This window comes from Ovis canadensis, chromosome 6, assembly GCF_042477335.2.
Source record: "Ovis canadensis isolate MfBH-ARS-UI-01 breed Bighorn chromosome 6, ARS-UI_OviCan_v2, whole genome shotgun sequence".
NCBI classification, from domain to species: Eukaryota; Metazoa; Chordata; class Mammalia; order Artiodactyla; family Bovidae; genus Ovis; species Ovis canadensis.
The window spans coordinates 101,069,523-101,141,611 of NC_091250.1; the positions used below are offsets into that span (position 1 = coordinate 101,069,523).

Sequence of the window (72,089 nt, forward strand, 5' to 3'; positions counted from 1 at the left end):
CAAGGGATCTTTCTGACCAAATGATGAAAACTGTGTCTCCTGCCTTGGCAGGTAGATTCTCTACCACTGAGCTATCAGGAAGCCCAACTTACCTAGTACTTCACTGTAAAACTGATTCCACTTTTTATCGTTGTATGCTGTGAAGAAAAGGTCAAAATAAAGCGTATATAACATATTTTTGACCCTCTCCATGAATGTCATGCGATCACTTAATTCTGAAATCATAACAGGTACATAAGATGGTGGGAATGGAAGTCTTCCACTATTCTTTTCAATTATATGGCCAGGTGAGGTGTAATGACTGTACACGAATGGTATTTTAAGTAATTCAGCCAGCAGTTCACCACAGGGTCCAATGGCATCTGCAATAAGAATATCAAACCTTGATTCCTGTAGTTCTGTCATTAATTTCTTGTTGGAAACAGCATCTTTACACATCCTTAAAGCAATATCAAAAAATTCCCAAAATAAACTTTTCACTGTTGCCAAATAGGACCAAAAGGAATCTTTCGCCACATATGTCCATTCCTCAAGAAGACGTTCCATAAAATTCTCATAATCACTTTTTGTTAAAGTTGTAGGAAAAGTCTCAAATCTCATAGTAGATGGTTTGCTGGAATTAGGAATAGTGGAAGCTGAAGATATCAGAACAGTCACCTCATGACCCTTCGTGACAAGTTCCTCCAGAATTGTCTTCATATTCATCCAGTGACTAAATTCCACCGGCCCCACCAGCACCTTTCCACAACTCCCACCGCTAAAGCAACAAGTCAGCTGTAGCAGCAGCAGAAGCGAGAGTCTTTTCATAGGCATCTTGCTCATATGCAGTCCTTTAAAAATAATTACTGTAAACTTTTGCTATTGCTCAGGCTTATATCCAGATGTTATCAACTAGAAGTTAAATTATAACTCCTATTCCTTAAAAAAGTAGATTACATGAATAGTCAGCAGATGTGGAAATCAAGTGAAAAGGCAAAGTGCAGAACGTTTCGAGATTATACAGTGTGTTTAGTATTGATTTGTCAGAGCTGTCACCCATCTTGTACACACACATCAATTATATTCTATGAGAAAGAAGACTAGTGTAAAACAATAGCAAGTGAGAGGCTCTTGTGTCTGCAGTCACTTTGACACAGAATTAGAGATAAGGTGCCATCAACAAAATGGAGGGTCATGAGGTCACAACAATTGTATCCCTCACAGAAACAGCAAAAACAATAAATGATCAACTGCAAATCATGCAATTTATTTGGGGAAAGTTCTGAACTAAAATGAAAAAGCAGGAGAAATCCTGCAGTTTGCAAAGGCTGAAGATGTGTGTTCTGATTTTTTTAGTGTAATGTATTAATTCTAAAGATATCAATTAAGTTTGACTGGTCAATTGTATAATTTATGATCACTATTGTCATATTGATTATTTTGTCTGTACGATCTGCCTACTGATGACAGTGGGCAGTTAAAACAGAAGGAGACGACAGAGGATGAGATGGTTACATAGCATCACTGACCCAATGGACATGAGTGTGAGCAAACTCTGGGAGATGGTGAAGGACAGGGAAGCCTGGTATGCTGTGGGCCATCAAGTGATGTTATCAGGTTGATCAGTAAACACAGGAAAGCCCACCATAGGGATCTCACGGCATTTGGCCTTGTAAGTGCTGTTGGTTCCACCATGAGTTATAAAGCCTTTGGTTTTTGGATGATCTAGCATTGAGTGACATTCAGTACAATTATTAATAATAATTCAGAATAAAACAAGAAATGGGCCTTATAAGGCACTGTAAAAAGCAATGTTTTTAAGATAACAGATGGTTACACACAGGAAACTGCATTTAAATTGCTTTCAGAACTCACAGCCAGAAACTCCTGTCTGCTGGAGAGATAAGTGATGACTTCATGAAAGAAATGCTTTCTCACTTGGATTTCACAAGTGAATTCAAGATTGGCAGAAGAACAACTTAAAAAACACTCTGGGTAAAAGAAACCACATATGCATAAAAAGGGGGCATTCAGAAATATATTCTCTAAAAGATTAAGGAAGTCATTTAATCTGATAAGAATGGTGTCAAAATCACCGAAAGGGTAATGGTAGTAACTGTGGAACCAAAGAAAAGAGAATCTTCATTTTATTAAGAAATATGCTACCTCTTCATGGAAATGATTGTGGATTGTATTTCGTAGAAAATGGAAAGTCACTGGTAATAAATAAGGAGCTATTATTTATCAGTAGTATTTAAAATACTCCTACACAGGAGAACCAATAGGTGTAAGGAAAGCATTCAGAGGTAGAACAATAACCCATTAAGCTACTCACTGTTAGAAGCAACTACAGGCAAAATGAAGATATTTTAATTTTGGGCATAAGGGATATGACCAATGTATAATACAGTGCCAACTATGATATGTTTTCCTTCTCCCCTCTAGTGTTGGGAGTGAAAACACAGAAGTAAATTTTCTTTCTGAATGTCTTAATAATAAACACTTGATAAGTTTATTTCCTATTGAAGTACTATCACTCTTCTCAGCTGTTAGTCATATTTTTAGGATTTGTTCTGCCAATATTTACCAAGAAGGTCATTCTGGGGGAATTCAGTTATACAGACAAATATTGGGTCCTAAGGTGTCTGGCTTTTTGCCATCATATCTCCATAGAACCTGTTAGGGTAACAAAAATACCTTATTCAATTAGTTTATAGTTATACCATTAGAATTGAAGAGATTAAAAGATAACATTAAATGTCTTCCATATGGCATGTAGGACGAAAGGATGCACGATCATAAGCAACGATAACTATTAATGCACTGACATCAGTAGGAATAGTTACATTTTACATACTTATTACCATATTCAGTCAGCTATGGAATATAATCATGACCATTCACACATGATGGCATAGGCAAATGATGTTTGCATTTATAAAGGAAGACTTGTTTTGTAATTTATAAGTATCAATAAACTGTTGAAAAAGTTCCAACTTTGTGATAATAAAATTTATTCAGCTGACCATGAACACTTTAACAATGAACCACAAAGGAGTAACAGTGTCAATCTGTAGATTCTATGCCCAGTACAAAAGTAAGGTACAGATTTTGGAATTTCCAAACAGTTCTCATACACTGGATTATAATTTATAGTGTTTAACCTCTATTTGCTCTGGAAATATAAAGTAAGTCTATCAGCAAAGAAACAGCATAGGTCATTAGGAGAAGATCACAATATCAGAGAGAAAACTATAAAAGTAGTTCAAAATATCCAAAGACCTCAGGGGAATTTTACGTATCAGAAAAAAAGTTACCACTCTATTTTATGGAGAAAGAAGTTGCTGAATCTTTGCCATGCCACTTTCCTTATGCTTGACTCCTTCCTACCGTCCCTCTCCCTCCTCAATCAGAAGGAGCAAAGTGACAGGTTAGAAGCAGAGTCCATTAAGGGCCAGACCTTACCACGCACAGAGCTTACTTAAGGGCAGGACCCTGTCTTCTCTTCGATCTTCCTGATTTAGACTTTGTCAGGACCAAGTCACCAAGGTGGCTGATGTTTATCTTTCTCTAAGTCACTGTGTCTGGATGGGATCTGGAGGTCTCTTAGGGAGCCCTGACCATCCGTTCTCTGAATAGCACCCTGCAAAGCACACTGATAGGACTATTTTAAAATTTAGGGGAAATGAAAGGGGTCAGGATTATCTGGCAAGTACAGTTTGCACCATGCATTCCAGTCTTTTATCACTATTGCATAATGTCTTTGTGCTACTGCACGTACTGTTAAAATTTAACTCCAGAATATTTGTATGTTTACTGTGTCCTCAAGAGTCCTTCAATGAAAAGCAGATGACAAAGCAGACAAATGACAAAGCAGAATTTGATGGTTTATTTTCCTGCCCACAACCCCATTATAATATCAAAATTCATACTAGATCTCTTAGATATGTTCCATTTTGATAATGGTAATCCAAAATACTGTTAGTAAAAGATACTCTAAACTACCATCAGTCAGTCAGTTCAGTCGCTCAGTCATGTCCGACTCTTCACGACCCCATGAATCGCAGCACTCCAGGCCTCCCTGCCCTTCACCAACACCTGGAGTTTACTCAGACTCATGTCCATGGAGTCGGTGATGCTATCCAGCCATCTCATCCTCTGTCATTCCCTTCTCCTTCTGCCCCCAATCCTTCCCAGCATCAGGGTCTTTTCCAATGAGTCAACTCTTCGCATGAGGTGACCAAAGTATTGGAGTTTCAGCTTCAGCATCAGTCCTTCCAGTGAACACCTAGGACTGGTCTCCTTTAGGATGTACTGGTTGGATCTCCTTATAGTCCAAGGGACTCTCAAGAGTTTTCTTCAACACCCCAGTTCAAAAGCATAAATTCTTCAGCATACAGCTTTCTATACAGTCCAAATCTCACATTCATAAATGACCATAGGTAAAACCATAGCCTTGACTAGATGGACATTTGTTGGCAAAGTTATGTCTCTCCTTTTTTTTTTTTTTCAAAACCTTTTTATTTTTACTTTACTTTACTTTATAATACTGTATTGGTTTTGCCATATATTGGCATGAATCCACCACGGGTGTACATGTGATCCCAAACCTGAACCCCCCTCCTCCCTCCCTCCCCACAACATCCCTCTGCGTCATCCCAGTGCACCAGCCCCAAGCATGCTATGTCCTGCATCAGACATAGACTGGTGATTCAATTCTTACATGATAGTATACATGTTTCAATGCCATTCTCCCATATCATCCCACCCTCGCCCTCTGAGTCCAAAAGTCAGTTATACACATCTGTGTCTTTTTTGCTGTCTTGCATACAGGGTCATTATTGCCATCTTTCTAAATTCCATATATATGTGTTAGTGTACTGTAATGGTGTTTTTCTTTCTGGCTTACTTCACTCTGTATAATCGGCTCCAGTTTCATCCATCTCATCAGAACTGATTCAAATGTATTCTTTTTAACGGCTGAGTAATACTCCATTGTGTATATGTACCACAGCTTTCTTATCCATTCATCTGCTGATGGACATCTAGGTTGTTTCCATGTCCTGGCTATTATAAACAGTGCTGCGATGAACATTGGGGTACATGTGTCTCTTTCAGTTCTGGTTTCCTCGGTGTGTATGCCCAGCATTGGGATTGCTGGGTCATAAGGCAGTTCTATTTGCAATTTTTAAGGAATCTCCACACTGTTTTCCATAGTGGCTGTACTAGTTTGCATTCCCACCAACAGTGTAAGAGGGTTCCCTTTTCTCCACACCCTCTCCATCATTTATTGCTTGCAGATTTTTGGATCCCAGACATTGTGACTGGTGTGAAGTGGTACCTCATTGTGGTTTTGATTTGCATTTCTCTAATAATGAGTGATGTTGAGCATCTTTTCATGTGTTTGTTAGCCATCCGTATGTCTTCTTTGGAGAAATGTCTATTTAGTTCTTTGGCCCATTTTTTGATTGGGTCGTTTATTTTTCTGGAATTGAGCTGCATAACTTCCTTGAATATTTTTGAGATTGGTTCTTTGTCAGTTGTTTCATTTGCTATTATTTTCTCCCATTCAGAAGGCTGTCTTTTCACCTTGCTTATATTTTCCTTTGTTGTGCAGAAGCTTTTAATTTTAATTAGATCCAATTTGTTTATTTTTGCATTTATTTCCAGAATTCTGGGAGGTGGATCATAGAGGATCCTGCTGTGATTTATGTTGGAGAGTGTTTTGCCTATGTTCTCCTCTAGGAGTTTTATAGTTTCTGATCTTACATTTAGATCTTTAATCCATTTTGAGTTTATTTTTGTGTGTGGTGTTAGAAAGTGATCTAGTTTCATTCTTTTATAAGTGGTTGACCAGTGTTCCCAGCACCACTTGTTAAAGAGATTGTCTTTACTCCATTGTATATTCTTGCCTCCTTTGTCAAAGATAAGGTGTCCGAATGTGTGTGGATTTTTCTCTGGGCTTTCTATTTTGTTCCATTGATCTATATTTCTGTCTTCGTGCCAGTAGCATACTGTCTTGATGACTGTGGCTTTGTAGTAGAGCCTGAAGTCAGGCAAGTTGATTCCTCCAGTTCCATTCTTCTTTCTCAAGATTGCTTTGGCATTTAGAGGTTTTTTGTATTTCCATACAAATCTTAAAATTATTTGTTCTAGTTCTGTGAAAAATATGGCTGGTAGCTTGATAGGGAGTGTATTGAATCTATAGATTGCTTTAGGTAGTATACTACTTTTCACTATATTGATTCTTCCAATCCATGAACATGGTATATTTCTCCATCTATTAGTGTCCTCTTTGATTTCTTTCTTCAGTGTTTTATAGTTTTCTATATATAGGTCTTTAGTTTCTTTAGGTAGATATATTCCTAAGTATTTTATTATTTTCGTTGCAATGGTGAATGGAATGTTTCCTTAATTTCTTTTTCTACTTTCTCATTATTAGTGTATAGGAATGTAAGAGATTTCTGTGTGTTGATTTTATATCCTGCAACTTTACTATATTCATTGATGAGCTCTAGTAATTTTCTGGTGGAGTCTTTAGGGATTTCTACGTAGAGGATCATGTCATCTGCAAACAGTGAGAGTTTTACTTCTTCTTTCCCAATTTGGATTCCTTTTATTTCTTTTTCTGCTCTGATTGCTGTGGCCAAAACTTCCAGAACTATGTTGAATAGCAGCGGTGAAAGTGGGCACCCTTGTCTTGTTCCTGACTTTAGGGGAAATGCTTCCAATTTTTCACCATTGAGGATAATGTTTGCTGTGGGTTTGTCATATATAGCTTTCATTATGTTGAGGTATGTTCCTTCTATTCCTGTTTTCTGCAGAGTTTGTATTATAAATGGATGTTGAATTATGTCAAAGGGCTTCTCTGCATCTATTGAGATAATCATATGGCTTTTATTTTTCAATTTGTTAATGTCGTGAATTACATTGATTGATTTTTGGATATTGAAGAATCCTTGCATCCCTGGGATAAAGCCCACTTGGTCATGATGTATGATCTTTTTAATGTGTTGTTGGATTCTGATTGCTAGAATTTTATTGAGGATTTTTGCATGTATGTTCATCAGTGATATTGGACTGTAGTTTTCTTTTTTTTTTTTTTGTAGTATCTTTGTCAGGTTTTGGTATTAGGGTGATGGTGGCCTCATAGAATGAGTTTGGAAGTTTACCTTCCTCTGCAATTTTCTGGAAGAGTTGGAGTAGGATAGGTGTTAGCTCTTCTTGAAATTTTTGGTAGAATTCAGCTGTGAAGCCGTCTGGACCTGGGCTTTTGTTTGCTGGAAGATTTCTGATTACAGTTTCAATTTCCGTGCTTGTGATGGGTCTGTTAAGATTTTCTATTTCTTCCTGGTTCAGTTTTGGAAAATTGTACTTTTCTAAGAATTTGTCCATTTCTTCCACGTTGTCCATTTTATTGGCATATAATTGCTGATAGTAGTCTCTTATGATCCTTTGTATTTCTGTGTTGTCTGTTGTGATCTCTCCATTTTCATTTCTAATTTTATTGATTTGATTTTTCTCTTTTTGCTTCTTGATGAGTCTGGCTAATGGTTTGTCAATTTTATTTATCCTTTCAAAGAACCAGCTTTTGGCTTTGTTGATTTTTGCTATGGTCTCTTTTGTTTCTTTTGTATGTATTTCTGCCCTAATTTTTAAGATTTCTTTCCTTCTACCAGCTCTGGGGTTCTCCAATTCTTCCTTTTCTAGTTGCTTTAGGTGTAGAGTTAGGCTATTTATTTGACTTTTTTCTTGTTTCTTGAGGTATGCCTGTATTGCTATGAACTTTCCTCTTAGCACTGCTTTTATAGTGTCCCACAGGTTTTGGGTTGTTGTGTTTTCATTTTCATTAATTTCTATGCATATTTTAATTTCTTTTTTGATTTCTCCTGTGATTTGTTGGTTATTCAGATGTGTGTTGTTCAACCTCCATATGTTGAAATTTTTAATAGTTTTTCTGCTGTAATTGAGATCTAATCTTAATGCATTATGGTCAGAAAGATAGTTGGAATGATTTGATTTTTTAAATTTATCAAGGTTAGATTTATGGCCCAGGATGTGATCTATCCTGGAGAATGTTCCATGAGCACTTGAAAAAAAGGTGAAATTCATTGTTTTGGGGTGAAATGTCCTATAGATATCAATTAGGTCCAGCTGGTCTAATGTATCATTTAAAGTTTGCGTTTCTTTGTTGATATTCTGTTTAGTTGATCTGTCCATAGGTGTGAGTGGGGTATTAAAGTCTCCCGCTATTATTGTGTTATTGTTAATTTCCCCTTTCATACTTGTTAGCACTTGTCTTACATATTGCAGTGTCCTATATTGGGTGCATATATATTTATAACTGTTATATCTTCTTCTTGGATTGATCCTTTGATCATTATGTAGTGGCCTTCTTTGTCTCTTTTCACAGCCTTTGTTTTAAAGTCTATTTTATCGGATATGAGTATTGCCACTCCTGCTTTCTTTTGGTCTCTATTTGCGTGGAATATCTTTTTCCAGCCCTTCACTTTCAGTCGGTATGCGTCCCTTGTTTTGAGGTGGGTCTCTTGCAAGCAGCATAAAGAGGGGTCTTGTTTTTGTATCCATTCGGCCAATCTTTGTCTTTTGGTTGGGGCATTCAACCCATTTACGTTTAAGGTAATTATTGATAAGTATGATCCTGTTACCATTTACTTTATTGTTTTGGGTTCGGGTTTATGCAACCTTTTTGTGTTTCCTGTCTAGAGAATATCTTTTAGAATTTGTTGGAGAGCTGGTTTGGTGGTGCTGAATTCTCTCAGCTTTTGCTTGTGTGTAAAGCTTCTGATTTCTCCTTCGTGTTTGAATGAGATCCTTGCTGGTACAGTAATCTGGGCTGTAGTTATTTTTTTTTCATCACTTTAAGTATGTCTTGCCATTCCCTCCTGGCCTGAAGAGTTTCTATTGAAAGATCAGCTGTTATCCTTATGGGAATCCCCTTGTGTGTTATTAATTGTTTTTCCCTTGCTGCTTTTAATATTTATTCTTTGTGTTTGATCTTTGTTAGTTTGATTAATATATGTCTTGGGGTGTTTTGCCTTGGGTTTATCCTGTTTGGAACTCTGTGTTTCTTGGACTTGGGTGATTATTTCCTTCCCCATTTTAGGGAAGTTTTCAACTATTATCTCCTCAAGGATTTTCTCATGGTCTTTCTTTTTGTCTTCTTCTTCTGGGACTCCTATAGTTCGAATGTTGGAGCGTTTCGTGTTGTCCTGGAGGTCTCTGAGATTGTCCTCATTTCTTTTAATTCGTTTTTCTTGTTTCTTCTCTGATTCATTTATTTCTACCATTCTATCTTCTATTTCACTAATCCTATCTTCTGCCTCCGTTATTCTGCTATTTGTTGCCTCCAGAGTGTTTCTGATCTCATTTATTGCATTATTCATTATATATTGACTCTTTTTTGTTTCTTCTAGGTCCTTGTTAAACCTTTCTTGCATCTTCTCAATCCTTGTCTCTAGGCTATTTCTCTGTGATTCCATTTTGATTTCAAGATTTTGGATCATTTTCACTATCAATATTCGGAATTCTTTCTCAGGTAGATTCCCTACCTCTTCCTCTTTTGTTTGGTTTGGTGGGCAACACTCCTGTTCCTTTACCTGCTGATTATTCCTCTGTCCCTTCATCTTGGTTATATTGCTGCGTTTGGGGTGGCCTTTTTGTATTCAGGGAATTTGTGGAGTTCTCTTTATTATGGAGCTTCCTCACTGTGGATGGGGTTCTATCAGTGGCTTGTCAAGTTTTCCTGGTTAGGGAGGCTTGTGTTGGAGTTCTGGTGGGTGGAGCTGGGTTTCTTCTCTCTGGAGTGCAGTGGCATGACCAGTAATGGGTTATGAGATATCAATGGTTTTGGAGTAACTTTGAGCTGCCTGTATATTGAAGCTCAGGTGTGTGTTCCTGTGTTGCTGGAGAATTTGTGTGGTATGTCTTACTCTGGAACTTGTTGGCCCTTGGATGGAGCTTGGTTTCAGTGTACGTATGGAAGCGTTTGATGAGTTCCTACTGCTTAATGTTCCCTGAATTCAGGAGTTCTCTGATGTTCTCAGGCTTTGGACTTAAGCCTCCTGCTTCTGGTTTTCAGTTTTATTTTTACAGTAGCCTCTAGACTTCTCCATCTATATTGCACTGATGATAAAACATCTAGGTTAAAGATGAAAAGTTTCTCCACATTGAGGGACACCCAGAGAGGTCTGCTGAGTTACATGGAGAAGAGAAGAGGGAGGGGGTAGTTAGAGGTGACTGGAATGAGATGCAGTGAGATCAAAAGAGGAGAGAGCAAGCTAGCCAGTAGTTACTTCCTTATGTGCGCTCCATAGTCTGGACTGCTCAGAGGTATTTACAGAGTTATACAGGGAAGAGGAGAGGGAGGAAGTAGACAGAGGTGGCCAGGAGGATAAGAGAGAGGAATGAAAAGGAGAGAGACAAATCCTGCCAGTAACCAGTTCCTTAGGTGTTCTCCACCGTCTGGAACACACAGGGATTCACAGAGTTGGATAGAGAAGAGATGGGGGAGGAAAGAGACAGAGGCCACCTGGTGGAGAAAAAGGAGAGTCCAAAGGAGGAGAGAGTGGTCAAGCCAGTAATCTTGGTCTCAGGTAAAATTGGGTAGTGAAGTTTGAGTTTTTAAATGTACAAAATTGACAACAAAAACCAAAAAGCAAAGATTAAAAATCTAGAGTCGAGGTTGGGTTTTCAAAAATACAATATTAAAGAAAAGAAGCAGAAGGAAAAAAGAAAAAAGAAAAAAAAAGCCAGAAGAATTATTAAAAAACTCCAACAACTACCACATAAAGACTATATATGGTGTTTGCCTTTAAAAAATAGTCTTTTTTTTTTGAAAAGTAATATTAGGTTATAGAAATAAAAATTAGAGGAGAAATAGAAGACTTCACAATTAAAAAAAATGTTAGGGGAAAAAAGCAAGAAAAAAAGGGGGGAGAAAAAAAAAGGAATGTTTGCAAAAATAGTAAAGATAATTCTGGCCCTTCTCTGATGTTGTGGGCAGTGAGGGGTCACTTCCATGGTGGTTCCCTCTGTTTAACTTCTGTTTGCTGGTTTTTTAGGCTCAGTAGTTCAGTCGCGCTGTGGGGAGGGGGTGGGATGCTGCAAACATATAGCACTGTCGTTCGCACACAGTGTCTCAGCCCCACTGGACCTGTCCCTTCTCGCGGCGCACAAACCACTCTGGTTCTACGATGCTCAGCCGGGAACCGTCTGAGGCTGGCCCTAGGCTTCGTGCACCTCCCCAGTCTAAGCCGCTCAGGTTCGGTGCTCAGGTAGCCCTCAGAGGCTCAGATTCGGTTGGGACTGCGTTTTGTGCCCTTCCCAGGTCCGAGTTGCTCAGGAGTTTAGCAAGCGCGGTCACTGCGAGTTGTCACCTTTTCAGTCTCTGCTGCTCAGTTTTCTGGGTGTGCCGCTGGCACCCCTTGTGAGGCAGATGTTAACTGTCCAGCACCCCCAGAAGTCTTAGCAAAGAAGCCTGCTTACAGTTTGGTAGGTAGAGTCTCTCCGGGGCTGCAATTGCCCCTTTCCAGTCCTTACAGCTCTGGCTGCCTGTCCCAGGCAGGGGATGGTCTGCAGCCGGCTATTTCCATTCCGTTCTTTGTTCTGTGCGCGGTCCTGGCGGTGTTTTATGTTCGAGCTTTTCACGTGGTAGCTATCACACAGTCTGGTTTGCTAGCCCAAGTTAGATCGGTCTGGTTACACATGGGGCATTCCTGCCCGATTCTTACAAATCTCTGCAGCCCGCGCCTCCCGAGCTTCCCTGCCCTGCCCCCACTTCCCAATGGCGGATGCAGGCGTCTGTGCTGCTTTTCCGCTGGGGGAGTTACTGTTGGGCTTGTAATCTCTTGGTTTTAATTATTTATTTATTTTTCCTTCCTGTTATGTTGCCCTCTGTGTTTCCAAAGGCTTGGCACAGACTCGGCAGGGAGAGTGTGGTGTTTGGAACCTCTCTTCTTAAAATTCCCTTCCTGGGACAGGCTTCCCTTCCCGGGACGGAGCTCCCTCCCCACCTCCTTTGTCTCTCATTTCCTCTTTTATATTTTTTCCTACCTGTTTTTGAAGACAATGGTCTGCTTTTCTGGTTGCCTGATGTCCTCTGCCAGCATTCAGAAGTTGTTTTGTGGAATTTGCTCAGTGTTGAAATGTTCTTTTGAGGAATTTGTGAGAGAGAAAGTGGTCTTCCCGTCCTATTCCTCCGCCATCTTAGGACCGCCCCCCTCCCCGCACCCACCCACCCCCCACCACCGTCTCTGCATTTTAATATGCTGTCTAGGTTGGTCATAACTTTCCTAACAAGGAGTAAGCGTCTCTTAATTTCATGGCTGCAATTACTATCTGCAGTGATTTTGGAGCCCCCCCCAAATAAAGTCTGACACTGTTTCCACTGTTTCCCCATGTATTTCCCATGAAGTGATGGGACCAGATGCCATGATCTTCGTTTTCTGAATGTTGACGTTTATGCCAACATTTTCACTCTCCTCTTTCACTTTCATCAAGAGAATTTTTAGTTCCTCTTCACTTTCTGCCATAAGGGTGGTGTCATCTGCATATCTGAGGTTATTGGTATTTCTCCCAGCTATCTTGCTTGGTACCAACTTGTGCTTCTTCCAGCCCAGCATTTCTCATGATGTACTCTGTATGTAAGTTAAATAAGCAGGGTGACAATATACAGCCTTGATGTACTCCTTTTCCTATTTGGAACCAGTCTGTTGTTCCATGTCCAGTTCTAACTGTTGCTTCCTGACCTACATACAGGTTTCTCAAGAGGCAGGTCAGGTGGTCTGGTATTCCCATCTTTCTCAGAATTTTCTACAGTTTACTGTGATCCACACAGTCAAATGCTTTGGCATAGTCAATAAAGGAGAAATAGATGTTTTTCTAGACCTCTCTTGCTTTTCCCATGATCCACTGTTGCTAAGTCGCTTCAGTCATGTCCGACTCTGTGACCTCATAGACCCCATAGACCAGCCCACAAGGCTCCCGTATCCCTGAGATTCTCCAGGCAAGAACACTGGAGTGTGTTGCCATTTCCTTCTCCAGTGCATGAAAGTGAAAAGTGAAAGTGAAGTCACTCAGTTGTGTCCAACTCTTAGCTACCCCATGGACTGTGGCCCACCAGGCTCCTCCGTCCATGGGATTTTCCAGGCAAGAGTGCTGAAGTGGGGTGCCATTGCCTTCTCCACAGATGTTGGCAATTTGATCTCTGTTCCTCTGCCTTTTCTAAATCCAGCTTGAACATCTGGAAGTTCACAGTTCATGTTTCTCTGAAGCCTGGGTTGGAGAATTTTGAGCATTACTTTACTAGCGTGTGAGATGAGTGCAATTGTGCCGCAGTTTGAGCATTTTTTGGCATTGCCTTTCTTTTGGATTGGAATGCAAACTAACCTTTTCCAGTCCTGTGGCCACTGTTGAGTTTTCCAAATTTGCTGGCATATTGAGAGCAGCACTTTCACAGCATCATCTCAGGATTTGAAACAGCTCAACTGGAATTCCATCACTTCCACTAACTTTGTTCATAGTGATGTTTTCTAAGGCCCACTTGACTTCACATTCCAAGATGTCTGGCTCTAGGTGAGTGATCACACCACTGTAGCACTTGTCATATATATTTTGGTTTTTATAAATGTTTGAGTGAAGTTGGAGTTATCATAATAATTTACCTTCCTTACAGAAATTGTCTGTAATCACACCTTTTATATTATTTAAGTGACTCATTAAATATTTTTCCACTATTAAATTACTTTGTTTACCTTTTGAGGAATCTAAGCAAGAGCTGATGCAATCATATTGGCCCTTTCTTCTGCTGATAACCATTGACTCCAAAGAAAACACCACAATGTCTTTTTCTCCAGAGCGTGGGCAAACTCTTTCACTGCCTGTGGAAAAAAAAATTGGCTTCATGTGGGGAAATTAACAAGATGACTCCAGTCAGGGCCTCTTGCCCCATGCTCTCATGCTCTCTCACCCATGTTCTGTAAACAATGAGTTTGCACGGTTATGTAACAGATGAGATCTGTAACAGATGTAGGACTGCATGTGCATATCACGAGGTTCTTACTGGTCATGGGCTGCTTTGTGCAGTAGGCCTGTAGGAGCTTCACCATGAAAGCCCTCACTGCTGCTGCACTGGGGCTACACTGGTGTGACCCATGGTTATGTTACATGAGATTATGTTAAGGCTAGGTTATGGTTACGTTATGGCTGCTGCTACAGGTACTGCATCAGCCAGGAGAGAAGCTGTTTTATGGCTGCTGTGCCAGTTAGGAGACAGTAAACCTGTCTGCAGTTACTGTGGCTCCTTGAGTCTCCTTCCAGGCTCTTAACTGGTGCCTTGCCTACCTTGGGTTCAGCGAACAGTGTGAGCTGTATGAATGGCAAGAAAACTGGCATCACAAACAAGATCAGCAAGACACTTCATCACAAAGGAGCAACAGCATAGCTAACATATTGAAAAGATTGCTCCAAACATCTCAGCTCAGTTCAGTTCAGTCACTCAGTCGTGTCCGACTCTTTGAGACCCCATGAATTGCAGCACGCCAGGCCTCCCTGTCCATCACCAACTCCCGGAGTTCACTCAGACTTGTGTCCATCGAGTCAGAGATGCCATCCAGCCATCTCACCCTCTGTCGTCCCCTTCTCCTCCTGCCCCCAATCCCTCCCAGCATCAGAGTCTTTTCCAATGAGTCAATTCTTTACATGAGGTGACCAAAGACTGGAGTTTCAGCTTTAGCATCATTTCTTCCAAAGAAATCCCAGGGTTGAGCTCCTTCAGAATGGACGGGTTGGATCTCCTTGCAGTCCAAGGGACTCTCAAGAGTCTTCTCCAACACCACAGTTCAAAAGCAACAATTCTTCAGCACTCAAACTTCTTCACAGTCCAACTCTCATATCCATACATGACCACAGGGAAAACCATAGCCTTAACTAGACAGACCTTAGGTGGCAAAGTAATGTCTCTGCTTTTGAATATGCTATCTACGTTGGTCATAACTTTCCTTCCAAGGAGTAACTGTCTTTTAGTTTCATGGCTGCAGTCACCATCTGCAGTGATTTTGGAGCCCCCCAAAATAAAGCCTGACACTGTTTCCACTGTTTCCCCATCTATTTCCCATGAAGTGATGGGACCAGATGCCATGATCTTCGTTTTCTGAATGTTGAGCTTGAAGCCAACTTTTTCACTCTCCACTTTCACTTTCATCAAGAGGCTTTTGAGTTCCTCTTCACTTTCTGCCATAAGGGTGGTGTCATCTGTGTATCCGAGGTTATTGATATTTCTCCCGGCAATCTTGATTCCAGCCTGTGTTTTTCCAGCCCAGCGTTTCTCATGATGTACTCTGCATATAAATTAAATAAGCACCTAAAGAGAGAAAACTGGATATATTCTAGAATTATTAGAATTGTAGCTTTTTAAAAGATATTGCCATCTTAATCATTCCTAAAGTTATGCTTCAGTAGCATTAAGTGTATTCATATAGTGAAACCAATCACCAGAACTGTTTGATCTGGCAAAAATTGAAGTCTATGTCATTAAGAAACTACAATTTCCTCTTTCCTCAGCCTCTGGCAGCCATCACTCTGCTTTATGTGCCTACAAATTTGACTAGGCTGGATACTCTGGATTTTTCTTGTACTTGTCTTTCTGGACTAGCTTATTTCATTTACAGTAAAATTCATCTCTGTTGTGTGGTGTGTCAGAAGTTTCTTGTAAAAGCTAAGTAATAGTTTCTTACTTGTCTAATTCAATGAAACTATGAGCCATGCTGTGTAGGGCCACCCAAGTCAGATGGATCATGGTGGAGAGTTCTGAGAAAATGTGGTCCACTGGAGAATGGAATGGCAAATCACTTCAGGATTCTTGCCTTGAGAACCCCATGAACAGTATGCAAAGGCAAAAGATAGGACACTGAAAGATGGCCTCTCCTGTGTGCTACTGGAGATCAGTGGAGAAATAAATCCAGAAAGGCAGAGATTTGGCAGGTTTGCAGAGAAGGCCTCCAATAAACTCAAAATTTGGTAGCACTGAGAGAGGAAATTCTAAATTCCAATAGGTGCCAAGATGAGTCATGTTTCTGCTTTCCTCATTATCTCAAATGCTGTAGTGGGTCTTCCTGAAAGAAAAAACAAAAACAAATCTTTGATGAAATGACTGTCTTGTCATAGGCATATATTAGGCAATTTTTGTGAAAAGGCTTGAAATGTTTTGGCCAAAGATGTTTCAAAGTGTCTGTTTTTTGATAAAGCAAATATGTCTGTGCACGTATAGTATGCAATACTCATGTATGCATGCTAAATCACTTCTGTCATGTCTGACTCTCTGTGAGCCTGTGGACCTAGTCGTTCTCTAGGCTGCTCTGTCCATTGGATTCTCTAGGCAAGAATACTGGAGTATTAGTAAGGTGGACACTGAAGTTTATTTTATTTTTTTTTTTTTGAGGAAGAAATCTGGATTTATTTTTAAACCTCATTTCTAAAAACAAGAATCTTTCATTAATTTAGCATTTCATAGCATCACATCTCAAAGGGATAATGTGATTCTGAAGTTTCATCAATGTCAAACCCAATTTAGACAATTTTTATAGAAAATCTATTCAATACACTTTATATATTTGCAACACAAATCCATGAATTCATTGCTATCTCTCCCAATTCTAATTTGAGGATCATAGGAAGAATTAAATTAATCCTTCACGTACATTGCTATTTCTGTTTTTCATTTGTGTATTTTCTTTCTTTTTTTTTAAATTTTTTTTATTTTTAGTTTTTTATTTTTTAAATTTTAAAATCTTTAATTCTTACATGCATTCCCAAACATGAACCCCCCTCCCACTTCCCTCCCCATAACATCTTTCTGGGTCATCCCCAAGATCACTTTCTAACACCGCACACAAAAATAAACTCAAAATGGATTAAAGATCTAAATGTAAGATCAGAAACTATAAAACTCCTAGAGGAGAACATAGGCAAAACACTCTCAGACATAAATCACAGCAGGATCCTCTATGATCCACCTCCCAGAATACTGGAAATAAAAGCAAAAATAAACAAATGGGATCTAATTAAAATTAAAAGCTTCTGCACAACAAAGGAAAATATAAGCAAGGTGAAAAGACAGCCTTCGGAATGGGAGAAAATAATAGCAAATGAAGCAACTGACAAACAACTAATCTCAAAAATATACAAGCAACTTCTGCAGCTCAACTCCAGAAAAATAAACGACCCTATCAAAAAATGGGCCAAAGAACTAAATAGACATTTCTCCAAAGAAGACATACGGATGGCTAACAAACACATGAAAAGATGCTCAACATCACTCATTATTAGAGAAATGCAAATCAAAACCACAATGAGGTACCACTTCACACCAGTCAGAATGGCTGCGATCCAAAAATCTGCAAGTAATAAATGCTGGAGAGGGTGTGGAGAAAAGGGAACCCTCCTACACTCTTGGTGGGAATGCAAACTAGTACAGCCACTTTGGAGAACAGTGTGGAGATTCCTTAAAAAATTGCAAATAGAACTACCTTATGACCCAGCAATCCCACTGCTGGGCATACACACCGAGGAAACCAGAACTGAAAGAGACACATATACCCCAATGTTCATCGAAGCACTGTTTATAATAGCCAGGACATGGAGACACTGAAGTTTATTAAGGCGGATACTGAAGTTTAGTAAGGCAGATATATAATTGCTTGGAGAAGTCTTAATCCTTCAAATGGTTGTTTATGGCTTCCTGGAATGCTCTATACTAGTAATGGAACACAGGGTTCTACTTTCAGTATTTCATAAATTTTTCCATAATATTTATGAGTTTGCTGAACCCTGTCATGCCCTCCTCTAGGGGATCTTCCTGACCTAAGGATTGAATCCATGTCTCTTAAGTCTCCTTCATTAAGGTTCTTTACCAATAGTACCACCTTGGGAACCCATAATATATAATGTAGTGTAATATAATAAGAAAACTGAGCTACAAGTAGGAACAAGTAGGAACAAACAAGTAGGAACAGTTTCTAAATGCTACCTAGATACTATTGCTACAAATATCTGTGGGACTCTTCAATATACATGACTTCATTAATGAAAAATTTTACGAGGTTTCTAGTGATGCTTTCTGAATTAAAAAAAGAAGTTTAGTAAAGTAGATATATAATTTTTTGGAGAAGTCTTAATCCTTCAAATTGTGGTTTATGACTTCCTGGAGTGTTCTATGCCAGTAACGGAACACAGGGTTCTACTTGCAGTATTCCATAAAAGTTTCCATAATATTTATGAGTTTGCTGAATCATTTTGTATTTTCATTTCCTTATTTTACTTAGAGGAGACAAATTTCTGTGACTTTATGTGAATTCACTTTCAAACGAACTAGAAAAAATAAGAATTCATGCTACCAACTAAAAACATGACTTACCTAGTATTTCACTGTAAAACTTACTCCATGTGTTCTCATTAGACATTTGGAACCAAAAATCAAAATAAAGTACATATGTTTTTGACCCTCTCCCTGAATGTCATATGACGACTAATTCAGACAACATAACAGGTGCATAAGATGGTAAGAATGGAAGTTTTCCACTAATCTTTTCCACTGAGTCACCATACAAGAAGCAGAGATTGTACAAATAAAGATACTTTAGGTATCTCAGTGAGAAGCTCACTCCCCACAGGATCCAATGGCATCTGCAAGAACAACGTTAAACCTGATTCCTGTGTTTTGTCATAAGTCACTTGTTAGAAACAACATCTTTACAGAGATCCTTAAAAACATCAAAAAATTCCCAGTATAAACTTCTTACTAATGAAAAATGTGTCCAAAAGAAATCTTTTGCCAGATATGTCCACATGCTGACCAAATGCTTGATAAAATTCTTACAATGTGCTGTGTGCTGTGCTTAGTTACTCAGTCATGTCTGACTCTTTGGGACTCCATGGACTGCAACCTGCCAGGCTCCTTTAGCCAGAGGAAAAGTCTCATATTTAATAGGAGATGATTCATTGGGATCAACAAGAATGGAAGTTGGAGGTGTCAGAACAGTCACCTCATGAACCCTCCTGACAAGTTCATCCAGAACTGTTTTCATATTCATTCAATGACTGTATTCCATTGGCCAAACCAGCACCTTTCCACAACTTCTAGAGCTAAAGTAGCAAGTCATCTGTTGCAGTACCAGAAATGAGAGCCACTTCACAGACTTTTTGCTCCTGCAACTATTACTGCATTCTTTCACCAGTGCTCATGCATATATAAAAGGAGAAATCAATTAGGAAGTTAAAGTATAATTCCTGATTTATAATAAGAGAGTTTATGTATTTATAACATAATACAACTCAACTAAGTACATTATATTAATTGTCAACAGAAGTGGAAAGCAAGTGAAAGGGCAAAGAGTAAAACACTTCTAGATTATACAGTGTGTTCAGTATTGTCAGCGCTGTCACTGATCTAAAAGTCGATGAGTTTACACATGCAAATCCACTGTTATGTAAGAGACAAGACTAGCCTGAAAACTGTAGCAAGTGAATGTCTGCAGTCTCCTTCAGTCAGAGTTAGAGTTAAGGTGATGGGTTATGGTCCATAGGGTTGCAAAGAGTCAAACGTGACTGAAGCAACTTAGCATGCATGCACACAGCAAGACAGACCATTTGAAAGTTTCAACACTTGTATCTCCCACAGAGAAATAGCAAAAACTACAAATAGTGAAGTGAAGTCGTTCAGTCATGTCCGATAGTGAACAATATGTTGGGAAAGCTCTGGACTATAATGAAGAAGCAACAGAAACCTGGCACGATTGAAAACTGAGAGTGGTCATATAGAAAACATGGGACTGATTTTACCTGCATTACCCCATCCTCCAGTTCAGAGATTCTGGGTCTTGTGGCTAAGATCAAGTGTAGTATTGGGACTTCCTAGGTGGCTCAGTAAAGAATCCACCTGCAACGTGAGAGACCCGGGTTCAATCTCTGAGTTGGGAAGGTCCCTGGAGAAGGGAACAGCCAGAATAAGGTATTCTAGCCTGGAGAATTTCATGGACTGTATAGTACATGGGGTAGCAAACAGCTGGACATGACTGAGCTACTTTCACTTTCAGGCGGCTCAGTGGTAGAAAGAACCCCCCTGCCAATGCAGCAGATGCAAGAGACATGGGTTCAATCCCTGCTTGGGAAGATCCCCTGGAGTAAAAAATGACAAATCACTCCAATACTTTCCCTGGAAAATTCCATAAGAAGAGGAGCCTTGTGGGCTTTAGTCCATGGGGTTGCACCAAGTTGGACATGACTGAGCGACTGAGCACAGGGGGTTCAGGACAGCTTGGCACCAGCAGAGATTCTGTCAGAGTAAGTTCCCTCCATGGGGAAGAGTAGTGTCAGAAAAGACCAGCAAGCCTCACTATCATAGGTGTTTGCAGCCTGTGTTATTGAGGACTTCCACAGTCTTCTCCAACTCTGAGTCCAGCCACAGAGCTGCCGCGTCTTTGCTGCTGTGTCTTTCCTGAGGCTGGAACTGTCCCTGGGGTGGGACCTGACTCCTGGGGCCCTGTCAGTCCTGTGCCTGGCTTTTTCTGATTGGGATGCCACAAGCCTTGTGGTCTATGTGAGAGGAGCTGCTGCACTGCAGCCCACCCCCAGGTTCCAAGCCAGTTCTTTTCCTGGTATAACTGGCGTTGGGCTTCCCTGGCAGCTCAGTTGGTAAAAATTCCACCTGTAAAGTGGGAGAGGTGGTCAATCCCTGGGTTGCGAAGATGCCCTGGAGAAGGAAATGGCAAACTTTCCACTATTCTTGCCTGGGAAATCCCATGGACAGTGGAGCCTGGCAGGCATAGCATCATGATTCAGGATGTTTTGTAGATTATACTTATCATCATTTATTACAAGATATTGGGTATAATTCTCTGTGGTAGTCAATAGGTTCTGATTGCTTATTTTATGTTTAATAGTTTATATTTATAACACTATACTCCTAATTTGTTCTTCCCCTTGTCCAGTTTGGTAACCATAAATTTATTGTCTATGTCTATGAAGCTGATTCTATTTTACATATAGATACATTTGTATTACTTTTTAGATTTCACATATAAGTGATATAGTATTTTTATGGATGACATATTTCACTATGAATGATCTTTTCTAGGTTCATCCATGTTGCTACAAATGGCAAATCTTTATTCTTTCTAAGGGTAATATTCCTTTGTATATACATCCCACATGTTAAGACAATTATCTGTTGTTGAGCACTTACTTGGCTTCCATATTTTGGCTATTGTAAATAGTGCTGCTATGAATATTGTGATTCATGTAGTAGTATTTCAGTGACTTAAACCCACACTGTCTGTGTTCAGAGTGCAACCTCTTAACCATTACAGTATGGTGACTCCCTTTTCTGGGTTATAGTTACTTTCAAAATGTAACATTAACAGTTTCCCATTATTAAGATATATCATCACTATGATATTATGATAAAAGCATGATTATTGTTTAGGTTATGTATTAGTGCAACAAACTGCCCTTAGAAGAGCAATACTTATTTTATTTTTATCACTCATAGTTCTGAGTGTTGGTGGGGCTCATTCAGGTGATTCTTGTAATCATATTCTCAGGTGGTTCCAGTCTTATGGTGACTGGGGCTCTAATCATGAGGAGCTCTGGTGACCGCTTTTAAATGGCTCAAGTTGCTGGAGGGCTGCAACTACTGGGACTTCTTAGGCATGTGTATGTATCTTTCCACAAGTGGTCATTTATCATGGAAACTTTGAGCATGTTAGAGACCTACACGGTGAGTAGGCAGACAGAGAGATGAAATGGAGATAGTGAGATAGATAGATAGAGACATAGACAGGCTGAACGACCAAGACAGAGAGGCAGAGACAGGTTTGTGTTGTGTTCCGTAACTAAGCCTTGGAGGTTAGGCTGAAACATTTGTGAGACAGCCTCTAGAGTTACTAAAGTTCAAGAGAGAGGGAATTACTTGAGGGGAGAGCTGGCAGAGTATTTGTAGTCATGACTCAAAAACACTATAAGTATAGATGTAATCCAGCAGAGGTCCCTTAACTATTGTAAAATGCATATAATACTGCTGTTAAAACCACAGTAAAATCAGTAGATTATGTGAGTTAAGATTTTAAAAACTAGTGGAATTATAAATATAAGGTTGTCTAAAAAAACAAAAGAGAGTCCTTATTTGACACAGTGAAAAGTGTGCTAAATTTCCAGTAGCTTTTTTTTTTTTTTTTAATTTAAAATTCTTTATTTCAATTAGAGGCCAACCACCCCACAACACTGCATCGGTTCCGCCATACATCAACACGAATCCTCCACGGGCGCACACGCGCTCCCCACCCTGAACCCCCCTCCCACATACCCCCCTCACACCACCCCTCCGGGCCATCCCAGTACACCAGCCTCAAGGATCCTGCATCGAACCAAAAAATTTTATTTTACTTTTGGCCCCAGCATGTGGGATGGGGATCTTAATTCACAGACCAGGGATTGAACATGTGCTTCCTGCAGTGGAAGCTGGAATCTTAACCATTGGACCACCAGTGTAAGTACGTGCTCAGTCATTCAGTTGTGTCCAACAAAGCTTGTCTGTTCATGGGATTTCCCAGGCAAGAATATTTGAGTGGATAGTCATTTTTCCTCCAGGAGATCTCCTTGACCACGGAATCAAACCTAGGTCTCCTGCATCTCTGGCATTGGTAGGCAAATTCTCTACCACTGAGCCACTTGGGGAGCCCCTTAGACCAATAGGGAAGTCGTCAATTCAAGGATTCTGAGAGAAACTAATACATTGATAATGTGATATGAAAATCTTATGATTTAATATCTTAAGATAATAAGAACTGAATATTTTAAATCTATGTTTATTTCACTAATTATTTAATATCACATAATAAATAAATGAAAAGATTGTTATGACAGGTCAAAAATGAAGAAGTATATAGAATAAAAATTTAAATTGTTTTCATTGGAAATTCAGTTCAGTTCAGTTCAGTTTAGTCACTCAGTCGTGTCTGACTATTTGTGACCCCATGAACCACAGCATGCCAGGCCTCCTTATTCATCACCAACTCCCAGAGTCCACCCAAACCCATGTCTATTGAGTCGGTGATGCCATCCAACCATCACATCCTCTGTCATTCAGTTCTTCGCCTGCCCTCAATCTTTCCCAGAATCAGAGTCTTTTCCAATGAGTCAGCTCTTTGCATCAGACGGCCAAAGAACTGGAGTTTCAGCTTCAACATCAATCCTTCCAGTGAACACCCAGGACTGATGTCCTTTAGGATGGACTGGTTGGATCTCCTTGCAGTCCAAGGGACTCTCAAGAGTCTTTTCCAACACCACAGTTCAAAAGCATCAATTCTTCTGCACTCAGCTTTCTTTATAGTCCAGTTCTCACATCCATACATGATCACAGGAAAAACCTTTTAGCCTTGACTACATGGATGTTTGTTGACAAAGTAATGCCTCTGCTTTTGAATATGCTATCTAGGTTGGTCATAACTTTCCTTCCAAGGAGTAAGTGTCTTTTAATTTCATGTCTGCAGTCATCATCTGCAGTGATTTTGGAGCCCAGAAAAATAAAGTCAGCCATTGTTTCCACTGTTTCCTCATCCACTTGCCATAGAGTGATGGGACTGGATCCAGTGATCTTAGTTTTCTGAACGTTGAGCTTTAAGCCAAACTCTTCACTCTGCTCTTTCACTTTCATCAAGAGGCTCTTTAGTGCTTCTTCACTTTCTGCCATAAGGGTGGTGTCATCTGCATATCTGAGGGTATTGATATTTCTCCTGGCAATCTTGATTCCAGCTTGTGCTTCATCGAGCCCAGCCTTTCTCATGATGTACTCTGCATATAAGTTAAATGAGCAAGGTGACAATATACAGGCTTGACATACTCCTTTTCCTATTTGGAACCAGTCTGCTGTTCCATGTCCAGTTCTAACTGTTGCTTCCTGACCCGCATATAGGTTTCTGAAGAGTCAGGTCAGGTGGTCTAGCATTCCCATTTCTTGAAGAATTTCCCATAGTTTATTGTGATCCACACAGTCAAAGGCTTTGGCATAGTCAATAAAGCAGAAATAGACGTTTTTCTGGAACTCTCTTGCTTTTTCGATGATCCAATGGATGTTGGCAATTTGATCTCTGGTTCCTCTGTCTTGTCTAAAACTGCCTTGAACATCTGGAAGTTATTGGAAATTCAGTGTATTCTAAAGATCATTTCCTCTGTGGTCTACAAATTTACATATATTTACATAAAATGTGTTTAATTTTGTTTCCAAAGATGAGTGTCATGCTTATGTTTTTTAGAATTTCTGGAACTTTTTATTTGTTTAGTAATGTGACATGAAGAGTATTTAACAATATTGCCCTTAATTGAACTGTTTTCTTTCATGGCTGTATAACTCATATCTATGTTGTAGATTAGTGTGTTCAGAAATTGATTGCCATTTAAGTGCTAGTGGGAATATTCAATATGTAATCATGAACATGTACAAGTCTTTCTGCATGACATATAACTAGATAATGAGTTGCTATATAAAACAGTGTGTATAAATTTTATTTCAATGGTATTTCCATATTATACTCCCTCAAAATTAGTCCTCCAAGATTATTTGTTCTACAAATTATTTGCAGGAATATTACTTGATGACAATTTTAATTTCCCAGATTTTCCATACCACCTTTTGTAAGTCATTGGCCATTTCGCTTCTGTGAATTTCCTGTTTGTACTTTTCATTTATATTCATATTGGAGTGCTAGACTTTTCACTGGAGATTTTTAGTCTTTCTTATTGCACAGTGACTACCAACCCTTTGTCTATTACACGTGCTGCCGTGTAGATTTGAGGAAAATTTTGTAAGCCTATATGCTTGATTTAAAAACATTTTCTACTATGGAAACATATGGTTCTACCTTCTTACTTTCTGTTAGTTTTAGTTTTCTTTAAATATGTGTCAGTTATCTAGGTGGGTTCTATGAGAAGTTCTTGGTAAATTTTCCTATAATTCCCCAAACCTCAATGTTTCTTCTTTAAAATAAACTATGCCTAAGGCTGATGAATGTTGTTTAAATGTTGTGGATGGTGGTCCCCTTGACCAAAGAGACAAGACTCATTCCCTGAGCTGGACATTTTGATAATAAACTGCTTTTCTGAGGTACAGTTTTCATCAGTACCTTCAGATTGTTTTCATTTGATTCACCAATTTTTTACAAAATTTACGTGATTTTTGTCTTGTGCTCATTGTTTCTGATTATTTCAGTCATAGTGGACCTAGGTTTAAAGAAAATAATGTCTATAATATTTTCTGTCATGATAAAGGATTGAATGTTTACATGTAAGTGTTATGGGAGGGACGACGCAATAGCTTCCTGAGGAAAGAGACAAAAGAATGAGAAATGCTGATCTAAAGTGTGGTTATGATATAATATAATATGAAAGTGAAAGTTGCTTAGTCATATCCAGCTCTTTGGGACCCCATGGACTGTAGCCTGCCAGGCTCCTCTGTCCATGGAATTCTCTAGGTCAGTGTACTGGAGTGGGTAGCTATTCTCTTCCCCAGGGGATATTCCCAACCTGGTATCAAACCCAGGTCTCCCACGTTGCAGGCAGATTCTTTACTGTCTGAGCCACCAGGGAAGCCCAAGAATACTGGAGTGGGTAGCCTATCCCTTCGCCAGGGGAATCTTTCCAACCCAGGAATTGAACCAGGGTCTCCTGCATTGCAGGCAGTTTCTTTACCAGCTGAGCTACCAGGGAAGCTCATATTATAATATAATAGTAAATAATTCAGTCTGTGTTCAACAAACCCATTGAATTTCTCATCATATCTGCAAGTAGCTAAGTGGTGCTCTGTCCTGAATTGTAAAAATATACATAGATTTAGATATGTATATAGATATAGATAAGATCATAGATATATTCGGGTAGCTTTGGAGAGAATGAAAATTCAAAAGTCCCTTTAGAGTTCAGGTAATTATTTTCTTAACATACAGTTGAGAACTTATATCCATTAGCAAAAGCTGGTTATGGGAGTGAAAATAATAGATGAATAAAAGGTGGGTGACAAAAACAGAATTAGGTCATGAAATCAAAGATTTTTGCAAATATCTCAGTTTTATAGATGGAAGCATGTAGCTACACTTCTAATTCCATGAACACTTCAAAGGCAAATGAGTTTAACTGGATGAAGGCAAGTGTCTTGCCATGGCTTTAGGTAAGAAGTGTTGTTGAGGCTGGATGCACAGTAAAAATGAAGAACTATTAGTGGTCTCCCTAATAAAATTAAAGGGTGAATCTTTCAAAAGAATTCCAATTATTGAACAATTTCTATAGCAAGGAAAAGCTATAAAATTCTATACAAAAATGAAGATAAAATTCTGAATATCTACAAAGTAATATGGATACTATGAATAGACTTTTATTATTCTTATTTCTACATCCAACATGTGAAAAACAGTTAAATTCAACCATATCTTTTTAGTATAGTTTTGCATTAAAATAATAAATTTCAATACATACCCACATCATTTTATGGAGGATTTCTACTTATGAGGCAGAACTGCTAGAGCAGCAGTACCCAAACTTTTAGGCCCCAGGAACCAGTTTCGTGGAAGACCATTTTTCCATGGACTGGGATAGGAAGCAATGCTTTTGGGACGATTCAAGCACATTACGTGTATTGCTCACTTTATTTCTATTATTGCATCAGCTCCACCTCAGATCATCAGGCATTCGATCTCAGAGGTTGGGGACACCTGTGCTGAGTCTCAGATACAGCTAGTCTCTTTTCCCCTTCTTTCCTGTTTTAGCAAACTTCCGGCAACAAAATAGACAACATTTTGTGATGACAAATATGGCAGTTGCCACACAGGCCAGCAGGAACCCAATGACATCCAGAGAGTGGTACTGGAACCAGGTGAGGTCATGGATAGCTGGCCGCAAGTGCTTGGCTCCTTTGTGGCGCATGACAAACTCGATCCAGAAGACTGCTCTGTCCAAGGGCTTCATAGGCTGATCATGTTGAATGGCTGATAATCTCATCACATTCTCTTTGTAGCTGAAGGAAAATCAAACAGTTATCATTTATGGAATGAGCTATAATAGATAAAGATGTGAAAATTCCTTGCAGATGGTAACAGAGTGCAACAGAGTGGAAGAAAAACAGATAATTGTCTCTGAGGTGATTATTGAGATATTAGCTTATGGGCTAGGATTTCTTAAATGGACAGTTTTCAAGCTACAAAGAAAAGAAAGAAAATGGGAGAGAACAAGATTGTGTATTCTAAAGAATGGAACAAGCTGTCCCAAAGGGAAAGAAAAGAAAAAAAATTCTTAATATGTTGGTCCAAAGTTTGAATTATCTCATAAAGAATTGTTAATAGACCTGGTAGATGTATTCCAAAATGTTATAATCTAGATATAGCAGGTAAATCAGGGATGAGGTTTGGAGACATGTCCAGACAGGGCTGCTCTTACATTAGTGAAGTGGTGGTTGAGAGTGTGGAAGTAGATTGACTCAGTTTGATTCCTGACTCTTACTTTGTTGGCTGCTTTTTAATTTTTCTGTTCCTCTGATTGTTTTTTAAAATTAATTTTACTAACATTTTAAAACATTTTTATTTTTTAAACTTTTAATTTTACTTTGGAGGGCTCAATTATGATAGAATCTGTTTCTCGGTTTTTCATTGTTATATGAAATGGCTAGGAATAGTATCTTATCTAATTATTTTGAGAATATTGTATTGATTCTTAGAGGCATTCCTAGCATGCAGTAGACACTCAGTGACTGCTTACTAGTACTGTTGTTCTGGTTCTTTGTCAGGAGCCTCCTGGAGAAGGCTCAACATTTCACTCTCAGGCATTGCAGACACACTTGTTTCTATTACTGAAATAATGGCAGACTAATAGACAAGAAAGAAGAATAAAGAGATATAGCTCATGAACTTTAAATCACAAAGTGCTATAACATGGCAGTGTGGTAATAACAATGGAAGTAACTTTTCTCCCTTTACTGTCAAAAACAAAGGAGGAGCACTGGGTTTTTGCAAAGACTGCAGTAATCCTGGAAATATATTTTTAATACAAGAGGAATAGACTACAATAAAGAAGTTACATAAAATGTGTTAAGTAACACTGTTTTACTAAATACAACATGTAGCATATCATGAACATTCAGTATATTTTCATTTTTGACACCAACATTACGTTATTAAAAATTAAAAAGGCATACAAATATACTAGGGATATGTACATTTACATAAAAACAGCAAATGAAAGATTTGTTTCTTTCAAAAAAAGAAAAAAAGTGTTTTTTATGCTGCTCACTTACGACAATAGCTGTGCTAAAATTAAATAACACTGCTTATAAAACACACAATGCATTTTGCTGCCATTACTGACACATTCTCAAAATGCTTTCTTCACAAAGTCATTATGACAAAAAAGGGGGAATATATACATCATACTTGTGATATTAATATAATTGCGTCATTGAAATTCATGTATATCCTGAAGTGATTTGGAAATTAAATATTTCTGTTTTCAGAAAATGTGGTTTTTAAATAGGGATATCCCAACATAACTACCTATTCCAAATAAGACAAAAATGAGCACGAATAAAAGAACTCTGAATATACTTACATTTATAAGGTGTATCTACGTAGTTGTAATTGAGAAAATTAGAAAATTCTAGTTGTTTCCCATTTATGAATGATGGGATCAAAATATTATTACAGACTAGCAGATACAGAGAACAATCTATTGGACACCAGATTTGGGGAAGTAGAAACACACAAGTGGGGGAGTAGGAGGCAAAATTACTGGGAATAACATAAGCTCAAGGAGGTGTTATACAACACTGGAAATTTAACCACTATTTGGTAATTACTTTAAATGGAAAATAAGCTGTAAATATTGTGTAACATTTTTTAAAAGAAGGAATATCCCAACATACGGGATTCCGTGGTGGCTCAGATGTAAAGAATCGGCCAGCTATGCAGAGACCTGGTTTGATCCCTGGGTCAGCAAGATCCTCTGGAGAGGGGAGTGTCTACCTACTCCCATGTTCTTGCCTGGAAAATTCCATGGACTGAGGATTGGTGGGATACAGTCTATGGGGTCCCAAAGAGTCAAACACAACTGAGAAACCAACACTTTCACTTTTTCATATCAACATGTTCTTCCCAAGTCAATTATGTTTAGATTTTATAAGTCTTCCAAACAAGACAAAATGACCACAGTAAAAAACAAAACAAACAAACAAACAAACAAAACCCCAAAAACACCAAGAATATACCCACATTTATAAATAGGATATACATATTTGAAACTGGGTAGTTAGAAAGTTATAGCTGTTTATCACTTATCAGAGATGGAGTCAAAATATTAGCATAGAAAACTTGGAAAATAGTAAATGTAATTGGAATTTGAAATGGATTATGTCATGGTGGTTTACTGAAAATAAACCATCTTTTAAGAGTTTAAAACATTTGAGAAGTTCACATGCTGAAAGAAAGTAGAGTGGGCAGATGTGTATCCATATTGTTCATGGTTCCCTACAATAACTTTGTTCTCAATGCTTCTTAATCCATTAGAATTTCAATGGTTCTTCTCATTCTAATGATTAAGTTTTCAAAATTTCTCCACTATCTTTAAAACGCTGACAAACCTTTTCCATAAAACCATGAAAAAAACCTAATGTGACATTCACAATGCGTAATTTTTGTCTGTTTTCAAAACATTGAGCAAATCTTACACCTCATTGTGCTTATGTGAAGACTCATGGCTGCCTCCCTCGCCTTCAGATGAGAACTTCTCTAGAAAGATTGGCTAGTAAAGAAAAAAAAAAAAAATATATATATATATATATACTCACGAAGGATTATTAATGACTTTCTTCAATGCGTTGAGCAAATCTCTTGTTGACATTGTTTCCAAGTCCAACCTGACAGCTGTTCCCTTGGATTTCATTCGAGCGATGTTATCAGCTTGATCAGCAAACAAAGGAGTGCCCACCATAGGGATCCCATGATAGATGGCCTCATAAACACCATTGCTTCCACCATGAGTTATAAAGGCTTTGGTTTTTGGATGGCCTAGGATTGAGTGAATTTCAGGAAGATTATTAATTATAATAGAATAAAATGAGAAATGGGTATTATAAGGCACTGGAAGAAGCAGTATCTTTTAGATAACATTATTATGTATATTGAAAGTGCTTTTAACTTGCTTTCAGAACTCAGGGAAGAAACAGCTATGTCTGCTGAAGGGGTAAATGAAGATTTTGTGAAAGAAGAGCTGAGTCACTTGAACATCACAAATGAATCCAGGATTGGCAGGTGAACAACTTGAAAGACCATTCTGGGTGAAAGAAACCACATGTGCAAAGAAAGAGGAGGGCATGCCAGAATTTATTCACCTAAAGATATAGTGAAGTCATTTAGTTTGATAGGAATGGTGTCAGGGTAAAAGAAGGATAATGGTAGTGGCACTGGAACCAGAGGAAGGAAAAGCTACATTTTATCATGAAGTGTGTTATTGCTTCACAAAAATGATTGTGCATTTTTTTAAATAGGAAATTGAGAGTCATTGGTAATGGCAGAAGAGTTGTTATTTTTAGTAGCATTTAACATACCTCTACAGAATGGAAATGATAAGTATAAGGAAAGAATTCAGAGACAGAACAACAATCCAGGAAATCATTGAAAAGTTCACTGTGAGAAGTAATTACAGCTGAAGTAAAGATTCTGGCCGTGAGGGATGTGACTATGTAGAATAAACTGACAACTGTTATGTGTTCTCCTTTTTTTTCTCATAGCAAAGAAAATTACAATAAAGTAGTCAAGTTTTCCTTTTCAGTGTTTTAATAATTGCTTTGTAAGTGTGTTTCCTGTTGAAGCACTCTCACTCTGCTCAGCTGTTACTCATGTTTTCATTATTTGTTGTGACAAGTCTCACCAAGAAGGTCATTCTGGGGAAACCATTTATACAACCGGGTGTTGGGTCCTAAGTTATCTGGTTTTTTGCCATCATATCTCCATAGCACCTGTTAAAAGTAAAGGAAATACTTTATTTTATGAGTTGAACTTCAAAGTTATACTAATACTTTTGAAATTGACTAAGATATGTATAATTACATGCCTTCCATATGACATGTAAGGAAATAAAGACATATTAAGTAATGGTAACTAGTAATACAAAGACATAAATAGGAATACCTACGTTTGATGTATTAATTGTGTTCACATGATGGCAGAGACAAGTGAGATTTTCAATGAACAATTGAAATATATTAAAAAGAAAACTGCTTTGTTGTTGCTTTACAGTCATTAAGTTGTGTCCAACTCTTTGCACTCCATGGAGTGCAGCATGCTGGGCTTCCCTGTCCTTCACTATCTCTCAGAAGTTGCTCATATTCATATCCATTGATTCCGTGTTGCTATCCAAGCAACACATCCTCTGTCACTCCCTTTCCCTCCTGCCCTTAATCTTTCTCAGCATCAAGGTCTTTTTCAATGAGTCATCTCTTTGCATCAGGTGGCCAAGGTATTGGAGCTTCAGCTTCAGCATCAGTCCTTCCAATGAATATTCAAAGTTAATTAACTTAGGATTGACCAGTTAGATCCTGCTGTCCAGGGGTCTCTCAAGAGTCTTCTGCAACACCACAATTCAAAAGCATCAATTTTTTGGCACTCAGCCTTCTTTATGGTCCAACTCTCACATCCATACATGACTGCTGAAAAACCATAGCTTTGACTATATGGACTTTTCCAGGCAAGTGCTGTCTTTGCTTTTTAATACACTGTCTAGACTAGTCATAGCTATTCTTTCATGGATAGGTGGTTTTATTTCTAATACAATAAGTCAGAGGCAGATTACACATAAGCTACATACTCATTTGCTTTCTTTATATGCTAGTGCTCATTTTCAAATTCAATATTCACTGATTTATTTTTGACTGCTATAAAAGAGTTTACTTATATCAAGTAGTTAAAATGGGAAATTATTTTATTAGAATTTTACACGTTTTGATTACAAAGAAGAAAACATATGCAGTCAATCACCTAAGATAAATATTTTGGCTTATTTATAATTTATTAATCCCCTTCATAGATCACAGCCTTGTCATGGTAAAGCGGCTTGTGTAACTCAATAAAGCTATGAGCCATGCTCTGCATGGCTACCCAAGGGCAGATGGGTCATAGTGGAGTGTTCTGACAAACTGTGGTCCACTGGAGGAGGGAATGGACAACTACTCCAGTATTTGTGCCATAAGAACCACATGAACAGTATGGTTCAAAACATATGACACTGGAAGATGAGTTCTCCAGGTCAGAAGGTGTCCAATATGCTGTTGAGGAAGAGTGGAGGGCAATTACTAATAGTTCCAGAAAGAATGAAGTGACTGGGCCAATGAGGAAATGATGCTTAGTTGTGGATGTGTCTGGTGGTGAAAGTCTGATGCTGTAAATAACATAGGATCCTGGAATGTGAGGCCAATGAAATCAAGGTAGTTGGACATGGTCAAGCAGGATATGGCAAGAGTAAATATCAACATCTTAGGAATCCATGAACTAAAATGGTCGAGTTCAATGAATTTAATTCAGATGACCATTATATCTACTACTGTGGTTAAGAATCCCTTAGAAGAAATGGAGTAGCCTCACAGTTAACAAAAAGGTCTGAAATGCAGTGCTTGGGTGCAATCTCAAAAACCACAGAATGATCTTGGTTCATTTCCAAGGTAAACCATTCAACATCACAGCAATCCAAGTCTGTGCCCCAACCACTAATGCTGAAGAAGCTGAAGTAGATTGATTTCAGCAAGACCTACAAGACCTAGAATTAACAGTAAAAAAAAAAAAAAAAAGAAGAAGAAGAAGTCTTTTCATCATGGGGATAGGAATGTAAAAGTAAGAAGTCAAGAGATATCTAGGATAAGAGGCAAGTTTGGCCTCGTAGTACTAAAAGAAGCAGGCAAAAGCTAACAGACTTTAGTTAAGAGAACACACTGGTCATAGTAAACATCCTTTTCCAACTCTATACATGGACATCACCAGATGGTCAATACTGAAATCAGATTAATTATATTCTTTACAGCCAAAGATAGACGCTCTATACAGTCAGCAAAACAAGACCTGGAGTTGACTGTGGTTCAGATCATGAGCACCTGAGTGAAAAATTCAGATTTGAATTGAAGAAAGACTGAAATTGAAAGTGGGGAAAACCGCTAAGCCATTCAGGTATGACAGAAATCAAATCCCATATAATTACACAGTGGAGGTGATGAATAGATTCAAGGGATTATATCTGATATACAGAGTGCCTGAAGAACTGTGGATAGAGGTGTGTAACATTGTACAGGAGGCAGCGATTGAAACCATCCCAAAGAAAAGGAAATGCCAGAAGGCAAAATGGTTATCTGAGGAGGCTTTATAAATAGTTGAGAAAAGAAAGGGAGTGAAAGAAAAGGGGGAAAGGAAAAGAAAGATATACTCAACTGAATGCAGAATTCCAGAGGATAGATAGGAGAGATAAGAAGGACTTCAATGAACAATGCAAAGAAATAGAGAAATCAATGGGATGTGAAAGACTAGAGATCTCTTCAAGTAAATTAGAGATCCTAAGGGATCATTTCATGCAAAGATGGGCACAATAAAGGACAGAAATGGTATGGACCTAACAGAAGCAGAAGATATTAAGAAGACGTGGCAAGAATACACAGAAGAACTATACAGAAGATGTCTTAGTAACCTGGATAACCATGATGGTGTTGTCACTCATCTAGTGCCACACACCTTGGAGTGTGAAGAAATTCGGACCTTAGGAAGTATTACTGAGAAGAAAGCTAGTGGAATTTCAGCTGAAATATTTCAAATCCTAAAAGATGATACTGTTAAAGTGCTGCACTCAATATGCCAGAAAATTTGGAAAACATAACAGTGGCCATAGGACTGGAAAAGGTCAGTTTTCATTCCAAACCCAAGGATGGGTAATGCCAAAGAATGTTCAAAGTACTGTAAAATTGTGTTCCTTTCACATGCTAGCAAGGTAATACTCGAAAATCATTTATCTTGGCCTGAGCAGTACATGAACCAAGAACTTCCAGATGTGCAATCTGGGTTTAGAAAAGGCAGAGGAACCACAGATCAAATTGCCATCATTCATTAGATCATAGACAAAGCAAGAGAATTCCAGAAAAACATCTACTTCTGCTTCACTGACTTTGTTAACCTTTGACTGTATGGATCCCAACAAACTGGAAAATTCTTAAAGAGCTGGGAATACCAGACCACCTTAACTGTCTCCTGAGACACTTGTATGCAGGTGGAGAAGCAACAGTTAGAACCAGACATGAAACAACAGACTGGTTCAAATGGGGAAAGGAGTACACAAAAGCTGTATATTGTCACTCTGCTTACTTAACTTACATATGCACAGTGCATCATGTATAATACTGGGCTCAGTGACTCACAAGCTGGAATCAAGCTTGCTGGGAGAAATATCAATAACCTCAGATATGTAGATGACACCACCCATATGGCAGAAAGTGAAGAGGAACTAAAAAGCCTCTTGATGAAGTGAAAGAGGAGAGTGAAAAAGTTGGCTTAAAGCTCAACATTCAGAAAACGAAGATCATGGCATCTGGTCCCATCACTTCATGGGAAATAGATGGGGAAACAGTGAAAAGAGTGTCAGACTTTATTTTTTTGAGTTCCAAAATCACTGCAGATGGTGACTGCAGCCATGACATTAAAAGACGCTTACTCCTTGGAAGGAAAGTTATGACCAACCTAGATGGCATATTCAAAAGCAGAGACACTACTTTGCCAACAAAGGTCCATCTAGTCAAGGCTATGGTTTTTCCAGTAGTCATGTATGGATGTGAGAGTTGGACTGTGAAGAAGGGTGAATACTGAAGAACTGATGCTTTTGAACTGTGGTGTTGGAGAAGACTCTTGAGAGTCCCTTGGACTGCAAGGAGATCCAACCAGTCCATTCTGAAGGAGATCAGTCCTGGATGTTCATTGGAAGGACTGATGCTAAAGCTGAAACTCCAGTACCCTGGCCACCTCATGTGAAGAGTTGACTCATTGGAAAAGACTCTGATGCTGGGAGGGAATGGGGGCAGGAGGAGAAGGGGACGACAGAGGAAGAGATGGCTGGATGATATCTCCGAGTCGATGGACATGAGTTTTAGTGAACTCTGGGAGTTGGTGATGGAAGGGAGGCCTGGCGTGCTGCAATTCATGGGGTCGCAAAGAGTCAGACACGACTGAGTGACTGAACTGAACTGAAAGAGACTCTTGATGTGGGTGAAAGAGGAAAGTGAAAAAGCTGTCTTAAAACTCAACATTCAAAACAATACGTTCATGACATCTGGTCCCATCACTTCATGGCAAATATATGGGGAAAATGTGGAAGCTGTGACATATTTTATTTTCTTGGGCTCCAAAAGCATTGTGGATGGTGACTGTAGCCATGAAATGAAAAGACACTTGCTTCTTGAAAGAAAAGCTATGACAAATCTAGACAGAATATTAAAAGCAGAGACATCATTCTGCCAAAAGAGGTCCATATAATCAAAACTATATTTTTTTCCAGTAATCATGTATGGACACGAGAGTTGGATAGTAAAGAAGGTTAGGTAAGGTAAGATAAGGTGAAGTCACTCAGTCATGTCCTACTCTTTGCGGCCCCACAGACTGTAGTCTACCAGGCTCCTGTATCCATGGGATTTTCCAGGCAAGAGTACTGGAGTGGGTTGCCATTTCCTTCTCCAGAGGATCTTCCTGACCCAGGGGGTCGAACCCAGGTCTCCTGCATTGTAGGCATAAGCTTTACCATATGAGCCACCCAAGAAGTCCTTAAAGAAGGTTAAGCGCTAAAGAGTAATGCTTTTGAATTGTGGTGCTGGAGAAGATTCTTGAGAATCCCTTGGACTGCAAGGACATCAAACCAGTCAATCCTAAAGGAAGCCAATCTTGAATATTCATTGGAAGTACTGATGCGGAAGCTCCAACATTCTGGCCACCTGGACACTGTTTGGAGAGATCTTGATCTGGGAAAGGTTGAAGGCAAAAGGAGAAGGGCTGGCAGAGGATGACATGGTTAGATAGCATCACTAAATCAATGGACATGAATCGTAGCAAACCCTGGGTAATAGTGAAGGACAGGGGAGCCCAGCATGCTGTAGTCCATGGGATTGCAATGATTCAGACGACTTAATGACTAAGCAACATCAGCATAATTTTTTAATAATGTTAATTAGTGGTGCTGAAGAAGTATGTTCTCTTAACTTACAAATTATTAAGCCCTACTTCCAAAAACAATGAAAAGTGGAATTGTTTGACTGGAATCAATATTGCATGACTACATTTATAGTTAAAATTTAACTCCCGAGAGCATCTGTATGTGTGCTGTGTGCTCAGAAGTCCTTCAAAGAAAAGGAACAAGTGACAAAGTGATAGGTAATGTCTAAAATCATCTCTTTACAGAGTTTCACAGACTTATTAAATAGTTGTCCATGATTAAGTTATTGTATCTACCTTTTGTGGAATTTGAGCGAAGGCTGATGCAATCACCTCGGCTCTGTCTTCTGACATGTTACTGACCATTGACCCCAAAGAAAACACCACAATTCCATTTTCGCCAGAGCTCTGCACAAACTCTTCCATTTCCTGTGAAAAAAGAATTTGCACCATCACAAAACAGCAGCAACATAGCATACATTATTGAAGGGATTGATACAAGCAAAACAGAGAGAAAATCAGAAATTGTCTCGAGATTAGAGTAGAGATTTCTTACAAAAATATTGTGGTAAGATACACATGGCATAAAATTTACTTTCTTAATTGTTCCTAAGTGTATAGTATAGTAGTGTTAAGTATACTCACATTGTGCAACCAATCTCCAGATCTTTTTCATCGGACAAAACTGGAAGTCTATGACCATTAAGAAACTCTACTTTGCTCTTTCTCTAGCCTTTGGCAAGTTTCATTCTACTTTGTCTCTACAAATGAGATTAGTCTGGATACTTCTTATAAGTTGAATTGTAGAGTATTTGTCTTTTTCTGACTAGTTACTTTCACTTAATGTAAGGTTCATTCATGTTGTGACATGTGTCAGAATTTCCTTTTAAAGGTGAGTAATATTCTATTGTTTGTATATATGATATTTGTTCATTTCTTCCTCTGTTGATGGACAATTGGGTTGCTTAAACCTCTTGGCTCCTATGAATAGAGCTTTCATGAATATGTTGTACAGATATCTCATTGGGATCCTAATTTCAATTATTTTGAATATAAATCCAGAAAAGGAATTGCTGAGCTCTATGTGTTGACAGGTTTTATATTAGAAAGTACACATTACTCTTATCACATACTATACAGTTAGCTAAGAGAGTGATTTCCCTCCCTCACCCACCCCACTCTCCCAATTCTCTTGAACATATTAACTTCACATCTTGGACTTTGGTCAGTTGTACTAATAAATATTTCACAGTATAAAATCATTAAAAATTTTTGAGGGACTTTATATTATTTTTTATATATTTTTAAAACATTTTTTATCCTTGAGATCCTGGGGAAAGAATGGGTGATATGAGGTCCATTTCTTCCATTATATATATTTGTGCAAATGTGTTTCTGTATAAGCAGGAAATAAGATAGAGCCAGTACTAGTAGTGACAAGGAGATACTATTAAACTATATTATCCTCAGACTCTTCATTAGTCTTGATGTTAATTATTAACATAGATTCTTGGAAGGATGTTACTTGCCAGATTCAACTCCCTTTGGTTCTTTGTTATTATAATTCTGCTAACTCATTTATTTATTCCAGACAGACTTTTTGAGAATGATTTAGTTTATTCATTAATATTTCTTTTCCTGACTATGAGCACTATGAAAAAAAATATGATCTGAATCAATTTATGGCATTCATTCAGCTCTGTAATCCTATTCTTCATCTTAGACTTTGTCATAATTTCCAAACTCTGTCTAAAATACTAACTACTGACTTGAAGAGTCAAGTATTATAGTTTGGAAGTTCTATGAAATAGTTCTGTGAGTTCTATTTATAATCCAAATTTACACTTGTATAGTTACTTATTTGAGAGACCATATTGCTGTGTTTCTTTACATATGATGCCTTTGTCCTGAACTTGCATAAGTAATGTCACAGATGGATGTGTTATGCCTAACTGCGGTGAAGGACCTTCAACTTGACTTCAATGAGTCCTCCTGGGAGCACCTGCTCCACAGAGGAAAAGGTGCCCAGGGCTTACTGCAGCACAGGTCTGGTCAGCTTTTGAGTAATTCAGTTCTAACTAAATAAAGCTCCAGGTGAATCCGTATTTGCCTGGATTTTTTTTCTGAATTATTTTGCTTTGTGGTCCTGATCCTTTCTGATTAAAAAAAGTTACTTTCTATATTAGAATAATTCCAAATGTTGAATGGCAACCCACCCCAATATTCCTGTCTGGGAAATCCCATTGACAGAGGAGACTAGCTGGCTATAGTTCACAGGGTCATGAAGAGTCAGACATGACTGAGCATGTATGCATATTCACTGTTCTGCACCTTAGATCTCTAGTATGTATTTTCTAAGAAATGCAAATTTGTATCCTTAAACAACATTTCTCCTGTTCTTCCAACACTCAGTCCTGGCAACTACCATATTACTCTCTATTATTACAAGTTTGGTATTTTTAGATTTCATATACAAGTGATTTCTTATAGTATCTGTCCTCTGTTTTTTCAAAAAGATAGACAAAACTGAAAACCTTTAGTTAGACTTATCAAGAAAAAAAGTGACTCAAATAAATAAGATTAGAAATGAAATGGAGACATTCCAACTAATACTGAAAAATTACATAGGATCCCGAGACTACCATGAATAATTATAAGCTAAGAAATTATTAATCCATATATGAGAAGAATGGAGAACTTCTTAAAAACAGAACCTACCAAGAATGAATCAGGAAGATGGAGAAAATCTGAACAGCCCTAATAAGTAAAGAAATTGAATTGGTAATCAAAAACCTATCAACACACAAAAGGCCCAGGGCCTAATGGCTTCACTGATGTATTCTATGGAATATTATAGAATAATTAATGCTAGTTCTTCAAAAAATCTTTGAAATTAAAGAGGAGGGTAGGAACATTTCCAAAGTCACCCTACAAGGTCATCACCATGATCATGATACCAAATAGATAAGCACATTGCAAGAAGAGAAAACTAAAGTCAATATCCAGATTGAGTATTGTTGCAAAAATTCTCAACAAAATATCAACAAGCCAAATTCAAGAGCAAGTTAAAAGAATAGATTTGAATCAGTTCTGATGAGATGGATGAAACTGGAGCCGATTATACAGAGTGAAGTAAGCCAGAAAGAAAAACACCAATACAGTATACTAATGGATATATATGGAATTTAGAAAGATGGCAATGATGACCCTGTATGCAAGACAGCAAAAAAGACACAGATGTTTATAGCGGACTTCTGGACTCAGAGGGAGAGGGAGAGGGTGGGATTGTTAGGGAGAATGGCACTGAAACATGTATACTGTCATGTAAGAATCAAATCACCAGTCTATGTCCAATGCAGTATACAGCATGCTTGGGGCTGGTGCACGGGGATGACCCAGCGGGATGTTGTGGGGAGAGAGGTGGGAGGGGGGTTCATGTTTGGGATCGCATGTACACCCGTGGTGGATTCCTGTCAATGTATGGCAAAACCAATACAGTATTGTAAAGTAAAATAAAGTAAAAATGAAAATTAAAAAAAAAAAAAGTAAAAGACTTTTAAAAAATAAGTAAAATGAAGGGATTATTACTCTGAAAAGAAAAAGAGTTATATAGTAAGATCATGTGAGATTTATCTCTGTGATGCAAGGATAAATAGAATGAACAATAAAATAACTTGATTATCTCAATAGATGCCCAAAACTTTTGACAAGGTATGACATTCTTTCATGAGGAAACCCTCAACATATAGGGTATAGAAGGAACATATCTCAATGTAATAAAGAACATATATGACAAGCCCAAAGCTAACGTTATACTCAACAGTGAACACTTGAAAGCTTTTTCTCTAATCAGAAACAAAACAAGGATGCCTGCTCCCGCTATATAGAATTCAGTTTCCTTACTGTGTACTAATAATGAAACATCTGGAAAAAACTATCCCATTCACAATAGCATCAAAGGAAGAAAATAACTAGAAATAAATTTAATCAGTGACGTGAAAGATCTGTACAGTGAAAACTATAAGAAATTGTAGAAATAGAAGAAAACACAAATAAATGGAAAGTCATCATATGACATGGACCAGAAGACTAATACTGCTAAAATGTTGACATTACCAAAAGCCCAAAGAATCACACCTTGAAATTTCATATTTACCACAAAGTTTCAATATTTCAAATAGTGTACTGGCCCCCAAATAGACACATAGACCATGGAACAGCATACAGGGTTCAACTAATAGTCAACAAGGGAGCAACAAGGGAGACAAAAACACCAATTGTGGAAATGTTAGTCACTTCTTTGTTTTCTGAGAAAACTGGATAAACTATGAAAAAAACCAAAAACCAGACCACTCATGAAAACAACTCAAAATGTATCAATGTATCAATGACTTAAACACAAGACCAGATACCATAACATCCCTAAAAGAAAATATAAGGTTAGGAACTCCTTGACACTGGTCTTGAAAATGATGTTTTTGTATAGGACATCTAGACCACAACAAAAGGGAAAAATCACAAGTGAGGCTACATCAAGCTTAAAAGCTTCTGCACAGCAAAGGAAATAATCAACAAGACGAAAATGTGATCTACAGAGTGGAAGAAAAGTTTTGTAACCACATATTGAATGAGGGGTTAAGATGCAGAATACATGCACAACTCACACAACAAAATTCAATTAAAGAATGGGCAGATGAACAAAATAGACCCTTTACAAAGAAGATTTCCAAATGGTCACCCGGTATAGGAAAAGATACTCAACATCAGTAGTCATCTGGGAAATGTATTTCAAAATCACAATCAGATATTACCTCTCCCCTATTAGAAAGTCTATAACCAAGAAGAGAAAAGTGTTGTGAGAATGTGGAGAAAAGTGAATGCTTGTACACTCTCAGTGGGAATGTAAATTGGTTTAACCCTTATGGAACATACATTGAAGGTTCCTAAAACAGTTAAAGATAGATCTATTGTATGATCCAGCAATTCTACTTCTGGGTACACAGTCAAAGGAAATAAAAACCGGCTATAGAAGAGGTATATGGGCTCCATGTTGACTGCAGCATTATTCACAATTAGCTAAGGGAAAAATCTTAAGTGCCCACCAATGGATGAATTATTTAAAGATGTTTCATAGATACACACAGATATGCACACACACGCACACGGAGACACATGTGCTCAGAATGAAATGTTATTAACCCACGGGAAAGAAGGAAATCCTGCCATTTTGGACAATATAGGTGGACTTCGAAGACATTATGCTAAAATGTGTGCTGTGATTTTAATCTTTATTCTATTCCTATAATCAAATAATCCACTATGATATATATCCTAAAAGTTGTAATCCTAGCTTATGCCTTTTTAATCTTCAAGAAAACTGTGATCTCATTATATTTGTTATTTTCCAAGTAAATATTTTATTGTATCTCATTTTTATTGTATCTCCTTTAATATATTTTATTGTATCTGATTTAGTATAATTTAACATTTCCTAGTGGCTCAGATGGTAAAGAATGTGCCTGGAGTGCAGGAAACCAGGATTTGATCTCTGGGTCGGGAAGATCCCCTGGAGAAGAGAATGGTGGCCTACGCCAGTATTCTTGCCTGGAGAATTCCATGGACAGAGGAGCCTGGTGGGCTACAGTTCATACTGTCACAAAAAGTCAGATATGACTGAAGTGACTTAGCAGCAGCAGCATTTAATATAAAGATTTTTAATGTCAGGAATTTTTAAGGTTTTGGCTATCAGATGAAGATGAAATATTAAAGTATTTTTGTAAGTTTTAAGGCTTTTCACCAGAGCACTAGCTAAAATAAATGCCCATTTCCAACAATAGAAATGAATGTACCTATAATTGTATGTTTTTATTCCCAACCCAGAGATTTATTTAAATTTATTCAAAGTAAATCATCCTGATTCATGTCAATGTATGCCAAAACTCACCACAATAATGTAATTATCCTCCAATTAAATTAATTTAAAATAAAGAAAAAAATGAGTTAATGTGATATCTCTGTGAATACTGTACTCTAGTTTTCACTCATTATTGTCTATATCTAGCAATAATCTGTTAAATGGTCTCTTCCTACTATTTACCATTTACAATCCAACCCAGTGACGACATCTTGCTTTTTATTTTTAATAATTTATGACTATCTCTTTCTCAGGGTTTTTGTCATAGCTCAGTCGGTAAAGAGTCTGCCTGCAATGCAGGAGACCTGGGTTGGATTCCCAGGTTGGGAAAATCCTCTGGAGAAGGAAATGGCAACCCGCTCCAGTATTCACACTTGGAGAATCCTATGGACAGAGGAGCCTGGCAGACTGTAGTCCATGTGATGGCAAGAGTCGGACACAATTTAGAGACCAAACCACTGCCATCACCTCTTTCTTTCTTAATCCTTTCAATATTCTTCCCAATGCCCCTACTAGATGTTTCCAATCTTTACAATTATCTGTTTCCAGCTTACCTCTATAGCATCATCTTCTTTATTCAGCCTTTTCCTATCCAAACTAAACTTGGACTTTTTGGCAACTGTCATTACTACTCCACCTACCTTTCTTTTATGTCTTCTTCCAACTGAGCTACGAGAGAAGTCCATATCTTCTTCCACCCCTGCCCTATTCCTCTGTTTATTCCTGAGCATCCTTCAGATCTCATAATTGTCTGTGAATCAGAGATACATTATATGATTCATGCTGAATATTTCTTTAGCACTCTGGTCTTTCCATCTTATAACATTTTTTACAACTTGATTGTGTTCTGTCATTTCAGGTGGACTGTCAGGTTGTAGAAACTGTGCCTACACCATTTGCCTATATTAGCACTCACTTCTGGAATATGCTATATACAAAATTATCCTATAATAATTATAATACAATTATAATGAAACATATTATAGTGAGATGAGGTGTTTTGATGGCATCACCAGGTGATAATATCACTATTATTTTATTTATATGAAATATATATTTTTATATAGAACTATAAGTGTCCTTTAATGAATGATGCTTCTCTATGTGTGAATAATGAAATTATAATTTAATTGATGTATTATCAAAGTGTCCCATGTACTCTAGTTTATTCTGTAATGATAATAAAATTCAGATAGATGTGCTGATACAGAAATACATCAGTTTCTAGGTGGAAGTTCCCTTTATCCAGGTTCCCACATCTGACTACCTGTAATCAAACATTCTCAATAAAGAATACAGAATATTCCTGTTGAAAACACAAAGTTCACAAAGAACAGCAAGGAGGAGTAGGTGACCTTAGGCAGAGGCTTGGCAGGTTTGCAGTGGAGCCCTCCAACAAATTCAATATTTGGTAGTAGTGGACGAGGAAATGAAATGTCCCAGTAGCTTCGAATGAGCCACATTTCGGCTTTCCCCATTGTCTCTGATAAGGTAGTAGATCTTCCTAAAAGTAAAAAGAAAAACAACAACAAATATTTGATCAAATGAGACTATTGTCATGTGTGTATATTAGATAATTTTTGTGAAGGAACTTGGGATGTTTTGGCCACGATATTCGAATGTGTCTGTTTCTTGATAAATCTATACATAGCATAGTATAGGATAATAAAGTATATCTGGAATACATCTGTTTCTACATAAGCAGAAACAATTTCTAAAAGCTAACTGGATACTTATACTACAAATATGTGTATAACTTTGAATGTGCATGTCTTCATTTATCAAGACAGTTTATGAGATTCTTAATCACTTTAAGTTAAAAAAAGAAGTTTTGTTAGTTGGATAGTCACTTGCAGATGTCCTAGGTACTTCAGTCTGTGGTAAATGACTTCCTGGTATCTGATACTAGTAATGGGCTTTACCCTACCCTATAATTTAAGTGTTTGCATAATATTTGCTGGACTGAGGGTCATTTTATATTTTTATTTCACTGTTTCACTTATTTGAGATAAATTTTTGTGAATTTATATTTAGACAAACTCAACTTCCAAGGCACTAGGAAAAATAAGACTTCATTCTACCAACTAAAAACATGAATTACCTAGTCGTTTCGTTGCTAAGTGATAACTGACTCTTTTCAACTCCGTGGACTATAGCCCAACAGGCTTCTCTGTCCATGGGATTTCCCAGGCAAAAACACTGGAATGGAATGCCATTTCCTTTTCCAAGGGATCTTTCTGACCAAAGGATCAAACCTGTGTCTCCTGCCTTGGCAGGTAGATTCTCTACCACTGAGCTATCAGGAAGCCCAACTTACCTAGTACTTCACTGTAAAACTGATTCCACTTTATCTCGTTGTATGTCGTGAAGAAAAGGTCAAAATAAAGTGTGTAAAACATATTTTTGACCCTCTCCATGAATGTCATGCGATCACTTAATTCTGAAATCATAACAGGTACATAAGACGGTGGAAATGGAAGTCTTCCACTATTCCTTTCAATTATATGGCCAGGTGAGGTGTAATGACTGTACACGAATGGTATTTTAAGTAATTCAGCCAGCAGTTCACCACAGGGTCCAACGGCATCTGCAATAAGGATATCAAACCTTGATTCCTGTAGTTCTGTCATTAATTTCTTGTTGGAAACAGCGTCTTTACACATACTTAGAGCAGTATCAAAAAATTCCCAAAATAAACTTTTCACTGTTGCCAAATAGGACCAAAAGGAACCTTTCGCCGCGTATGTCCATTCCTCAAGAAGACGTTCTATAATATTCTCATAATCACTTTTTGTTAAAGATACAGGAAAAGTCTCAAATTTCATAGTAGATGGTTTGCTGGAATTAGGAATAGTGGAAGCTGAAGATATCAGAACAGTCACCTCATGACCCCTCGTGACAAGTTCGTCCAGAATTGTCTTTATATTCATCCAGTGACTAAATTCCACTGGCCACACCAGCACCTTTCCACAACTCCCACCGCTAAAGCAACAAGTCAGCTGTAGCAGCAGCAGAAGCGAGAGTCTTTTCATAGGCATCTTGCTCATATGCAGTCCTTTAAAAATAACTACTGTAAACTTTTGCTATTGCTCAGGCTTATATCCAGAAGTCACCAACCAGAAGTTAAATTATAACTCCTATTCCTTAAAAAAGTAGATTACATGAATAGTCAGCAGATGTGGAAATCAAGTGAAAAGGCAAAGTGCAGAACGTTTCCAGATTATACAGTGTGTTTAGTATTGATTTGTCAGTGCTGTCACCCATCTTGTACACACACATCAATTATAGTCTATGAGAAAGAAGACTAACTAGTGTAAAACAATAGCAAGTGAGAGGCTCCTATGTCTGCAGTCACTTTGACACAGAATTAGAGATAAGGTGCCATCAACAAGATGGAGGGTTATGAGGTCACAACAATTGTTTCCCTCACAGAAACAGCAAAAGCAATAAATGACCAACTTCAAACCAATGTAGATTATTTTGGGAAAGTTCTGGACTAAAATGAAAAAGCAGCAGAAATCCTGCAGTTTGCAAAGACTGAAGATGTGTGTTGATTTTTTTAGAGCAATGTATTAATTCTAAAGATATCAATTACGTTTGACTGGTCAATTGTATAATTTATGATCACTATTGCCATATTGATTATTTTGTCTGAATGATCTGCCTGCTGATGACAGTGGGCAGTTAAAACAGAAGGAGACAACAGAAGATGAGATGGTTAGATAGCATCACTGACCCAATGTACATGAGTGTGAGCAAACTCTGGGAGATGGTGAAGGACAGGGAAGCCTGGTATGCAGTGGGCCATCAGGTGATGTTATCAGGTTGATCAGTAAACATAGGAAAGCCCACCATAGGGATCTCATGGCAGATGGCCTTGTAAGTGCTCTTGGTTCCACCATGAGTTGTAAAGCCTTTGGTTTTTGGATGATCTAGCATTGAGTGACATTCAGTACAATTATTAATAATAATTCAGAATAAAACAAGAAATGGGCCTTATAAGGCACTGTAAAAAGCAATATTTTTGAGATAACAGATGGTTACACACAGGAAACTGCATTTAAATTGCTTTCAGAACTCACAGCCAGAAACTCCTGTCTGCTGGAGAGATAAGTGAAGACTTTATGAAAGAAGTGCTTTGTCACTTGGATTTCACAAGTGAATTCAAGATTGGCAGAAGAACAGCTCAAAGAATACTCTGGGTAAAAGAAACCACATATGCATAAAAAGGGGGCATTCAGAAATATATTCTCTAAAAGATTAAGGAAGTCTTTTAATTTGATCAGAATGGTGTCAAAATCACAGAGAGGGTAATGGTAGTAACTGTGGAACTAAAGAAAAGAGAATCTTCATTTTATTAAGAAATATGCTACCTCTTCATGGAAATGATTGTGGATTTTATTTCTGTAGAAAATGGAGAGTCACTGGTAATAAATAAGGAGCTATTATTTATCAGTAGTATTTAAAATACTCCTACACAGGAGAACCAATAGGTGTAAGGAAAGCATTCAGAGGTAGAACAATAACCCATTAAGCCACTCACTGTTAGAAGCAATTACAGGCAAAATGAAGATATTTTAATTTTGGGCAAAAGGGATATGACCAATGTATAATACAGTGCCAACTATGATATGTTTTCCTTCTCCCCTCTAGTGTTGGGAGTGAAAACACAGAAGTAAATTTTCTTTCTGAATGTCTTAATAATAAACATTTGATAAGTTTGTTTCCTATTGAAGTACTATCACTCTTCTCAGCTGTTAATCATGTTTTTAGGATTTGTTCTGCCAATATTTACCAAGAAGGTCATTCTGGGGGAATTCAGTTATACAGACAAATATTGGGTCCTAAGGTGTCTGCCTTTTTGCCATTGTATGTCCATAGAACCTGTTAGGGTAAAAAAAAAATACCTTATTCAATTAGTTTAAAGTTATAGCATTAAAATTGAAGAGATTAAAAGATAACATTAAATGTCTTCCATATGGCATGTAAGGAAGAAAGGATGCATGATCATAAGCAATGATAACTTTTAATGCACTGACATCAGTAGGAATAGTTACATTTTACATACTTATTACCATATTCAGTCATCTATGGAATATAATCATGACCATTCACACATGATGGCATAGACAAATGCTGTTTACATTTATTTTTTTTTTTAATTTTAGTTTTTTTTTTTAAATTTTAAAATCTTTAATTCTTACATGCATTCCCAAACATGAACACCCCTCCCACCTCCCTCCCCATAACATCTTTCTGGGTCATCCCCATGCACCAGCCCCAAGCATGCTGCATCCTGCGTCAGACATAGACTGGCGATTCAATTCACATGATAGTATACATGTTAGAATGTCATTCTCCCAAATCATCCCACCCTCTCCCTCTCCCTCTGAATCCAAAAGTCCGTTATACACATCTGTGTCTCTTTCCCTGTCTTGCATACAGGGTCGTCATTGCCATCTTCCTAAATTCCATATATATGTGTTAGTATACTGTATTGGTGTTTTTCTTTCTGGCTTACTTCACTCTGTATAATCGGCTCCAGTTTCATCCATCTCATCAGAACTGATTCAAATGAATTCTTTTTAACGGCTGAGTAATACTCCATTGTGTATATGTACGACAGCTTGCTTATCCATTCATCTGCTGATGGACATCTAGGTTGTTTCCATGTCCTGGCTACTATAAACAGTTCTGCGATGAACATTGGGGTACATGTGTCTCTTTTGATTCTGGTTTCCTCGGTGTATATGCCCAGAAGTGGGATTGCTGGGTCATAAGGTAGTTCTATTTGCAATTTTTTAAGGAATCTCCACACTGTTCTCCATAGTGGCTGTACTAGTTTGCATTCCCACCAACAGTGTAGGAGGGTTCCCTTTTCTCCACACCCTCTCCAGCATTTATTACTTGCAGATTTTTGGATCGCAGCCATTCTGACTGGTGTGAAGTGGTACCTCATTGTGGTTTTGATTTGCATTTCTCTAATAATGAGTGATGTTGAGCATCTTTTCATGTGTTTGTTAGCCATCCGTATGTCTTCTTTGGAGAAACGTCTATTTAGTTCTTTGGCCCATTTTTTGATTGGGTCGTTTATTTTTCTGGAGTTGAGCTGCATAAGTTGCTTGTATATTTTTGAGATTAGTTGTTTGTCAGTTGCTTCATTTGCTATTATTTTCTCCCATTCAGAAGGCTGTCTTTTCACCTTGCTTATATTTTCCTTTGTTGTGCAGAAGCTTTTAATTTTAATTAGATCCCATTTGTTTATTTTTGCTTTTATTTCCAGTATTCTGGGAGGTGGATCATAGAGGATCCTGCTGTGATTTATGTCTGAGAGTGTTTTGCCTATATTCTCCTCTAGGAGTTTTATAGTTTCTGATCTTACATTTAGATCTTTAATCCATTTTGAGTTTATTTTTGTGTGCGGTGTTAGAAGGAAGCCTTTTTTTGGTAATTTATAAGGATCAATAAACTGTTGAAAAAGTTCCAACTTTGTGATAATAAAATTTATTCAGCTGATCATGAACACTTTAACAATGAACCACAAAGGAGTGACAGTGTCAATCTGTAGTTTCTATGCCCAGTGCAAAAGTAAGGTACAGATTTTGGAATTCCCAATCAATTCTCATGCACTGGATTATAATTTATAGTGTTTAACCTCTATCTGCTCTGGAAATGTAAACTAAGTCTATCAGCAAAGAAACAGCATAGGTCATTAGGAGAAGATCACAATATCAGATAGCAAATTATAAAAGTAGTTCAAAATATCCAAAGACCTCGGGGGAATTTTATGTATTAGAAAATAAGGTACCACTCTATTTTATGGAGAAAGAAGCTGCTGAATCTTTTCCATGCTGCTTTCGTTATGCTTGATTCCTTCCTACAGTCCCTCTCCATCTTCAATCAGAAGGAGCAAAGTGACAGGTTAGAAGCAGAGTCCATTAAGGGCCAGACCTTACCACCCACAGAGCTTACGAAAGGGCAGGACCCTGTCTTCTCTTCGATCTTCCTGATTCAGACTTTGTCAGGACCAAGTCACCAGGGAGGCTGATGTTTATCTTTCTCTAAGTCACTGTGTCTGGATGGGATCTGGAGGTCTCTTAGGGAGCCCTGACCATCCGTTCTCTGAATAGCACCCTGCAAAGCACACTGATAGGGCTACTTTAAAATTTAGGGGAAATGAAAGGGGTCAGGATTATCTGGCAAGCACAGTCTGCACGATGAATTCCAGACTTATCACTGTTGCATAATGTCTTTGTGCTACTGCACTTACTGTTAAAATTTAACTCCAGAATATTTGTATGTTTACTGTGTCCTCAAGAGTCCTTCAATGAAAAGGAACAAATGACAAAGCAGAATTTGATGGTTTATTTTCCTGCCCACAACCCTATTATAATATCAAAATTCATACTGGATCTCTTAGATATGTTCCATTTCGATAATGTTAATCCAAAGTATTGTTAATAAAAGATACTCTAAACTACCATCAGTCAATCAGTTCAGTCGCTCAGTCATGTCCGACTCTTCAGGACCCCATGAATGGCAGCACTCCAGGCCTCCCTGCCCTTCACCAACACCTTGACTTTACTCAAACTCATGTCCATGGAGTTGTGATACCATCCAGCCATCTCATCCTCTGTCATCCCCTTCTCCTTCTGCCCCCAATCCTTCCCAGCATCAGGGTCTTTTCCAATGAGTCAACTCTTCGCATGAGGTGACCAAAGTATTGGAATTTCAGCTTCAGCATCAGTCCTTCCAGTGAACACCTAGGACTGGTCTCCTTTAGGATGTACTGGTTGGATCTGCTTACAGTCCCAGGGACTCTCAAGAGTTTTCTTCAACACCCCAGTTCAAAAGCATCAATTCTTCAGCACTCAGCTTTCTTCACAGTCCAACTCTCACATCCATATATGACCACAGGAAAAACTACAGCCTTGACTAGATGGACCTTTGTTGGCAAAGTTATGTCTCTGCTTTTGAATATGCTGTCTAGGTTGGTCAGAACTTTCCTTCCAAGGAGTAAGCGTCTCTTAATTTCATGGCTGCAATCACCATCTGCAGCGATTTTGGAGCCCCCCCAAAATGAAGTCTGACACTGTTTCCACTGTTTCCCCATCTATTTCCCATGAAGTGATGGGACCAGATGTCATGATCTTCGTTTTCTGAATGTTGAGCTTTAAGCCAACTTTTTCACTCTCCCCTTTCACTTTCATCAAGAGGCTTTTTAGTTCCTCTTCACTTTCTGCCAAAAGGGTGGTGTCATCTGCATATCTGAGGTTATTGGTATTTCTCCCAGCTATCTTGCTTGGTACCAGCTTGTGCTTCTTCCAGCCCAGCGTTTCTTATGATGTACTCTGTATGTAAGTTAAATAAGCAGGGTGACAATATACAGCCTTGATGTACTCCTTTTCCTATTTGGAACCAGTCTCTTGTTCCATGTCCAGTTCTAACTGTTGCTTCCTGACCTGCATACAGGTTTCTCAAGAGGCAGGTCAGGTGGTCTGGTATTCCCATCCTTTTCAGAATTTTCCACAGTTTACTGCGATCCACACAGTCAAAGGCTTTGGCATAGTCAATAAAGGAGAAATGGATGTTTTTCTAGACCTCTCTTGCTTTTCCCATGATCCACTGCTGCTAAGTCGCTTCAGTCATGTCCGACTCTGTGACCTTATAGACCCCATAGACCAGCCCACAAGGCTCCCGTATCCCTGGGATTCTCCAGGCAAGAATACTGGAGTGTGTTGCCATTTCCTTCTCCAATGCATGAAAGTGAAAAGTGAAAGTGAAGTCACTCAGTTGTGTCCAACTCTTAGCGACCCCATGGACTGTGGCCCACCAGGCTCCTGTGTCCATGGGATTTTCCAGGCAAGAGTGCTGGAGTGGGGGTGACATTGCCTTCTCCTCAGATGTTGGCAATTTTATCACTGTTCCTCTGCCTTTTCTAAATCCAGCTTGAACATCTGGAAGTTCACAGTTCACGTTTCTCTGAAGCCTGGGTTGGAGAATTTTGAGTATTTCTTTACTAGCATGTGAGATGAGTGCAATTGTGCAGCAGTTTGAGCATTTTTTGGCATTGCCTTTCTTTTGGATTGGAATGCAAACTAACCTTTTCCAGTCCTGTGGCCACTGTTGAGTTTTCCAAATTTGTTGGCATAATGAGAGCAGCACTTTCACAGCATCATCTCAGGATTTGAAACAGCTCAACTGGAATTCCATCACTTCCACTAACTTTGTTCATAGTGATGTTTTCTAAGGCCCACTTGACTTCACATTCCAAGATGTCTGGCTCTAGGTGAGTGATCACACCACTGTAGCACTTGTCATATATATTTTGGTTTTTATAAATGTTTCAGTGAAGTTGGAGTTATCATAATAATTTACCTTTCTTGCAGAAATTGTCTGTAATCACACCTTTTATATTATTTAAGTGACTCATTAAATATTTTTCCACTATTAAATTACTTTGCTTACCTTTTGTGGAATCTGAGCAAGAGCTGATGCAATCATATTGGCCCATTCTTCTGTTGATAACCATTGACTCCAAAGAAAACACCACAATGACTTTTTCTCCAGAGCTTGGGCAAACTTTCTCTGCCTGTGGAAAAAAAACTGGCTTCATGTGGGGAAATTAACAAGATGACTCCAGTCAGGGCCTCTTGCCCCATGCTCTCATGCTCTCTCACCCATGTTCTGTAAACAATGAGTTTGCACGGTTATGTAACAGATGAGATCTGTAACAGATGTAGGACTGCATGTGCATATCATGAGGTACTTACTGGTCATGGGCTGCTTTGTGCAGTAGGCCTGTAGGAGCTTCACCATGAAAGCCCTCACTGCTGCTGCACTGGGGCTACACTGGTGTGACCCATGGTTATGTTACATGAGATTACGTTATGGCTAGGTTATGGTTATGTTATGGCTGCTGCTACAGGTACTGCATCAGCCAGGAGAGAAGCTGTGTTATGGCTGCCGTGCCAGTCAGGAGACAGTAAACCTGTCTGCAGTTACTGTGGCTCCTTGAGTCTCCTTCCAGGCTCTTAACTGGTGCCTTGCCTACCCTGCGTTCAGCGAACAGTGTGAGCTGTATGAATGGCACGAAAACTGGCGTCGCAAACAAGATCAGCAAGACACTTCATCACAAAGGAGCAACAGCATAGCTAACATATTGAAAAGATTGCTCCAAACATCTCAGTTCAGTTCAGTTCAGTCGCTCAGTCGTGTCCGACTCTTTGAGACACAATGAAACGCAGCACGCCAGGCCTCCCTGTCCATCACCAATGCCCGGAGTTCACTCAGACTTGTGTCCATCGAGTCAGAGATGCCATCCAGCCATCTCATCCTCTGTCGTCCCCTTCTCCTCCTGCCCCCAATCCCTCCCAGCATCACAGTCTTTTCCAATAAGTCAACTCTTTGCATGAGGTGGCCAAAGACTTGGAGTTTCAGCTTTAGCATCATTTCTTCCAAAGAAATCCCAGGGTTGATCTCCTTCAGAATGGACGGGTTGGATCTCCTTGCAGTCCAAGGGACTCTCAAGAGTCTTCTCCAACACCACAGTTCAAAAGCAACAATTCTTCGGCACTCAGCCTTCTTCACAGTCCAACTCTCACATCCATACTTGACCACAGGAAAAACCATAGCCTTCATTAGACAGACCTTAGTTGGCAAAGTAATGTCTCTGCTGTTGAATATGCTATCTACGTTGGTCATAACTTTCCTTCCAAGGAGTAACTGTCTTTTAGTTTCATGGCTGCAGTCACCATCTGCAGTGATTTTGGAGCCCCCCAAAATAAAGCCTGACACTGTTTCCACTGTTTCCCCATCTATTTCCCATGAAGTGATGGGACCAGATGCCATGATCTTCGTTTTCTGAATGTTGAGCTTTAAGCCAACTTTTTCACTCTCCACTTTCACTTTCATCAAGAGGCTTTTGAGTTCCTCTTCACTTTCTGCCATAAGGATAGTGTCATCTGTGTATCCGAGGTTATTGATATTTCTCCCTGCAATCTTGATTCCAGCCTGTGCTTCTTCCAGCCCAGCGTTTCTCATGATGTACTCTGCATATAAATTAAATAAGCACCTAAAGAGAGAAAACTGGATATATTCTAGAATTATTAGAATTGTAGCTTTTTAAAAGATATTGCCATCTTAATCATTCCTAAAGTTATGCTTCAGTAGCATTAAGTGTATTCATATAATGAAACCAATCACCAGAACTTTTTGATCTGGCAAAAATTGAAGTCTATGTTATTAAGAAACTACAATTTCCTCTTTCCTCAGCCTCTGGCAGCCATCACTCTGCTTTATGTGTCTACAAATTTGACTAGGCTGGATACTCTGGAGTTTTCTTGTATGTGTCTTTCTGGACTAGCTTATTTCATTTAGAGTAAAATTCATCTCTGTTGTGTGGTGTGTCAGAATTTTCTTCTAAAAGCTAAGTAATAGTTTCTTACTTGTCTAATTCAATGAAACTATGAGCCATGCTGTGTAGGGCCACCCAAGTCAGGTGGATCATGGTGGAGAGTTCTGAGAAAATGTGGTCCACTGGAGAATGGAATGGCAAATCACTTCAGGATTCTTGCCTTGAGAACCCCATGAACAGTATGCAAAGGCAAAAAGATAGGACACTGAAAGATGGCCTCTCCAGGTCAGTAGGTGCCCAATGTGCTACTGGAGATCAGTGGAGAAATAAATCCAGAAAGGCAGAGAACAGGCAGGTTTGCAGAAAAGGCCTCCAATAAACTCAAAATTTGGTAGCACTGAGAGAGGAAATTCTAAATTCCAATAGGTGCCAAGATGAGTCATGTTTCTGCTTTCCTCATTATCTCAAATGCTGTAGTGGGTCTTCCTGAAAGAAAAAACAAAAACAAATCTTTGATGAAATGACTGTCTTGTCATATACATATATTAGGCAATTTTTGGGAAAAGGCTTGGAATGTTTTGGCCAAAGATGTTTCAAAGTGTCTGTTTTTTGATAAAGCAAATACGTCTGTGCACGTATAGTATGCAATACTCATGTATGCATGCTAAATCGCTTCTGTCATGTCTGACTCTCTGTGAGCCTGTGGACCTAGTCGTTCTCTAGGCTCCTCTGTCCATTGGATTCTCTAGGCAAGAATACTGGAGTATTAGTAAGGTAGACACTGACGTTTATGAAGGCAGATACTGAAGTTTAGTAAGGCAGATATATAATTGCTTGGAGAAGTCTTAATCCTTCAAATGGTTGTTTATGGCTTCCTGGAATGCTCTATACTAGTAATGGAACACAGGGTTCTACTTTCAGCATTTCATAAATTTTTCCATAATATTTATGAGTTTGCTGAACCCTGTCATGCCATCCTCTAGGGGATCTTCTTGACCTAAGGATTGAATCCACGTCTCTTAAGTCTCCTTCATTAAGGTTCTTTATCACTAGTACCACCTTGGGAACCCGTAATATATAATGTAGTGTAATGTAATAAGAAAACTGAGCTACAAGTAGGAACAAGTAGGAACAAACAAGTAGGAATAGTTTCTAAGTGCTACCTAGATACTATTGCTACAAATATCTGTGGGACTCTTCAATATACGTGTCTTCGTTAATCAAAAATTTTACAAGGTTTCTAGTGATGCTTTCTAAATTAAAAAAAAAGAAGTTTAGTAAGGTAGATATATAATTTTTTGGAGAAGTCTTAATCATTGATATTGTGGTTTATGACTTCCTGGAGTGTTCTATGCCAGTAACGGAACACAGGGCTCTACTTGCAGTATTCCATAAAAGTTTCCATAACATTTATGAGTTTGCTGAATCATTTTGTATTTTCATTTCCTTATTTTACTTAGAGGAGACAAATTTCTGTGACTTTATGTGAATTCACTTTCAAACGAACTAGAAAAAATAAGAATTCATGCTACCAACTAAAAACATGACTTACCTAGTATTTCACTGTAAAACTTACTCCATGTGTTCTCATGAAACATTTGGAACCAAAAATCAAAATAAAGTACATATGTTTTTGACCCTCTCCCTGAATGTCATATGACGACTAATTCAGACAACATAACAGGTGCATAAGATGGTAAGAATGGAAGTTTTTCACTAATCTTTTCCACTGAATCACCATACAAGAAGCAGAGATTGTACAAACAAAGATACTCTAGGTATCTCAGTGAGAAGCTCCCCACAGGATCCAATGGCATCTGCAAGAACAACGTTAAACCTGATTCCTGTGTTTTGTCATAAGTCACTTGTTAGAAACAACATCTTTACAGAGATCCTTAAAAACATCAAAAAATTCCCAGTATAAACTTCTTACTAATGAAAAATGTGTCCAAAAGAAATCTTTTGCCAGATATGTCCACATGCTGACCAAATGCTTGATAAAATTCTTACAATGTGCTGTGTGCTGTGCTTAGTTACTCAGTCATGTCTGACTCTTTGGGACTCCATGGACTGCAACCTGCCAGGCTCCTTTAGCCAGAGGAAAAGTCTCATATTTAATAGGAGATGATTCATTGGGATCAACAAGAATGGAAGTTGGAGGTGTCAGAACAGTCACCTCATGAACCCTCCTGACAAGTTCATCCAGAACTGTTTTCATATTCATTCAATGACTGTATTCCATTGGCCAAACCAGCACCTTTCCACAACTTCTAGAGCTAAAGTAGCAAGTCATCTGTTGCAGTACCAGAAATGAGAGCCACTTCATAGACTTTTTGCTCCTGCAACTATTACTGCATTCTTTCACCAGTGCTCATGCATATATAAAAGGAGAAATCAATCAGGATGTTAAATTATAATTCCTGATTTATAATATGGGAGTTTATGTATTTATAACATAATGCAACTCAACTAAGTACATTATATTAATTGTCAACAGAAGTGGAAAGCAAGTGAAAGGGCAAAGAGTAAAACACTTCCAGGTTATACAGTGTGTTCAGTATTGTCAGTGCTGTCACTGATCTAAAAGTCGATGAGTTTACACATGCAAATCCACTGTTATGTAAGAGACAAGACTAGCCTGAAAACTGTAGCAAGTGAATATCTGCAGTCTCCTTCAATCAGAGTTGGAGTTAAGGTGATGGGTTATGGGTTATGGTCCATAGGGTTGCAAAGAGTCAAACGTGTCTGAAGCAACTTAGCATGCATGCACACAGCAAGACAGACCATTTGAAAGTTTCAACACTTGTATCTCCCACAGAGAAATAGCAAAAACTACAAATAGTGAAGTCGCTCAGTCATGTCCGATAGTGAACAATATGTTGGGAAAGCTCTGGACTATAATGAAGAAGCAACAGAAACCTGGCACGATTGAAAACTGAGAGTGGTCATATAGAAAACATGGGACTGATTTTACTTGCATTACCCCATCCTCCAGTTCAGAGATTCTGGGTCTTGTGGCTAAGATCAAGTGTAGTATTGGGACTTCCTAGGTGGCTCAGTAAAGAATCCACCTGCAGTGTGAGAGACCTGGGTTCAATCTCTGAGTTGGGAAGGTCCCTGGAGAAGGGAACAGCCAGAATAAGGTATTCTAGCCTGGAGAATTTCATGGACTGTATAGTACATGGGGTCGCAAAGAGCTGGACATGACTGAGCTGCTTTCACTTTCAGGCGGTAGAAATAACCCCTCTGCCATTGTAGGAAATGCAAGAGACATGGGTTCAATCTCTGTTTGGGAAGATCCCCTGGAGTGAAAAACAGCAAATCACTCCAATACTTTTGACTGGAAAATTCCATGAGCAGAGGAGCCTTGTGGGCTTTAGTCCATGGGGTTGCACCAATTTGGACATGACTGAGCGACTGAGCACAAGGGGTTCAGGACAGCTTGGCACCAGCAGAAATTCTGTCAGAGTAAGTTCCCTCCATGAGGAAGAGTAGTGTCAGAAAAGACCAGCAAGCCTCACTATCATAGGTGTTTGCAGCCTGTGTTACTGAGGACTTCCACAGTCTTCTCTAACTCTGAGTCTAGCCACAGAGCTGCCGCATCTTTGCTGCTGTGTCGTTCCCGAGGCTGGAACTGTCCCTGGGGTGGGACCTGACTCCTGGGGCCCTGTCAGTCCTGTGCCTGGCCTTTTCTGATTGGGATGCCACAAGGCTTGTGGTGTATGTGAGAGGAGCTGCTGCACTGCAGCCCACCCCCAGGTTCCAAGCCAGTTCTTTTCCTGGTATAACTGGCGTTGGGCTTCCCTGGCAGCTCTGCTGGTAAAAAATCCACCTGCAAAGTGGGAGACGTGGTCGATCCCTGGGTTGCGAAGATCCCCTGGAGAAGGAAATGGCAAACTTTCCACTATTCTTGCCTGGGAAATCCCATGGACAGAGGAGCCTGGCAGGCTATAGTCCATGGGGTCACAAGAGTCGGACACAACAGGCTGACTAAACCACCACTGCAAAACTGGGGACATGCTGCTACAGCTGTAGACCTCATCTTGTACTTGCAGTCATGTCCTTGACCATTAACCAGGCTGTTCTAAACCCCCTTGTTGGATTCTAAGTCAGAGTTTGATTGACTGTTACGGGGGCCACACCAATTCTTTTCTGTGCCACACCCCCTGGGTCCTGACATTGGCTTTAACATGCCATCCCTGGATCGTGCTGCTCTGAGACTTCCCCTGGCATAAGTTTTGGAATTTTGATGCACCATCCTCAGGCTGGGCTGCTATAGCATTCAGTCCCCTGGGCCTAAGCGACTACTGTGCCCTGTCACCTCAGGCCCTTTACCACTGCTGCACCCACCCCTTCCCCTTGCAAGTCACTGAAGCAAACCAGCCACACATCTAAGTTCTATCACAAATCTGCACACGCTTGTACCTGACTCTGACACCGCTGCTCCAGCATGTACTGTTGCACGTCAGGGCCAAGGCTGTATAGTAGTTACATATGAACATAATTTTAGGACCTTTGCTTCACTGCCACTCTCAGTGCACTACATTGTACCTGGTGCCAAGAAGGATCTCCTCAGTTACAACTATGTGTCATGGACCAAGGTGGAGATCCCCAGCAGTAGGATGCCAGCAGACTTCACTGCCAAGGACCCCAACAGCTCTAGTTACCACTGCAACCATCAAGAACTATCTCTGTAGCCTTGGTCACTGAAGACCCATGCAGACTTCACAGATGCTGATCTATGTGATAGCCACACAGAGATTATGCAGCCATCCACTCCGAGGAACAGATATGATGCCTCACTCATTCATTTCTCTCACAGCCAGCTTTAGGTGAAAGTCTTTTCCCAATAAAGTGAGTCCACAAAGGCTAGAAATGTGACAGTTCCCTCTGGGCAGAGACAATTATTGTGTTACCAAAGGAACACAATAATTTTTTAGTAACTGACCCCCAAAAAATGAAAATCTATGAGTTACCAGGAAATAATTCAAAATAATTATTTTCAGGAAGTCCAGTGAGATTAAAGAGGACACACATAATTCAATAGTATCAGGAAAAACAATACCTGAACAAAACAAGTAGCTGATAAGTAAAAAAGAAATTATAAAAGCAACTGAACAGAAATTCTGTAACTGAAACATAAATAAATGAAATTTAAAATGCAATTGATATTGAAATTTGACAATAAGCTCAATCAAACACAAGAAAGAATCTTCAAACTTGAAAACAAATGTCTTGCTATTACCCAGTTGATAGAGAGAAAAGGGCTTCCCTGGTAGCTTAGCTGGTAAAGAATCTGCCTGCAATGCCGGAGACCTTGGTTCGATTCCTGGGTCAGGAAGATCCCCTGGAGAACACGGCGATCCACTCCAGTATTCTTGCCTGGAGAATTCCCATGGACAGAGGAGCTTGGAGCTGGGGGGCTACAGTCCATGGGGTTGCAAAGAGTCATACAGGATTGAACGACTAGGCACACACACAGAGAAAAGAATGAAAAAAAATCTTTGTGAATTGTGTCCTAGAAAGTCAAGAAAAAAACTCATGTACCCTATGTTCATCTAACCTATGACAAAGGAGGCAAGAATATACAATGGAGAAAAGACAGTCTCTTCAATAAGTTGCTGGGAAAACCGGACAGCTACATATGAAAAAAATGAAATCAGAATACTCTCTTAGCATACACAAAAATAAACTCAAAATTAATTAAAGATCTAAATGTGAGACTGGACACTTAGAGGAAAACATAAGCAGAATACTCTTTGGCATAATTTATTCTTTGACATAACACCAACTTCAAAAAAACATTCCTGCAAAAGAGTGTGAATTTTGCTGGGTCAGATTGTGCAGCAATTTATGCTCAAAAACACCATCTTGAACTGGAACCTGTCTTTCTCCATACTCTGATTTTTTAAGGTATAAATTTAGGCTATTGATTTGAAGTATTTATTTTTTAATGTAGACGTTTATGTTTTAAATGACCCTCTTAACAATGTATTCTCATAATTTTTATTTTTCATTTTCTTTCTTAAATTATTTTCTAAATTTTCTTTTGCTTTCATCTGTGATGCCTTTTTTGAATATTATCTAATTTCCATATATTTGTGAATTTCTCAATTTCTTTGTAACGTTTTTTGTTATTGTATTGTGGCCAGAGGCCATTCATCTTGTGATTTGAATTTCTAAAATTTATTGAGACTTATAAATTTCACTAGTGATAGTGTTATCTAGTATATCTTGGGAAATATTTATGTGCACTTGAGTAGATTGTGTATTTTACTCTTTTTGGAATGGGGTATTCTATAGATGTCTCTTAGAATCTAATTGGTTTATAGTGTTATGGAATTCTTCTGTTTCCTTTGTTGATCTTCTGCCTAGTTTTCTATCCATTATTAAATGTAAGTGAGTAAAGTGTTCCAGTATTAATGTTGGATTGTTTCTCTTTTAATTTCCCCCTGCTTTTGTTTCATGTGTTTTGGTCTTGATGTTAGGTATGTATATCTTTTATAACTGATATATATTTACACTGATAGATTCACACTTTTATAATAAAATGTGTCTCTTCATCTATAGTAATATTTTTTTGTTTTAAAGTTTATGTGGCTGATATTAATATAGTCAATCCAGTTTTTTTATGGTTGCTGTTCGTATGATATATATCCTACTCTATTCTTTTATTTCCACTTATTTTTATCTTTGAATTTATACTGTATCTTTAAGTAACATAGTTGAATATTTTTATTACAACCTTTAACATATGTCTTTTGATTGAATTTGTAATTTATTTACATTTTGTGTTAATATTGCTACTGTTGGATTTATATCTTTCATTTTACTTTTATCTGCATGTCATTATATTTGCTTAGGTTTTTTGTGATGTCTTTCTTTTGCATCAAATGAATACTTACTAGCACAACATCTCAATTCATTTAATGATTTTAAATTATTTTTGTATTGTTCTATGGTTTATTATACATACATGATAAATTATTAGAATTTTATTAGTTTTATACTAACTTAATTCCTCTTCAATATGGAAAAAAATGTTCCTAAAAGCTCTTTTCTATTGGAAACTTTTGTGCTGTCACTGTTATACATGCTATATTCATACATGTAATTACATACTAGTGTATGTATTGTATACTAGTATTTATATAATTTTGTCCTTTTTTAAGGCACATGAGGCAAAAATGAGAATAAGTATATATTATTTCAGTGGTTTTGATCATCTTTTTAGCTACCTATTTTTATTTTCTATGTTTGCTTCCATGTATTCCTGTTATCATATAGCATAATTCCTTTCTTTAATACAGCTTGTTACCACCACCTACTTTATCTTGCTTTTGACAAATATATTAACTATACGTCATCTGTCTAACAATACAACTATGTACATGATTTACATGCTTGTTTTTTATATTAAGAGAAGAAAGAAAAAATATGTACTTGTACTGTCTTACAAAATTACTTATCTCTATCAGTGCTCTTTGGTTTATCATGTGGATTAGAACTGCAGGCTGGTTTTACCATCCTCAGGCTGAAGAACTTCTCCAGTTTTCCTGTAAGGCAGATTTCCCAGCAATGAAGTCTTTTTTATTTTTAATTTTTGGCGGGGGTGGGGGGGGCGGGGGTAGGGAGGGGAAGGCATGAGCAGCAGAGGACTATCTATATTTTGTCCTCATTTTTGAAAGATAGCTTTGTTGACAGAATTTTTGACTGACAGTTTTGAATTTCAGCACTTTGAATATGTCATCCCACTGCCATAGAGATTCCATCCTTTCTGATGAAATATAAGTAATATTTAATTGCAGTTCATTTGTATGGATGTATTATTTTCTCTTGTTGTTTTAAGATTTTCTGTCTTTAGCTTTCAACATTTTACTAGTGTTGATGTATGGCTCTCCTATGTTTATCCTACTTTGAACTGATTGAAATACTGGGTTGTACAGATTAATATTTGCCATCATATTTAGGATATTTTCCAGCATTATATTTTTGAATATTTTGCTTTGCTCACTTTTCTTATGGCACCCCTATTTTGTGTATGTTAGTGTGTTTAATTGTATTCCACAATTTGCTATCCTTCTTTTCACTTTTCTATTCATTTTTATCTCTGTCATTTTGATTATATTATCTTACTGCTCTATCTTAAGTTGGTTGGCTTTTTCATCTGCTGCTTCAAATCTACTACTGATTCCCTGTGGTGAATTTTTTCAATTATTGTAATTTTCAACTCAAATTTTAATTTGATACTTGAAAAATATGATTTCTATCTCTTACTTATAGACTCTGTCAATGGGACATTGTCTCTATAACTTTCTTTACTTCTTTAAGCTTGTTTTATAGAAGGAGCATTGTATGTTTTTAGAAATTTATCCATTCCTTCTAAGTTCTCCTGTTTTTTAGAATACAATGATTCATAATGTTCTCTTATGATCATTTATATATATATATATTTATACATACATATATATTTAGCTTCTTAGTTTATTTACTTGACTGTTTTGTTTTTTTTGATAATCCCCTTTGGGTCATTGAACACAATTTGTGATAGCTAGTATGAAGTTTTTACTTGTAAGAACTATTAGTCCCTCTCAGAGGCAGTTTCTATTGCTTTTTTTCCCCCATGTAGGTTACATTTCCCTGTTTTTATGTACTGTGAAATGTTTGTTAAGCTATGACATTTAATGAGTATAGCAACTCTGGATACTGGTCCTTTCCAGTTCCATTAATTATTACTATTATTTGTTCAATAACTAAATAAACTATTTTAGTGAAGTCTCTTTTCCCTATAGTGTGAAGCCTCTGTTGGGGGCTGTTTAGAGGGTGGAGCTTAGGGCATATTCACATTCCCTGGGATGATAGTAGTTTTAGGAGGGGACTCCTTTTGACTGTCTCTTTTCTTACTGTTAACTCTCATCAACTATTGACTGATTGTGCTATAGGTTATGTTAATATCTTGGGAGCATAAATTGTTCCAGAATCTGATTTCCAGAAGTTCATTTTCATTTGCAAGGATGTTTATGGAAGTCAATGTTTGAGGCCTGTTGTGACCTCAGGAGGACTCTTCTTAGCTGTGTCTTTCTTTGTTTTTGTCTGATAAACTAGCTTGCAAATGGTTTAGCTTGTATCTGTCATGAAACAATTAGCTTCCTCTTAACAGTTCACCAACAAATCTTTCATAACTTGTGGGTAATCATAAGCTTAACCTTCCTTCCCACAGTCTGATTCAAATAAAGTGAAAATAGCTTGGAGCTCTGTGTTTTATGTTTTATGTCTCCCTCTGGTCAAACTCCCTGAACACTGACTTCAAAACTGGGGATATGGACAGTGGCACACCTCTCTCTCTGTGACATCCTTTTAGGTGTAAAGAGTAGTATCTATTTTTAGTCTGCCTCTTTTGTTCTGGAACCTCCATTCTATGAATGAGCTGGGGAAATGACTATTTGGGATATATGCCGTCCAAGGAGTGGCAGCTGCATGGGTGCAGGAGGGTTGAGAGGAGCTACTCCATGTCCAAGGTCAGGAGGGGCAGCCATGAGGAGAGACCTCTTGCCCAAGGTAAGGAGCAGTGGCTGTGCTTTGCTGGAGCAGGCAAGAAGAGATACCCTACATCCAAGGTAAGAGAAACCCAATAAGATGGTAGTGTTGCAAGAGGGCATCAGAGGGCAGACACCCTGAAACCATAATCACAGAAAACTAGCCAATCTGATAGCATGGACCACAGCCTTTTTTAACTCAATGAAACTAAGCCACGCCGTGGGGGGTCATGGAGGAGAGGTCTGACAGAATGCGGTCCACTGGAGAAGAGAATGGCAAACCACTTCAGTATTCTTGCCTCGAGAACCCCATGAACAGTGTGAAAAGGCAAAATGATAGGATACTGAAAGGGGAACTCTCCAAGTCAGTAGGTGCCCAAATGCTACTGGAAATCAGTGGAGAAATAACTCCAGAAAGAATGAAGGGATGGAGCCAAAGCAAAAACAATACCCAGTTGAGGATGTGACTGGTGATAGAAGCAAGGTCCGATGCTGTAAAGAGCAATATTGAATAGGAACCTGAATGTCAGGTCCATGAATCAAGGCAAATTGGAAGTGGTCAAACAGGAGATGACAAGGGTGAACGTTGACATTTTAGGAATCAGTGAATTAAAATGAACTGGATTGGGTGAATTTAACTCAGATGACCATTATATCTACTTCTGTGGGCAGGAATCCCTCAGAAGAAATGGAGTAGCCATCATGGTCAAAAAAAGAGTCCGAAATGCAGTACTTGGATGCAATCTCAAAAACGACAGAATGATCTCTGTTCGTTTCCAAGACAAACCATTCAATATCACAGTTATCCAAGTCTATGCCACAACCAGTAACACTGAAGAAGCTGAAGTTGAACAGTTCTATGAAGATTTACAAGACCTTTTAGAACTAACACCCAGAAAAGATGTCTTTTTCATTATAGGGGACTGGAATGCAAAAGTAGGAAGTCAAGAAACACCTGGAGTAACAGGCAAATTTGGCCTTGGAGTATGGAAAGAAACAGGGAAAAGGCTAATAGAGTTTTGCCAAGAGAACAGATTGGTCATAACAAACACTCTCTTCCAACAACACAAGAGAAGACTCTACACATGGACATCCACAGATGGTCAACTACAAAATCAGATTGATTATATTCTTTGGAGCCAAAGATGGAGAAGCTCTATACAGTCAGCAAAAACAAGACCGGGAGCTGACTGTGGCTCAGATTATGAATTCCTTATTACCAAATTCAGACTTAAATAGAAGAAAGTGGGGAAAACCACTAGACCATTCAGGTATGACCTAAATCAAATTCTTTATGATTATACAGTGGAAGTGAGAAATAGGGACTAGATTTAAGGGACTAGATCTGATAGATAGTGCCTGATGAACTATGGACAGAGGTCTGTGACATTGTACAGCAGACAGGAATCAAGACCATCCCCATGGAAAGGAAATGCAAAAAAAGCAAAATGGCTGCCTGAGGAGGCCTTACAAACAGATGTGAAAAGAAGAGAAGCCAAAAGCAAAGGAGAGAATATAGTAAAGTTGCAGGATATAAAATCAACACACAGAAATCCCTTGCATTCCTATACACTAATAATGAGAAAGTAGAAAGAGAAATTAATGAAACAATTCCATTCACCATTGCAACGAAAAGAATAAAATACTTAGGAATATATCTACCTAAGGAAACTAAAGACCTATATATAGAAAACTATAAAACACTGATGAAAGAAATCAAAGAGGACACTAATAGATGGAGAAACATACCATGTTCATGGATCGGAAGAATCAATATAGTGAAAATGAGCATACTACCCAAAGCAATTTACAAATTCAATGCAATCCCTATTAAGCTACCAGCGATATTTTTCACAGAACTAGAACAAATAATTTCAAGATTTGTATGGAAATACAAAAAGCCTCGAATAGCCAAAGCAATCTTGAGAAAGAAGAATGGAACTGGAAGAATCAAGTTGCCTGATTTCAGGCTCTACTACAAAGCCACAGTCATCAAGACAGTATGGTACTGGCACAAAGACAGAAATATAGATCAATGGAACAAAATAGAAAGCCCAGAGATAAATCCACACACATTCGGACACCTTATCTTTGACAAAGGAGGAAAGAATATACAATGGAGTAAAGACAATCTCTTTAACAAGTGGTGCAGGGAAAACTGGTCAACCACTTGTAAAAGAATGAAACTAGATCATTTTCTAACACCACACACAAAAATAAACTCTAAATGGATTAAAGATCTAAATGTAAGACCAGAAACTATAAAATTCCTAGAGGAGAACATAGGCAAAACACTCTCCGACATAAATCACAGCAGGATCCTCTATGATCCACTTCCCAGAATATTGGAAATAAAAGCAAAAATAAACAAATGGGATCTAATTAAAATTAAAAGTTTCTGCACAACAAAGGAAAATATAAGGAAAGTGAAAAGACAGCCTTCTGAATGGGAGAAAATAATAGCAAATGAAGCAACTGACAAACAACTAATCTCAAAAATATACAAGCAACTTATGCAGCTCAATTCCAGAAAAATAAACAACACAATCAAAAAATGGGCCAAAGAACTAAATAGAAATTTCTCCAAAGAAGACATACGGATGGCTAACAAACACATGAAAAGATGCTCAACATCACTCATTATTAGAGAAATGCAAATCAAAACCACTTCACATCAGTCAGAATGTCTGCGATCCAAAAATCTGCAAGCAATAAATGCTGGAGAGAGTGTGGAGAAAAGGGAACCCTCCTACACTGTTGGTGGGAATGCAAACTAGTACAGCCACTATGGAGAACAGTGTGGAGATTCCTTAAAAAATTGCAAATAGAACTACCTTATGACCCAGCAATCCCAAAGCTGGGCATACACACTGAGGAAACCAGAACTGAAAGAGACACATGTACCCCAATGTTCATCGAAGCACTGTTTATAATAGCCAGGACATGGAAACAACCTAGATGTCCATCAGCAGATGAATGGATAAGAAAGCTGTGGCACATATACACAATGGAGTATTACTCAGCCATTAAAAAGAATACATTTGAATCAGTTTTGATGAGATGGATGAAACTGGAGCCGATTTTACAGAGTGAAGTAAGCCAGAAAGAAAAACACCAATACAGTATACTAACACATATATATGGAATTTAGAAAGATGGCAGTGATGACCCTGTATGCAAGCCAGCAAAACAGACACAGATGTGTATAGCGGACTTTTGGACTCAGAGGGAGAGGGAGAGGGTGGGATGATTTGGGAGAATGGCATTGAAACATTTATACTATCATGTAAGAATCGAATCGCCAGTCTATGTCCGATGCAGGATACAGCATGCTTGTGGCTGGTGCATGGGGATGACCCAGAGAGATGTTATGTGGAGGGAGGTGGGAGGGGTGTTCATGTTTGGGATTACATGTACACCTGTGGTGGATTCATGTCAATGTATGGAAAAACCAATACAGTATTGTAAAGTAAAATAAAGTAAAAATAAAAATTAAAAAAAGAAAAACACCATAAAAGCAAAGGAGAAAGGGAAAGATATACCCAGTTGAATGCATAGCTCCAAAGAGTAGCAAGGAGAGATAAGAGAGCCTTCCTCAGAGATCAGTGCAAAGAAATAGAGGGAAACAACAGAAAGGGAAAGACTAGAGATCTCTTTAAGAAAATTAGAGATACCAAAGGAACATTTCATGCAAAGATGGGCTCGATAAAGGACAGAAATGGTATGGACCTAACAGAAGCAGAAGATATTAAAAAGAGGTGGCAAGAATATCCAGAAGAACTATACAAAAAAAGAGCTTCATAACCCAGATAATCACGATGGTGTGATCACCCACCTAGAGCCACACGTCCTGGAATGTAAAGTCAACTTGGCCTTAGAAAACATCACTAGGAACAAAGCTAGTGGGGGTGATTGAATTCCAGTTGAGCTATTTCAAATCCTAAAAGATGATGCTGTGAAAGTGCTGCTCTCAATATGCCAGCAAATTTTGAAAACTCAGCGGTGGCCACAAGATTGAAAAAGGTCATTTGCATTCCAATACCAAAGAAAGGCAATGTGAAAGAACCGTCAAACTACCGCACAATTGTGCTCACCTCACACGCTAGTAAAGTAATGCTCAAAATTCTCCAAGCCAAGCTTCAGCAGTACATGACCCATGAAATTCCAGATGTTCAAGCTGGTTTTAAAAAAGGCAGAGGAACCAGAGATTAAATTGCCAACATCCACTGGATCATGGAAAAAGCAAGAGAGTTCCAGAGAAACATATATTTCTGCATTATTGACTATGCCAAAGCCTTTGACTGTGTGGATCACAATAAACTGTGGAAAATTCCGAAAGAGATGGGACTACCAGACCACCTGACCTGCCTCTTGAGAAACCTATATGCAGGTCAGGAAGCAACCGTTAGAACAGGACATGGAACAACAGATTGGTTCCAAATAGGAAAAGGAGTACGTCAAGGCTGTATATTGTCACCCTGCTTATTTAACTTCTATGCAGAGTACATCATGAGAAACGCTGAGCTGGAAGAAGCACAAGCTAGAATCAAGATTGCTGGGAGAAATATCAATAACCTAGGATATGCAGATGACACCACCCTTATGGCAGAAAGTGAAGAAGAACTCAAAAGCCTCTTGGTGAAAGTGAAAGAGGAGAGTGAAAAAGTTGGCTTAAATCTCAATATTCAGAAAACGAACATCATGGCATCTGGTCCCATCACTTCATGGGAAATAGATGGGGAAACAGTTGAAACAGTGTCAGACTTTATTTTTTGGGGCTCCCAAATCACTGCAGATGGTGATTGCAGCCATAAAACTAAAAGATGCTTACTCCTTGGAAGGAAAGTTTTGATCAACTTAGATAGCATATTGAAAAGCAGAGACATAACTTTGCAACAAAGGTCCATCTAGTCAAGGCTATGGTTTTTCCTGTGGTCATGTATGGATGTGAGAGTTGGACTGTGAAGAAAGCTGAGCACCAAAGAATGATGCTTTTGGACTGTGGTGTTGGAGAAGACTCTTGAGAGTCCCTTGGACTGCAAGGAAATACAACCAGTCCATCCTAAAGGAGATCAGTCTTGGGTGTTCACTGGAAGGACTGATGCTGAAGCTGAAACTCCAATGCTTTTCTACCTCATGTGAAGAGTTGACTCATTGGAAAAGACTCTGATGCTGGGAGGGATTGGGGGCAGGAGAAGGGATGACAGAGGATGAGATGGCTGGATCGCATCACCAACTCGATGGACATGAGTTTGAGTAAACTCCGGGAGTTGGTGATGGACAGGGAGGCCTGGCGTGCTGTGATTCATGGGGTTGCAAAGAGTCGGACATGACTGACCGACTGAACTGAACTGATTCTCAATATGTTTTGCCTAGTGAGAACTTTGCCCTATGAATCTGGTTGGGTGTAGATGGGAGAACCTTGTTGACCACACTTGTGTGGAACTTTGCCTCTGTATGATAGCTGAGATGTGTATGTTTGAGAAGTTCAAGTCACTTGACTTTTGGAAAAAGATACCATAGCAGTCAAAGGAACTGTGAGGAGTGAGAGGTCTGTGTTGTTTCTTAACCTACTTAGAGTGAAATCTATTTTTCTGATTAAGGAAAGTGAAAGAGGGAGCAGTTTGAGGTTTAAATGGCATAGGATTTCAGTGATTTTGCTGTTAGTATACCCTTCTGGAATAAACGTGTCTTTACTGTATTTTCAAGACAGTTTCTAGACATTTTATTATTATTGTTTTTTTTTTCAAACTTTAAATTGTTTATTTTGTATTGTGGTATAGCCAATTAACAATGTTGTGATAGTTTCAGATGAACAGCTAAGGTTTCAGCCATACATATACATGTATCCTTCCTACCCCAAATCACCATCTCATCCAGGTTGCCACATAACATTGAGTAGAGTTCCATGTTCTATCCAATAGGTCTTTGTCAGTTATTCACTCTGAATATAGCAATGTGTACATGATCTTCCCAAACTCCCTAACTATCTCCTCCCCTCAGCAACCCTAAGTTCATTTTCTGTTAGTCTTTTTCTATTTTGTAAGTTTATTTGTATAATTTTTTTTTAGATTCCACATATAAGAGATGTCATACGATATTTCTCTTTCTTGGTCTGACTTACTTCACTCAGTATGACTTTCTCTGTGTTTATTAGTATTGCTGCAAATGGCATCATTTTCTTTTTAATGGCTGAGTATATTCTATTGAATATATGTACGCCTTCTTTATCTATTCCTCTGTTGATGAACATTTAGGTTGCTTCCATGTCTTGACTATTGTAAACAGTGCTGCAGTGAACATTGGGGGTGCATGCATTTTTTTTTTTTTTTGATCATGTTTTTCTTTGGATATATACCCAGGAGTGGGATTGAAGTGTTATATGGTAAGTCTATGTTTAGTTCTTTAAGGAATCTCCATACTGTTTTCCATAGTGGCTGTACCAATTTACACTCCCACCAACAGTGTAGCAGGGTTCCCTTCTTTCTATACCCTCTCCAACATTTGTTATTTGTGTTTTTTTTTGATGATAGTAATGAGTGTGAGGTGATATCTCACTGTAGTTTTGATTTGCATTTCTTTCTGCGTTGGAGAAGGAAATGGCAACCCACTCCAGTATTCTTGCCTAGAGAATCCCAGGGATGGGGGAGCCAGGTGGGCTACCGTCTATGGGGTCGCACAGAGTTGAACATGACTAAAGCGACTTAGCAGCAGTAGCAGTAGCAATAACTAGCGATGCTGAACATCTTTTCATATGCCTATTGGCCATATGTATGTCTTCTTTGGAGAAATGTCTATTCAGATCTTCTCATCTTTTTTTTTTTTTTTTTTTGAGTGGGCTGTTTGTTTTGATGCTGTTAAGTGAATTTTTAGACACTTCAGTTGTTTTAAAGCATAGTTTCCACTAGTTATTCTTACTTCATGTAAGAGCTTGTCCATAAAATATGTCATGTTAGCAGTTAAGAAATGGGAGATTCAAAGTGTTTTGAAATTTCTCAACATTCTGCTGCTTTAATACCTGCAGCAGGATGTAGATAGCTATTTGCTAGGGTTGAGGAATGAATGAACAGGAAGTAACTATCTAATGGGTATATAGTTTCTTTTGGGAGAAGAAAATACTCTTGATCTAACTAGAGGTGATGATTGCATATCATGTAAACTTATTAACTGAACTATATAATTTATAATGGTTAAAAGGGCAAATTTTGTGTTATATACATTTAACCTCTCCAGTAGAACCACAAATGGCTGCCGCCAAGATATGGCCCAGAGCCCATGGTTTAAAAGCCCTTTGGTTTGTAACATAAATTAGTATATCTATCTATCCTCTATCTATCTATTGAACATATGTATGAATATATCTATTAATATATGTATCAATAGATCTATCAATCTTTAAGTGTAGTTGATTTACAATTATGCATTAGTTTTAGGTGCATAATATAACAAATCAGGGCTTTTATAGGTTATATTTCGTTATTATTGTTGTCCAATCACTAAGTTGTGTCCGAATCTTTGTAACTCTGTGAACTGCAGCACGCTAGGCTTCCTTGTCTTTCAGTATCTTTTGGAATTTGCTCAAACTAACATCCATCGAGTTGGTGATGCCATCCAACCATCTCATCCTCTGTTATGCCCTTCTCCGGCCCTCAATCTTTTCCAGCATCAGTGTGTATGTGTGAGTGTGCTTAGTTGCTCAGTTGTGTCCGACTCTTTGTGACCCCATGGACTATAGCCCACCAAGCTCCTTGTCCATGGAATTTTCTAGGCAAGAATACTGGAGTGTTTCCATTTCCTTCTCCAGGCGATCTTCCAGACCCAGGGATCAAACTGGTGTCTCTTGGGTCTCCTGCCTTAGCAGGCAGATTCTTTACCACTTTTCTCCTGGAAGGTCCCAGTATCAGGGTTGTGTGTGTGTGTGTGTGTGTGTGTGTGTGTTTTCCAATGAGTCAGAGTTTTAAGCCAGCTTTTTCACTCTCCTCTTTCTCTTTCATCAAGATGCTCTTTAGTTCCTCTTTATCTTCTGCCATTAAAGTGGTATCATTTGCATATCGGAGGTTCTTGCTATTTCTAAATATCATCAACCTCAGATATGCAGATGATCCTGGCAGAAACACTCTAATGGCATAATGTAAAGAGAAACTAAAGAGGCTCTTGATGAAGGTGAAAGAAGAGAGTGAAAAATCTGGCTTAAAACTCTGACTCATTGGAAAATACACACACACACACACACACACACACACACACCCCTGATACTGGGACCTTCCGGGAGAAAAGTGGTAAAGAATCTGCCTGCTAAGGCAGGAGACCCAAGAGACACCAGTTTCCCTGGGTCTGGAAGATCGCCTGGAGAAGGAAATGGAAACACTCCAGTATTCTTGCCTAGAAAATTCCATGGACAAGGAGCTTGGTGGGCTATAGTCCATGGGGTCACAAAGAGTCGGGCACAACTGAGCAACTAAGCACACTCACACATACACACTGATGCTGGAAAAGATTGAGGGCCGGAGAAGGGCATAACAGAGGATGAGAGTGAAAAATCTCAACTTTCAAAAAACTAAGATCATGAGATCTGGTTCCATCATTTCATGGAAAATAGAAGGGGAAAAAAGGAAGCAGTGGCAGATTTCTTTTCCCCTCTTGGGCTCCAAAAAACCTAGTAGGTTACTGTAGCCATGAAATTAAAAGATGCTTGCTCCTTGGAAGAAAAACTATGACAAAGCTAGGAGTGTATTATAATGCAGAGACATCACTTTGCCATCAAAGGTCTGTATAGTCAAAGCTATGATTTTTCCAGTAATCATGTATGGATGTGAGAGTTGGACCATAATGAAGCCTGAGTACCAAAGAATTGATGCTTTTGAATTGTGGTTCTGGAGAAGACTCTAGAGAGTCCCTTGGACAGCAAGGAGATCAAGCCAATCAATCATATAGGAAATCAACACTGAATATTCATTGGAAAGACTGATGCTGAAGCTCCAATACTTTGGCCTCCTGATTAAAAGAGCTGATTCACTGGAAAAGACCCTGATGCT

The 72,089-nt window shown here is 38.5% G+C and overlaps 1 protein-coding gene and 3 pseudogenes across 1 annotated transcript; all 4 read right to left on the bottom strand.

Annotated features, from left to right (window-relative positions):
• LOC138442589 (UDP-glucuronosyltransferase 2B4-like) overlaps positions 1–893 on the bottom strand; it is an 18,642-nt pseudogene extending 17,749 nt beyond the window's left edge.
• Positions 894–15,931: 15,038 nt separating this feature from the next.
• On the bottom strand, positions 15,932–18,845 carry LOC138442988 (UDP-glucuronosyltransferase 2B31-like; annotated as a pseudogene).
• A 7,823-nt stretch (positions 18,846–26,668) lies between these two features.
• LOC138442591 (UDP-glucuronosyltransferase 2B4-like) lies at positions 26,669–45,287 on the bottom strand. Its single transcript, XM_069594266.1, has 6 exons — positions 44,480–45,287; positions 43,518–43,666; positions 36,546–36,677; positions 30,955–31,042; positions 29,873–30,092; positions 26,669–27,055 (listed from the first exon to the last, which is right to left on the bottom strand). The coding sequence occupies exons 1-6, from the start codon at positions 45,207–45,209 to the stop codon at positions 26,776–26,778; spliced, it is 1,599 nt and encodes a 532-aa protein (XP_069450367.1). The 5' UTR covers positions 45,210–45,287; the 3' UTR covers positions 26,669–26,775.
• Positions 45,288–45,969: 682 nt separating this feature from the next.
• LOC138442989 (UDP-glucuronosyltransferase 2B31-like) lies at positions 45,970–55,844 on the bottom strand (annotated as a pseudogene).
• Positions 55,845–72,089: the final 16,245 nt, after the last annotated feature.

What these genes read in the sequence shown, in the direction of transcription:
- LOC138442591 (XM_069594266.1), bottom strand. Translation starts at nt 45,209, where the DNA reads ATGAGCAAGATGCCTATGAAAAGACTCTCGCTTCTGCTGCTGCTACAG. An exon ending in GTTTTACAGTGAAGTACTAG is followed by an intron (nt 43,667 to 44,479) that starts GTAAGTTGGGCT and finishes TTTTACTTTTAG; the next exon opens with GAAGATCTACTACCTTATCA. An exon ending in TCGCTCAAATTCCACAAAAG is followed by an intron (nt 31,043 to 36,545) that starts GTAGATACAATA and finishes TACTTTTAACAG; the next exon opens with GTGCTATGGAGATATGATGG.